This window comes from Melanostigma gelatinosum, assembly GCF_949748355.1.
Source record: "Melanostigma gelatinosum genome assembly, chromosome: 16".
NCBI classification, from domain to species: Eukaryota; Metazoa; Chordata; class Actinopteri; order Perciformes; family Zoarcidae; genus Melanostigma; species Melanostigma gelatinosum.
The window spans coordinates 15,089,354-15,161,442 of NC_136649.1; the positions used below are offsets into that span (position 1 = coordinate 15,089,354).

At 42.5% G+C, this 72,089-nt stretch overlaps 2 protein-coding genes across 2 annotated transcripts; both read left to right on the forward strand.

The window, feature by feature from the left end:
- Positions 1-3,056: 3,056 nt before the first annotated feature.
- colec11 (collectin sub-family member 11) lies at positions 3,057-4,814 on the forward strand (the record flags this gene model as incomplete). The annotated part of the gene is made up of 6 exons (XM_079287195.1): positions 3,057-3,174; positions 3,273-3,344; positions 3,826-3,897; positions 3,982-4,035; positions 4,165-4,260; positions 4,405-4,814. The coding sequence occupies 6 exons, from the start codon at positions 3,057-3,059 to the stop codon at positions 4,812-4,814; spliced, it is 822 nt and encodes a 273-aa protein (XP_079143321.1).
- Positions 4,815-7,138: 2,324 nt separating this feature from the next.
- dcdc2c (doublecortin domain containing 2C) lies at positions 7,139-47,776 on the forward strand (the record flags this gene model as incomplete). The annotated part of the gene is made up of 13 exons (XM_079286139.1): positions 7,139-7,422; positions 7,501-7,549; positions 7,816-7,892; positions 8,044-8,175; positions 8,765-8,920; positions 9,042-9,090; positions 10,768-10,992; positions 12,003-12,047; positions 12,749-12,878; positions 14,588-14,688; positions 16,089-16,217; positions 19,186-19,255; positions 46,659-47,776. The coding sequence occupies 13 exons, from the start codon at positions 7,139-7,141 to the stop codon at positions 46,868-46,870; spliced, it is 1,659 nt and encodes a 552-aa protein (XP_079142265.1). The 3' UTR covers positions 46,871-47,776.
- Between the last annotated feature and the right edge of the window lie 24,313 nt (positions 47,777-72,089).

Genomic DNA, 72,089 nt, shown 5'->3' on the forward strand with positions numbered 1-72,089 from the left:
GTCCCTCATGAGTAACTTTGACTCTGCAGCCCTCAATCCTCTGAGTATTTGACCCTAATCCAGACAGTGAGGTGAGACGCTTCAACAAATAAGAGTCGGTGATCAGTTGCGAGACAAATGCAAATCAGAAATGTGTCTGGTGTCCAATGAAACACAGAGACCCCATGCAGAGCAGAGGGAAGGACACAGAAATGTACACAGAAATGAATGGACACTGGCTCAAACAGAAGCAGGACACACAGACATTCCTCTTCTTTCCTGCCTCTTTCCTGTCAAACAGAGACTAACTGTCCCTTATAAATAGATCATTATGGAGTTTGTGGGCAAACAAACACTATATAGGCTTGTTCATAATTAAAGAAGAATACAATCGGGAAACGACATTAACTGTAGGCTACTAACCCCATTCCCATACTTGTAAAGATATTACAAAGTGAACTTTTCGAGAAAATAATATGAAAGTTAAACAAACACTTACGTTCAGGGTGTCAGATTTACGATGAGGGCGACAGGACGGAGTGTTAAGTCCCTCATACGGATGTGTAGTTGTAATAGTGCTCCAGCTTTCTCAGTCTTCCTTCACGGGGCAGGCTGCGCTCGGTGCTCCGGTGAGCACAGGTGACGTCATCCCGACTGGATACGGCTGAAGGTGCGTTGACGTGCTGCTCGTAAGATCCTGTGTCGGGTCGTTATTACTGACTGTGTTCTAGTCTGAAAGCCAAACAGGAGCACTGACTCCCTTCGTGCAGCAGAGGAGGAAATGAGCATTGGGAAACTAAATTACCATTTATTATCACCAAAAAAACATTTTGGAAAAACGAAACACAATGCTGTAACATTTAAACCCCTTTAACCACTATGCACGTGAGTTTGTTGTAACATAATAACCTACATGCATTTTTCAGTATGTCAATGTGAGGGATATTACCACTCATTGTCATAGAATAGAATAGAATAAAAAAAATTGAATCATAAAACTGGATATTGAGGATGAATTGAGCACACACCCAACTTTCAATTCACTGGCTCTTAGCAGCCAGTGAAAGACAGCAAACGTTGCCTTCAGAGCCATGAATATTTGAGAGGCAGGTAATCTAAAACTTTTGGGGGGATTTTTGAAGGAGACATCCAATCCACCATTGAAAGCCGCCACTGGGTTTTTAAATCGAATTAGGATACTTGATACTCCTGCATTGGACAATATCTGATTACTGACACTAGATGACAGCATGTAAACACTAACATGTACGCTAAGTTAAAAGTCCAAGTTAATATTTGCATCACGCCCTAAATAATATACACGACACCACTTGACCAAATCAAATTGTAATATTTATTTTGGGACACAACAGCACATAATCTCCAAACATCAACTATCCAACATTTTGGTTATTTATTCATTTTCACAGGAACACATTTTGATTTAAAATCTAGAAACAAATACATATATGTGTATATATATATATATATATATATATATACATATATATATATATATATATATATATATATATATATATATATATACATATATATATATATATATATATATATATATATATATATATATATATATATATATATATATACGTATATATGTATATATATATATATATATATATATATATATATATATATATATATATATATATATATATATATGTATATATATATATATATGTATATATGTATATATATATATATGTATATATATATATATATATATATATATATATATATATATATATATATGTATATATATGTATATATGTATATATATATATATGTATATATATATATATATATATATATATATATATATATATATATATATATATATATATATATATATATATATATATATATATATATATATATATATATATATGTATATATATATATATATATATATATATATATATATATATGTATATATATATATATATATATATATATATATATGTATATTACTGTAATTCTTACTGACTGCAAAAAAGAGAAGTAATTGTACATTTAAGATCTAGGCCAGTGGAGGTCCACTTGCATGGACAATGGCTCCCTCAGGTGGTCACAAAGAGGACAAGCAGGTCTGTATCTGAAGCTGCATCCCGAACCAATGAACTTGTTTACAGGAAGAGAAGAAGAGTAAGGAGAAGAGAGGGGGACCTTCTAAGCACTCTGGGGAAACAATAGTGGCAGAAATGTTATACAAGCAAAGCATTGCATTCATGTAAAGTCCCAAATGGACACAGGATTAGGCCTACAGCATATTATTTAAAATATAACTAGTTAATTAGTCATTTGGAATTAATGACCTGACATGGGAGACATCGCAGGCACTTCACAATTAAATGCTTTTCTAAATATCTGACAGAGCTTGAAGTTGAGTGAGTGTATTTATCCGGCCCCTCCGCTGTCAATCACTCGACTACTTTCCCAGCCAATTATCTGTGGCGCCCCAGCTGCTTTGGACTTTATCTGTGAACTGTTTACAAATTTCCTATCACACATTTTCTGTGGTTCTTGTGGAGGAACATGAAATGTTTCTGTAGGACCACCAGCGTTCAAAGCTCCTGCAAGTCGTTGCAAGCTGGCTACACATCTCTACTTTTGTCTGAAAACACCTCTGCAGGTAAGCAAGCCACACTTTGAAACACAGCATACTGTTAAACCGGTGTTTGTTGATTTATATAGACATTGCCAAGATTGTAACCAAATAAATGTTTTGGTTCAAGCAGCTGTGATTCCGTATGTTGCGATGATTTCTATCAAGCACTAAAACAATTCATTTATTTCTTAAACTACGGCTTCATATGTCTGGTGTTTTTTTTTTGTTGCAATTTCCAAATGTTTCTCAGGATAAAGAATGCTTTTTGCAGGGCTCTTTCTGGTATATATTTGTGATTTATTCAAATTATTGAAATGGGATGTGTTCAGCCGGGCGTGTTCTCTCAGGAATTCAGTCGCCCGCTAACCGGATGATTTGCGAAAGGTTTTGTCTTTTATTAATCTCTCTTATTCCTTCAGTACAGCCCACCAACCAGCCCATGCAAAGGATGATAGGAGAGAAGCTGTTATTGCCCATAATAATAATGTCTGTGCTGAGTTTGTCATATGGACAGCACTTGACAGAGGAGTCCTGCACTGTTCAGATCCTTGTCCCTGGCCTCAAAGGCAAGTCATTCTACATACTTTCTTACACACACCATACATAGAAAAATGTCATCCGTCTTCATCATTTCTTCTCTTTATTATTGTGTTTTCTGCAAAAGGAGAACCAGGAGAAAAAGGTCAAAAAGGAGCACCGGGCAGACCAGGAAGACTTGGCCCTCCTGGAGAGATTGGTATAAGAACATCTTTTATTTTTAAATGCAGGGGAAAACATCAACCAAGCATCCAAACTGTACGCAGCTCCTCGTGTTTTTTCAGCGCTACCACGAAGCTGAAACAAAAAAATAGTTCTGGGGTAAAGATCACATTGCTTGGGCTGATAATACTGTTACATCACTGCCAGGCCATCCAGAGATGGCCAAGTGTTTACATTTGGGTGAGAGGTTGGAGGAGAAATGATTTGGGAGTTGACTGCTGTGGACAAGTGTTTACTGAAGACCTTAATGAGGAGCAGAGGGTGTTTGCAAACGTTTTAAAGACATTACACAGACTGCATTTTAGTTAATGTCCCCATAGCAGACGTTTAAGAATTTCAGTTCATATTTTAATTGACGATCTTTGGTCTTTTAAGGTGCAGAAACGAGAGACATGTGGCTTTTTTTAAATCGATTGCATTGTAAAAAAAATATTTCTGTTCAATCTCTGTCTTTTAAGGTGAAACCGGACTTACGGGTCAGAAAGGCATAATGGGATATTATGGAAAAATGGGCCCAAGTGGAATGAAAGGTAATCAGAAAATACAGAAATGTACTTCACATAATATTAGTTGAATACCTTTTCTTTCAAATAAATATTCATTTTATATCTCAGGGGTAAAGGGAGACATGGGGGATCTGGGTCCAAAGGGCCCTAATGGAGAACCAGGTGATATATTACTCCATGTTATTCAGTTTGTCAAACAGATTATTAACAGATCAGAGGGATACATTTGGTGAGGTTTGAGAGCTAATTAAAACGCCTGTGTGGTAATCCCCCACATTTTCTCCTTATCAGGTGTTCCATACGAGTGCACATCAATGAGAAAGATGATTGGAGAAATGGACATTCTTGTGGCACAGCTCTCCTCTGAACTGAAATTCATCAAAAATGGTATGATCTTAAGATTCTTTTTGTGCGCGTTAAAAACATCAGTTCTTGTATCTTCGCTGTCGCTTCACTTGTCATCCTCATAGAACTGCAAATGCTGGGCATGTCAATGTGAAATTTATAGAAATACAAGTGCTCATTTTTCAGCACTGCCCTCCCCTGCAGCTGTTGCTGGCATAAAAGAGACAGACAGTAAGGTCTATCTGTTGGTGAAGGAGGAGAAGCGCTACTCCGACGCCGAGCTCTACTGTCAGACGAGGGGGGGGCACCTGGCCATGCCCAAAGACGAGGGCGCCAACGTGGCCATCGCAGGGTACATAACCGAAGCAGGCCTGAACAGAGTCTACATTGGCATTAACGACCTGCACCGCGAGGGCGTTTTCACCTACGTGGATCTCTCTGCCATGACCACTTTCAGCAAATGGAGAAAGGGAGAGCCCAACAACGCCTATGACGATGAGGACTGTGCTGAGATGGTGGCCTCTGGGGAGTGGACTGATGTGGCATGCCACCCTACCATGTATTTTGTCTGTGAATTTGACAAGGAGAGTGCCTGAGTTCAGTCGACATGCAGACGATGAAGCAAGAGCGAGACCGAAAAGTGGAAATAGAAATGACAAAATGACATGCAACTATATTTCCTACTTCCTTTTTACTTTTCCTTATAAGCTATTTATTTTCTTAACTCACTAAACATCCATTCTTTTCATGATAATTTACTCATTTTAAGTGCACCGTTAATCTCATACTCTTGTGATTCATAAGTGTTTCAAACAGCATGCCAGACAATGTATTTGATTTTTTATGTGACGCAAACTATCCAACGAGCAATATTTGCAAACAGGGCCATCAACAAACGAGACAAATCAGCAAATGTAGAAGGTTTGTGCATAAAATATGAAATTAAAGATTTTGTTTCCAGTTGCGTGCTGTTAATCATATGATGGAATACAATACACATTCTATATTCATATTGTAAGTTATGTGTTGGTTGTTGTAAACTCAAAACAAATCATTTCTGCCCTGACATGCCACATTTATCTGCAGCAGCTGGACCAAATCCAGCTGTGTAAGACTCCACCCAGTGGACAGAAATCATACTGCAGTGTAACAATTTGTCACACTGGGGTCTGACATTAACGCTGGCTGAGTTCAAGTGCCCCAGTAAGCCATGACAGCGTGAGCCAGTCTGCACAACAGGACCCTTAAACTGAGGCAGCAAATTTCAGTATTTACACGCGTGCTTTTCCTACTGTAAAATATATTTTGTGCAAAGATGTCTACGCATTGTATACGCAAAAAAATTTAACTTGATTGTTGTTTGGTAATTTATTTTTATTAATTATTGGAGATTTTTCTACGTTAATATTTCTCTGGAAAAATTTTGAAATCCATCTTAAGCAAATTATACAGAGTTAAATTAACACTGACAGTTTTGCTGTGACATGTATATTATTTAAAAACATAATGTATTCTCTAAACACAAGAGACTTTAAAATAATAATAAACAAATTACACTAGGTATCAATATGACAGCACCCTGTTTGCTGAATGACAAAAACAAGAAATATACCCCAGGTTAATATCGCATGTTTGACAATCCTCTACGGTCTAGTTGTGTGATTAATAGAAGTTGTCTTACAGCCGTGGCTGCTGTTGTGTTTTAGGATGGGCATCCCAGCTGAGATGATATCCTCAGTCCCTTGAGTCCCTCTAAGAAGAGGAATTTGAATATGCATGATGCAGTTCTCCCAATAAAGCACAGGACCAGTCCCTTAAGAAATGAATAATTAATGCTGGGATGAATTATGCATTTAATTGACCAGGAGTTGTCTGGCATAAACCAATAAGGTGCCATTGTTGTTGGTGTCATCTCTGGTTACATTTGTGGTAAACCATTTGGACAGCTCTGTCTAAAACTGGCAGGCAATCTGTGGTGAAAAAAGGCTGCAAATGGGAGATATGGCTACACAGTGCATGGAAATGTGAAGAAAAAAAACACACACAGTGCATCTGATGTTATATTCCCTATATCCACTGTGGAAATGTCATTTTCGTACTGTAGTTGTGATGTTTTAGTTTGCCCCCCTAGATGGACTAAAGTTGAACTTGTCTTCCAGTAATCCAGTAATTTGGAAAGGCAAGCAACATGAGCGCTGTCAAGAAGTCACCAGTTCGTTTTTGGTAAATGTGCAAAGGAAAGTGGAGTTATAAAGGGGGCAAATGTATGACTTTGTTGGCCCATTGTGTATCAATGGCTATCATCAACATCCACATATCAGTGGACAGCCCTCGGAACATATACAGCACAACGTTGCTTAAAAACAAATCAAACACATGGTGAAGTTTAAATTTTAAAAAAAGTTCTTGGACCAAACCCAGGTGTAAAAGCCAGATTGCTGTTGTATGAAATAATACTTATTATAATACTAATAATATGAACAATAATTGTGACATCACTAGGCATGATAATCAAATGTTAGCTTGTACAGTATTATTTGTATGTACTTTAATCTAATTAAATTACACTACATGGCTAAAATGATTATAGCCTGCTGTAAACTAAATGTGATCTAACATAACCAACGGATTCTCCCCTGCTGGTTGACTTGGAAACGCATTCGTTTTGGGGGAAAATACTGAATTAACGTCAATTAACGTCACATACAAAGGAACAAGAGCAAACCACAACACAGACGGTGGTGGATCGGTTTCTTGATGCTACACCTCTCGTGTGAAAGAATTGGTTTCCATATCAGACGCCATATCTCCAGTTACGTCTCCGGAGCCTCAACACGCCGAGACAGGGACACGGTTACTTTCGACACCAAGCGAACGTTACTCTTTGTTTGCCTGAACTAAGTTCGTTGACACACTAAGTATGCCAGGCGCAGCGGGGAGAGGCGACCTGCCGCCGACAAAAACAATCATCGTCTACAAGAACGGAGACGCTTTTTTCCCCGGAAGAAAAGTGGTTGTGAATCCGCGCCATCTGTCAACTTTTGACAACTTGTTGACGTCTTTGACCAGAGGGCTCGAGGCTCCGTTTGGCGCCGTGCGGAGGCTGTACACTCCCACAGAGGGCCACAAAGTGCAGAATCTGGACGACTTGGAGCAAGGGAGTGTCTGTGTTGCAGCCGGAAATGAGCGGTTCAAAAAACTGGAGTAGGTACCATGCTGGAAGGTGTGTGCGCGCGCGCGTGTGTGTGTCATTTACATTATGTATTATTTATTGCCTTCCAGCTATTGTCAGATAACAACCAAGAAGCCACAGAAAAAGAAAATAGAACAGGTAAGACAACCTTGTTTTTGTCTGTGATCAGCACACTGAACACGATTAAACTAAGTGTAACATGTATTTCCAGGCGCTATGTTATGTGTGACCATAAATGGAGCTTTTCTTTAGTGGGAAGTTGCATGTATAGGTGAAGCCTAAACTCTGACCGTAAACTGTGTTAATGAACTCAAAAGTCCTGTTATCACACACAACATCAGAGTTGCGTCAGACACTTGCCTCATTGCTTATTCACCACTGACTCTTAGTTTTAACATTTTCAGATTCGGCCTGTTGTTCACAGCAGAATAATAGTTTCTGCTCGTTGGGGGATAACTAGCCATGAGTCTTGCACGATAAAGTGAGTATTGATTGTAAGGTACAGAGTTATCCTGAGTGTAAAACAGGAGAATTGTCTCTGCTGTGTTATGTTGTAAAGTAATAATGTTTTTGTATCCTGTTTACTTGATGATTATTTCTTTGTGTCTTCTTTTTCTCCTTGTGTTTCGTAGTGTTTTTACCAACGGCGATGTCTTTGTTGCTCCGGTTCGAATGCGGATCCCAAAATATACTCTCAGAAGCTGGGAACACGTCTTGGCCATGGTCACAGAGAAAGTGCGTCTTCGCACCGGTGCTGTGTACAGGTGATGTCTGACATTAGTACTTTATAAACCCATATCAGTTTGAAATGAGTCATGTACCAGTGAGGGCAAGCGAAGGTACAACCTGTAGTTTTTCTGTATGAAGAAAATAGGAAACATCTCGAAACAATACACTTTTTTATGTTTTTGTATTTTTTGTTTCAAATATATGAATCATGACCCATCAATATATGATATATTTTATTTTCTTATGTTGCTCAGCCCTGATTGCAAGAATGTGAAGTCGTTAACAGTTCACCAGTCACAGTACTGGGTCTTGAGTATCAGCTGCTCTTATATAGATTTGGGAAACATGATTATTCAGTCAGTCTAAATGCAGCAATATTTAGCAGAGCGGAAGAAGTTTTCTAATTAATTAGTGATTGGGACGATGTCTGGTTGTGATGGGCTCACAAGAGTTTATCCTAAACTGCTTGTTCGGCAAATAGTGCTTTGATTAACTTTTTGCTTCCATTCAATTTAACCACTCAAACAACATTTGAGACATCAAAGTCTTTTTTTGTATCAAGAAGTTGAAACAATCACAAAGCATTGCTCCCATTTGTGGTATTTCTTTAACTTGAATTCCCAGGCTTTGCACATTGGATGGACGTGTTGTCTGCGGCCCGGCTGAACTGGAGAACAACCAGCACTATGTTGCAGTTGGTGCAGAAAGGTTTAAAGCTCTCCCATATAATCACTGCGTCCCCTTCGGGGATCTAATCGGGGAAAACCACACGATCAAAGGGTATGACGCCTATTGTGTTTTTATCAACACATTTTGAATAACCACTGGATCCCAATTTTAGTGTGAAAAAGAAAGAAAACACATGTTTTTCAATTTTGTTTTCCTTTTTTCCCCCTTGCAGCCAAGACATCCTGCCTGCTGTTAAAAAGACAAGACATCCAGAGGATACGGTGAGTGCTATTGCTTCAGAGTCGGGTGCAGTTTGCCATCTGGTTGTTCACTTTATCGCTACATGCTCAATTGTTATTTTTTCCCCTAAATTCCCCCTGGTTTATTGCTGTAACACCTTGGTTGTATCACCGTTGAAAAGCGTATCTTTGCACACACAGCATTTCAATTAACATTTCCCACGTGTGATACTTGTTGGGGGGGGGGGGGGGGTGCATTTCGTTATGAAACAGCGCTATCATCAATCACTGTCTGCAGGAGGCATTGAGTTACCGTTGCTTTCCACTTTGATGGGTAATCCCCACAGAGAAAGGCTGGCCCACTTGATCAAGTGCAGTGAGCCTCATAGACAGATCATATGCACCAGGGGGGGACTTCACTGACTGAAAACCAAAACAAAAATCTCTTATTCAAACCAGAACCGGGACAATTTGTATTGTGATTAAGTAGACAGTGAAGTGCTTTGAATCCATATGAGGATTGCTCTGCTGTGGGGCCGAGCTGAACACCAAATCACACGGTGAAGATGAGAACATGCCCACTCAGCAAGTTGAGGTGGCGGGGCCTGTGCGAGATGTCTCTGACATCAAATTTTTCTAACCATGAAAGATGACAATGCTGTGGCAGATGCCAATGTTTTCAGATGGAGAAAAATACCCCCCATGCTGTATCTCCAGCTGTGTCTGTGGTTGACTACCATTATATTCAGAATGCATATTTATTAGTAATACATTAGAATATGTTAAGAAAATTGTAAGATTTCCTTATCTTGTATAAATCCATCCAATCATAAAACAATATATGGAAACCGCACTGTTATCAGACTTTGCTAACCTGAGGCCCAGTCTTATTGTAGGAAAACACTGCCCAGGCCGTATCCTTTGCCATTTTACACAGCGCCATGAGGTGGAGACAGAGACAGAGCTATGGCTGTGTTTTGCATCCACCAGCTCCTCGTAGCATTAGTCATTCAATGGACACGATGCTGCCGCATTTTACTCCCTTTGCCTCCGTGTCGGAGCCCTCATGAATTTGTAAACATGATTTGACCAGTTAATGAGGACCACTCAGAGGGGACAGACACATGTGACAAAAATCGCCCCCCCCCCCCCCACTCCGTCTTGATCTGTTGGCCCGTTTAGCTTGCTGATGATTACGCATCCATTTAAAGGGTCATGTCCGTCATTCATTTCAGTTTGACCTCACAAAACAACAGCAGTCTGGTTTGAAATGCCCGTATAAAAAAAAAAGATCCTTTAAAACATGCTCGCTGAAGCTGTGTAAAATGTAACCTTGCTCTTGCAACCTCGCTGCGTGGGGGAACGGTGTCCGTCTGTCCCGTCGGTGCGTTTCTGCGCCGCTGAATGGGACATCTGGTCTGGAGCACTGAAGTCTAACCTGACGGCTCTGCAGAGTGCAATATTGAAACTCTCCAGCACACCATGTTCCCATCGGGAGCAAGCACAAGTGCTGAGTTAGGTGTTCACAGACATGATGAGGTAGAAACTTTTGAGGTGGACGTCGCATAAAGAGAAGATTAATAGGGGGGGGGGGAGAGAGGAATGCAAAGAGAGAAAAAAAAGAGAATAATGATGTGTATCAAAGCAAAGTACTTTCATATTATAGTGATAATAATGAGCAGTTCAATTGTGCTTCACATGTACCTCCTGTGAAAACAGCCCAGCAAAAGGCTGACTAAACCTTTTCGTAGCTGCACTCTCCCTGACATCAGCGATGACTTGCTGCTGCTCTCCATTTCTCCGCTGTTTCTGGATGATGATGTCATTGGTGAGGGGGAAGTAGCAATGCCCTGTGGGAAAAACTCAGCCCCTCACTGCTGCCGGCACGTCTGCTGCTCGCCGAGGATCCGGCCCTGGGAGTGGCTCCCACTGATACCTCAGCCGGTGTTCGGTTCAATTGGTTGGGACCCCCGTTTCCCCCCCCCCCCCCCCCCCCCGGCCTATCCTATCACAGTGTCCTCTTGTTGACTCCTGTTCTCTGCCACTTGAGAGGGCCACAGATTATTTGCTGCTCCGTCCCCCTGAGCCCCCTTCACCCTAACTCTAGCACTCTCTCTCCCATCCATGGCCCCTTTCTCTGGGGCCTGCCGATGCACACAGTCGTCTGCTCCCCCGGGACATGGTACTGTCGATATGTAATGCAGAACAAGAGGCACGATGACCTCACCTTTTCCCACTGCCGGGTTTCCAGTTGTACTGCACTGTACTCTCCTGGCTGCGCAGCGCACCCTCGTCCTCTGCTTTCCCCTCCCCGAGTGAGACGGTCTTGATTTAACTCTGTTGATTTAAATAAGATCTATTTACATCTACACCGCCAGGCTGTAAACATGCAAAACAAGCTGTTAAATTTTTGATTGCCCAGATGTATTTTGATTTTGAACTTTTACGGTGATGTTGTTTCACATCACTCGCAGACGAATTGAGGTTTGCGAAAACTGAATTAGCAGCTCACCACTGCGACAGTGCCACCGCTCCTCTGTCTCTGATCTCGTGTGGTTGTGTGGACGCTGCAGCGATGGAGCGTGAACTCTGTTTCAACTCTCCTTCGCTGAATATGCCGGGCAAAACTTCACTCTCTCTGTTGTTGTTTCTCTTTCTCTCCCTCGGCCCACCAACGGCTGTAGAAATTCAAAAGAATATCAACAGACTTTGCCTCTGTCTGCGTTAAACAAAGCAAACAAGTGAAGAAACAACGCTGCTGTTCCCCAGAGGCCATGTTAGTGAGCTTGCAAACACCATTGCCAGAAGTGTATTCTGGTGGAAGCCTGAGATCACTACACGATCCCCTGAGCCAGCCCAGGGATCCAGCCAGGCAGCCGCAGTAAAGAGCACTGTAGCTGCGAAGAAACATTCAGTCTGCTCTATCCTGCTCTCTGTGTCTGTGTCTCTGTAAGGGAGACGCACCTCACCTTGCTACCTACAGAGCGGATGAGAAGCCTGTGAGGAGAAAATTGCCTTTTGTGGAAGCATTAATTCAGATGTGTACCCTGCTGTCTGAACATCACTCTCCCCACTGCTCTCTCTCTCTCTCTCTCTCTCTCTCTCTCTCTCTCTCTCTCTCTCTCTCTCTCTCTCTCTCTCTCTCTCTCTCTCTCTCTTTCCTTCATTCTCTCTCTCTCCTTCACTCTCCCACCATGCAACTAAGTCTCGAAGCCTCTTTTTTTCCCCCTCCCTTCCCCATCAATAACCTTCTGCTGTCTACTGCTGAAGAATAAGTTATTCCCTACGACTCCCTCCCTTTCCCTTTAAGCTTGTTTGGATTTTCATTGTTTGATCTGGCTTGATAAATAAGACAAATGCAGTTAGAAATTCATGGCTGCCCCTTTTCATCAATAAATGATTAGTTTGCCACGCTCCCTAGTGATTGATAGGTTGTGCACGGGATGTATTGGAACCAGATGAATTCAATACAGTAGGAGTCACGGGGGAGCTACAAAGCATATCAGCTCATGAAATATTGAGGTCAATGGAAAATGTAGAAAAAGACAGGAGAAACAAGTTTTTCCCTGATGTGTTTTGTCTTTTGTCTTCTTCCTCTTTACATAACAGCAAAAAGTCGATGATGAATCACAGAGAAATCTGACGGAATACGCCTTCATCCGTGCCCCTGTTTTTCCCTCTCTTTTGTCTCTTCATGTAGTTTGCTCACACAGGCTTTAGAGAGGACCTTGAGCACACAGCCAGGGGCCAGATGAAGAAACAAGCCAGACCGACGAGAACCAAACAACGGGGGCAGGTGTCCAGAAACCCAGTTCTCTTCTCAACAGGAGGTAAGCATAGCTGTTCTATAGAAATCTCTCTCTCTCTCTCTCTCTCTCTCTCTCTCTCTCTCGAGCGCCCCTGTCCTCTTCATGTTTTTTTTTCCTCCAACACCTCCTTTCTCACTAAGACGATAGGAAGAATCCTGTTGACCAATTTATATGTCTATGGAAGTGGTTAGAGTATGTGTGTGCACGTGTAGGGCTACATTTGGGCACACGTGTAGGCTTGTTCACCATTATACATTCCTCTGTGATCGTATGCGAGGAGATGTGAGTTAATTAATGTGCGAGTTGGGAACATAGAGGCAAAAAATACTTCCAGTTGGCAGGTGAAGGAGCTTTCTTTGGGTTGTCAACCTGTTCTTTTAAGTCCAAACGGAACCCAGCTCCCTGCTGCTTGAAAGAATCAACCAGGCTTCCATGTGAATACTAAACAGAACCAGACTTCAGACACCGTCAACGGTGCTTAAATCATAGATGAATTCAATCGGGCCATTTTGTTGAATATGTATCCAGAAAGCCTTGTTAACTATGTGGGGGGAGAAACAAAATGCTCTAATTTTCTCCTGATGTGGAGATTAACATGGTAATAAGTTATTAATCACAAATGACGCTGACGGAAAGAGCATAAAAGTGACAAAATACTCCTTTTAGATTGGTGGCTTTGAACAGTTGTACTGTTTTATGGCGGTACTGTGTTTATCATTAATTCACAGTAATTGTGTGTCTCCTTCCTCGATCCAATTATTCAGTTGTAGATGTTTTCACGGCGGTTTGTTTCACCATCTGTTCACAGTAATACAGTGGCTCATCCTCTACTGTACCACATATATCACATTACATGCTATGGTAGCAAGTTGAAACCTGCCATCCCTTCATATGTTTGACTTGCTGATGTTGTGCTCATGATGATGATGCTGTTGTTTGTCAGTTCCCTGGACACATTTAGGACCCCCCCCACCCACCCAAAAAAAACTTACTAAAGGCCCAAGAGTTCATCTCTTTAGAGCCCTTCATACAGGAAATAGCTCTGAGTAGTGTTCACAAGCATCATCCGGTGCAGGATCAGCGCTTTCGGCACCAGAATTCCTTCGTCATTTTGTCTTTTCCGAACTGGAGTTCAGAAAAAGATCAGTGGAATGCGTCAGTGAAGTCTACATGTTTCGTAGCTGTATAATTGCCTCTTATCTAGCTGCTAACCACATGCATTTTCTATATTTTCCTTTCTCTTATCGCTGATTAATCTACCGTGCTTTTTTTCTTCATTATTTACATCAAACTACTTAAGGCTATTGAAGTAGATTCAAGCTCAATAATGTGTTTAATTATTGACACTCCACCCCGTCCAGCAGCCACAGACAAAAAGGAGTTTGTTTACAAAGGAAAACAGTGTGACGTTTCCATATAAGCGATTCCCCACATGCATCAAGAGCAACCTCTCACTGTCAGGAACTAACCCTGGACTGAAAGTTCACGCTGGCTGGCCATATTTGTGGCAGGGCAGCTGTGGCTTTCTGTGGCCCTTTCGTCTGTGGGGCCACTCTAAATAAATAAATGGCTTGACAGCAACATTGATCTCTCGCGGAGTTGAACAGGAGAGGCAAAGGGAGAGGGCAGTGAGGGATGGAGGGGTATAGAGAGGGAGAGAATGAGTGTGCACAAGAACGAGACGGTGACTGCCAGCCGATGAGGTAATTGTGATTAATCACTTTTCTCAGAGGGCAGCGTGTTCAATGCACAAAACAAAAGGAGTGAGACGGCAGGAGCAGCGGAGGTGCAGGAAGACGGCCAGTTGAAGGCGGACCTGCCTATTGATCAGGTAAAATGCAACCCCATACAGCACTGCAAGCTGATGGGGTCTTTAGCATGCAACCTTTGAACAGTTTGGTCCTATTTAGGACTGGAATCAATCCTTACTTCCTAGTATGAACATCACCATCGACAAACATTGGTCCATTTAAGTTACATATGTACTCCTTATTGTACTCGTACTTTTAGAACCTGTTGACAGTGGCGACAAACAGAAGCTTAAGAGTTGAACATCACAGCCAGCTTAGTTCGGTTGGATGGAAAAGTGCCTGCTGCTATGGCATCCTCTCCTCATTGTTGGAATGCTGTTAAGCATTCCAACTGTTGTTCTTCGAATCTTTATTCAACTTCTTCTATTTCTTCCGTCGCACCTCTTCTTCTCCATATTTTAAGCTACAGAAACCATTCAACTATTAAAATGTTCAGCTCTTTCACCAGAGGGGTGCTATGACTTTTCATATTTCTAACCTTTAAACGTTTTGAATTATTAAGCTTTTTATTTTCAATGGGATCTCTATGGAGAATATTTTCAAATGGCTTCAGGCACACAGGTGTTTGCGATTGAGCCAATTAGTGATGTTGATAAACACACAGACTTTTGCTGTTGCTACTATTATTACTACTGCTACTACTGCTACATCAATATTATTACTACCACTACTGCTATTACTTATACGACAACTGCTACTACTACTGCAATTCATGCTACTAAAAGTAGTCATACTACTACAGCTATTAGTACGACTGCTGCTAGTACTACTACTACTGCTACATCTTCTACTGCCATTACTATTACTACTACAACTACTACTACTACTACTACTACTACTGTGATATTAAATACTATGACCAATACTACAGCTATTACTATGACTACTGATACTACGTCTTCTACTACTTCTTCTAATTACTAATACTTCTACTACTAATAATACTTCTACTACAACTACAACTTCTACTACTACTACAAATATCACCACTGATGAATTTTCTTAAGCCACAGAAACTGTTCAAATATCAAAATGTTCAGCTCTTTCAGGAGAGGTGTGATATGACTTTTCATATTTGTAATGTTTAAACTCTTTGAATTATTAAGCTTTTTGCAATTTGTTTTTGAATTGGATATCTATTTTCAGCAATGTTTTTGCGATTAATTTCAGTTTTCAGCATTCCAACGCATTTTCAGCAGGAAATGCTTTTTCTAGTTTTCCTTCCTATTGTGTTTTCTTCTGTATTTTGAAAATTGAGAATACACTTCTAGCACAGTATAACATCATTTTCTGTTCATAACAACACTCACAAATTCTCAGTAGAACAAGTTGCATAAATATATAAATATTGAGCTAAATCAATACAGCAGTACAGTACAGTGTAAGCCAAGGGGGGATCTTGTTTTCTCCCTCTCTGCAGGTTGAGGCCAAGATAGTTGACGAGGAGCATGTGGATGGGAGTTGTTCTGCGAATCTCTGCAAGGCCTCCCTCCATGATTCAAACGGCTTGTTTCTGCAGAGGTCTTTGTCTGCAGGTTCCAGGAAACATGTAAGTACCCTTATTATGAGTTTCATGTAGGTACTATGTCACGTTTAGGTCATTTTAACTTTATTATTATGTCCAATTTTTTCATTTGCCTTTGGATTAGGTCACATAAAAACGGTCTAACCGGCAATTATGGTGATCAGCATTCCCATAATTGCAAAAGCGACACGTAGACCTGCTTCCAGCAACTATACTTTCGTCTAATTTGAGTGTAACCTGATTTTCTGTCTCCATTGTTCTCTCTGTGTATTGTGGACTCTGCATTTAGCAGCGCAGCCTTTCTGCCGGGCAAAGAGACACAGGCACAGGGCACAACGCTGGTACCGGAGACACAAGATTAAAAACACCTGAGCCCCAGGTACAACTTTATGTAGTGTTGTAGAGTTCATAGAGCTTAGCTGTGGTCACAAATACTGCGTGCATCACAGCACGAAGCTTAGAAATGACATAGAAGTGTGCATTTGCGATTAGAGTAGAGCCCCATAACAGTGTGTGGTTGTATTTGATGTATTTGACTCTGGTGATTGTGTACGTTCCCAGTGATGAAGTAGGGCTGAGCTGTGTATACAGATGTATTTTGCATGGATCCGTGGTTCCTCGAAATTAAAGTCATTTAAATACACTTATTTTTGCTCTAATAATCCTCGAGGGACAGCAGTATGAAGCAGCATAACTGTGATGAATGCACACAATAGTTGGGTGATATTACTATTCCAAGCAATTTCATTCGGCTTTGAAATGAGAAGATATTGAGTCTTATTTAAGCAATCAATAACCTTGAACATTTTGTTTTAATGAAAACTATAATTCCAAGCAGTGGCAATTACACCATAGGGGAATGTTTTGGTGTGGTGATGGTTTTGCTGCCGTATGCACTTTTGCAATAGAGATATTCTTATCGGAGTAATTATTGACTTCTGGGGGCCAGTTATGACCCTGGCTAAAGACCTCAATAGCTTAATTCATTACTTATCGCTTTTAGTCATAGAGCAAAGTTGCTGATTCAGATTGGCTATGGATTTGCAGGGAAAGCCCATTGGATAATACAAATTTAAAAAAAATAATCCCTGCTACAAACTCAGCTACTTTTTGCAATAATCATCTTGCCAAGCACGATTTGATTTGTTAGCTAACGAAGACTGACGTAAGGAAAGGTGCGATTGTTGTTGCAAGCTCTCCAGTTTAATAAAACCTCATGCCAGAACACATCTTAAGGAGGTCTTAAACTACTTTTTAAAAACTTTTTTAAAGTAAAGAGAGTTTTTTATCAGAACACATGCTACTTTCCTAAAATTTGTCTTGGCGGCAATTTTGTTTTTTGTGCATTCTTGTTTCCAGTATATTCCTACAGGTTTTCATCGGACCAGAAATAATGATACTGCAGGTGAGACTTACCGAACTTAAAGTCTAACCATGGTTGATGCATACTTTCCTGTTTTCCCTTTGAGGCCAAACAGACTGTCGCTGTCTCGTTGGCGGCAGCCTCATCATAGAGGGCTGTGAATAATAATGAGGGATAACTGCACCGCTATGACTCATACTTTGAGCTGTGTTCGGACAGATTTCCTCCCACTCCGGTGCTCAAATGTGCTTGCGAAATGCCCCGTGTACTCCGTATATATGTGCATATATATATAGTAGATATTGATGACCAAATTCAATTACATGATTACATTTTCAGCCCAAGCTTTAAATGATTTATTGCATTGAATTTAAATAGTGAATACATTTGCAGACAGTACACCGGTGAGGCAGTTGTGTGTGTGTGTGTGTGTGTGTGTGTGTGTGTGTGTGTGTGTGTGTGTGATATTGACCTGTGTGGTCCAGGCCAAATAAAGAATAACGAGATTCAGCATCTCTGCCAAGTGGAGATGTCCGCTGGGAGTGAAGTCAGGCTATCTCGGTGGAAGAGAGCGAAGGATGGCGGACTGGAACCCGATGCACATTTATCAAAGCTTTTCTTATAATCACTTGACTGACTTTTGTTGGGCTTTCTGAAGGTTGGGTTTTCCTTTAGAGTGCACTCTGTTAAGGAGTTGATTGATTTCATGAGGGGGGACTCAGTCCATGGTGTAGATGTCATACACTTTGAGGAAATATGGACAAGGGTAGATTTGCACTCACTGGTGCGGTATTGTGTTTACAACTATCATTTGTTTTGATTTAACAATATTGGCTGATTTATCAACCAGTGAGCTCAGCATTTTTTCTTAATTAATATTGTTAGAAATGTCAATACGACTAGGGATGTTTGATCAATCGTCTTCCTTTTCTTAAGAATTTTGTGATAAAAAATCGAATCATTATTGAGCGCCGCATTGATCCATTCCTTTCCCTTTCCAATGCACGTCCATTTCATTTGTCTTTCAGCTGTTTTTCTGTGCTCCTATTCCCTGAAGCGTAGGTTAGCCATTTCAAAGGCCTTATTCTCCGCATGCAAGGTCAACTATAATCAACTCTAGACAATGTCACCGCCTTACGTTTCCAGAGAGCCAGGCGGAGGAAGACGACTCCTCTGGGCTTTTAAGGACCTACTGCATTATACCATTCAATTACTGTTCATTAGACAGTGTACAGCCATTAATCAGACTGAGATGTTCTGCTAGTCCTCAGCAGGGACAATGAACTGGGGAAATGTATTCTGGTTTCCTGACTGGCCCACTGTTTAGTGGTAAGAAGAGAGATGACACTTTGGAATGCACTGAAGCTTTCAGTGCAGAGACATCCTACAACTGAGCTGCTTCTCCACTTTCTGTATCTGTTTTCAAGTGAAGTTCTTCGATTCATGCAGCTTTGTCTTTGAGCTTTATGAAACATAGGCCTTGTCAGAGATTTACTGCATATGCGGGAGAGTATTACGAATCTGATATATCACCAAAAGGGGAGAAAGCTGACAGATTTACCGATTAGAGCTGCATATGCATCGAATATGACTAGATGATGATATGAGGAACTGATTTATGTTTTCCAGGAGGCTAAAGAGAGGGAGGTGTCTCCCAGGCGCTGCAGTCTACGGTCACGAGTGTCCCGGTTTTTCAAGGGTAGGTTCATCAAAGCATAAAGCCTGGTAGTAGCTCACTGGCAGCGGCGGCGGCGGCCCCCGCGTTCCCCTCCGCGGCACCTAATGCACCCATAAAGAGACCACTAATACACTCTGCATTACCAGTTCCTCCCTCACATTGCATGTCACCGGATCCGCAACCACCTCTCAACATCTGGGAGAGCTTTACGCCATGGTTTATGGAGACCATCTGGTTGAGTGGTTTTTTTTTTGCCTCCCCAATCTCGGATGACTTATTCTTATATTAAAGGCACCTGCACATCAAGGTGTGCCATGCTGAGAGCCTGGGATTATTCACCGCTCTTTATATTTCCCATGTCGTTTGTAATTTGGAACCACTCAGACGGAATGAGATGTACCCTGTTACGATGGAAATCCTTATGAAAATCCATTTTACTTCCCCTCCATGACTTCTCACTCTAAGTAGAATTGCATGGTCTGACTTTTATTTGATTGATCCAGAGAAGAACACATCTGACAAAATACAGAATAAGTGCTATACACATTTGATTATGGGGGGGGGAAGAAAGATAACAGTGCTAAAAAACAAACCAAAGCAATGATGTGAACTTGACATTCTCCTTTTTTTTGAGGGTGTATGCCGTTCAGCTGGTTGAGACAATTTCATTGTAATTGCCGACAAAACATAGGCTTTGGTAGTCAGGCATCCTCAATTGTTGCCTGTGAAAAAATTCCGAAGGTGGCTAAATGGAACAGGATGTGAATCCCTGCACGTGGTTAACACTGTCTGCCCTTCAATCTGAGGTTCGCCCTGTCGGTGTGACACCAGGAAAATCACTGCATCCTGCGCTAACAACATACTTCCTGCCTCACTCACGTGTAATCCATGCTATCATAGAAGTGCACATACATGCACAGGCCCATGCACAGAGTTACCTAACAGACAGCACTTTCCAGCAAGCGTTTTTCATCATACACATACATGTGCCTGCTTTTTACACATGTATTCTCTTTCAATTATCCTCATATTGCTGACACTAGAGGTTGAGATGCATCCTGATACAATGATCTCGTACTGGCTTTAATTTCCCTGCAGAATATCAATGGACACTGCAGTGGGCATTTGAAATATATCACAGCACATTATGGCTTTGCAGAGTCCAGACCCGCATACTCGTTTTTTAGTTTTTAATATCACATGATATTGTTGTTGCTGTTTATGAATGATTCGGCATCATTCATGCCTCACATTCCCGAGCTGTCACACTGTATCTGCAGATGGCACAGATGCAAATCTTCGCAGGAGACTCGTCGGAGCCGTAGTAGAGGGAAGTGGGATGTGAAAGGAAATGCAAGTGATCTCTCACGGAATCAAACCTGCCTGCCACCTGCTTTGCATCAAAATGTCAATATCTGGGCCGGTTTTTATCCTTGAAAGGAATTTGTCAGCTGAGTGAAAATAGGAGGCCTTTTTATGAAAGCAAATCTACCATCAAAGCACTTCCCCGACCTCCTTCATATACTTTATCCGAGGTATTCCATCTTGACTACCATGTGTAAAAGCGAGAGATATACCACTGGGTTCAGTTTGGCTGAGATTCTCCTTCAGAAGTTATTGGCACCAGGTACAATGGCCTTGTAATTTACGAGAACTGTTAGGGCCTCTGACAGAAGTTGTAAAGCATCTTGACTGATTGGGTAGATATGAGATGTGTGTAGTCATGGCATATTGTCGCCTGTACGTGCGCAAGACATTCAGAGAGTTGCATGGCTTGCTCTGTCACAGATAAATTACTCCACACAGTCAAATTAAGTTGTTGTAAATCACCTCGCGGACCCAAGACTAGTCCTGAATGACGACCTTTACGCCTATTTGACTTTAAGTCTTATTTATGTTAATCACATCTGTATTATACCGACAGTAAAATTGTGTCATATCCCAAAAGGTCAGTGTTTTGCAGTGCAGCATATGACAGGGTCTTGAGAGGATAGTTTGACTCTTGAATTATTTTTAATTTATTGACATATATATATATATGATGTTCTTTTCACCTTGCCTTCAGGAACATGAAATTCAAGCAAAAGGTATGTACAATGCAACTAACATCATTTAATATCTGATTCAACTTGTAATCTCAATACATAACAGACAATGCAGAATGGTGGAGCTCCATATACAGTAAAGGGCACAACAGTGTTCATCAACCATATGGGGATACAGCTTGTTCCATGCTATTGTGCTGCTGTAATATGTAGCAACAACTTTGTGAGCATTACAGATGCTGGGTGTGGATATTAAGTGCTTATGAAATCCGTCCACAAAGAGCTTTGTAATATTTGCGACACTAAAGTTATCAAATGTTCTATGGATGTTAATCCACCACAATACATTTCATGACACAGAATACATTTTGATCCTCTGCTAAGTTCAGCCATCCTTGTAGAGCAAATGGTATCCTTGGGGATGGCTTCACTGAGGGAGAATGAGAGCCTTTGTGAACTACAGTAAAGTCGAAGAAAATGTATGCTCTTCTTCTCATTCACCATATACACGTCATGAAAGGCCTTCGAACGACAGCAGCTCCCAACAGTAATACGTTTCTTCTCCTTTTTTTCACATTTACATGGTGAAAAATAATAGGTTCCAAAGGCCATGTGTTGAAAATCTGCTATTGTGATGTGAGAGAGGCATCTGTGTGTGATCTCCGCTGCATTCGACACGACAGGCTCTGTGAAGTGCACCACTGCCCAGTTACGCATTAGCTTTGATTGCCAGTTTGTTCTGTGCGTAGCCCGTATAGCTTTGAACCGCGTCTCAAGATGAAAGCCAACCTTGTCCACAGTGTGTCCACTGTAGACCGCTGCTGCTGCTTATTTGCTTCAGGCACCATCAAGGGCTTCGGGACAAATTATTTTTCTATAGTTCTTCACCAAGCCGGGATGAGCATTATGTATAATTTATCATACAATACATCCCGAGACAGCACCCCATCTCGACTCCATTTTAATTTAATGCCTCGTCTTTCTTCCTGCATCTTGTGGTCAATGTATGAAACCACTAAGGTTTGTCTTTGTTGTGTACAGCAGATAGACTTAGATATTAGTGGTTCCAACGGCGAGAGCATCGCCACTCAGTGCCTATCTCTCTCTCCCTCTCCCCCTTCCTCCCTCTCTCTCTTTCTCTTTCCTCCATGAGCCAGAGCCACAGAATACAGTGTCAGACTGCTGAGGACCAGACGTCCTCGTTCTCTTCTGTCTCCAGAAGCCAGCTGCTCATGTATAAGATGAAACAGTGTTATAAACCAAATAAAAATGTCTTGCCTCTTGACAGCCCCACCGTGAATATATGGCCTCTTATTTCAGTGAATATATTGCATAATTATGTGTGGTTATGAATATTACATGGAGCCTCACACTGAGTGCATGGTAAGATGCCTAATTGCGGAGTTTAATTATTAAGAAGCAAAGGTCCTGAGCGGGTTTTGTGAGAAGCACTTTTGATAAATAATTTTTTTGCAGTTTTCTGGTGAATTATTTTGGGGGCTTGTGTCTAATCAGCAGGCATAGTGAACGGCGTAACTGCTCTTGAGAGAGACTTATCTTCCCATAGAGAGGAATTACTATGCTGATTAAATCCACTGAAATCAACTAATAACTTAATGATATTGGAGTGGATCAAAAGAATGAGTCATCGCCTCTCATAGCGGGGGCTATGAAGAACAAGGGCACAATGAGGGCTGTTGCGCTGACCTCGGGGCACGGCTTTAATATTTCTATGCAGCATGAGGGAGAGAAAGAGAGCGTGTGATGGTATGTACTACAGCAAACCAAAGCACCTCATATCAAACGCACTGTAGTGGTGCTTTACTTCATACTTCATATGAAGCACTTCAATGAGAAAAGACCAGAGAGGCCAACTAAACAAGGAATAATAAACTAGATCTCCCTCAAGAACTGCCGAAGACACAGCCACTTGTATAACTACAGTATACGATTGCTGCTGACGCTTCTTCCTCTTCAGCATGTACCATAACGGAGGCGTCCGCACGGAAATATTCCTCCCTATGTATTCAGATCAAGTGCACTTAGTATGCAGAAAAGTTTCAGGCTTGACCTCGGTTTTGTGTCGAAAGAAATTTGCAAATGAATAACCCTGGCCTCCCTGTACCTGACTTCAAATATAAAACTGGTGCACATGATGTATTCTTCCATAAAAGCTAACGACTGTACTGCATACCATAAGAATCACTGACCCACTTAATCGCAGTCCTGTGTCACGCTGTGACAGTGCGAAAGGTAGTTCGCCACAACTGTCGGATCAAACGCAGGGCAGTAGCTGGGCTCCCTCCCTGCAACACGCATATACGGGTCTGGCACTTATGAAATGCAGTTGAGCTGCTTTTTTTTTTTTGAGAGCCAGAACAAGTGTGTGAATAATAGATGGATATTGATGTGAGGATCGCCTCGGTGTATCCAGTAGTTGTTTGGGTTTGAGGTCCCCTGTGGAGGGCAGGAGCCTGGCCATCTGTCAATGAAACGTCAGTGGCCTCACATGGCGAGCACTCTGACCAGCTCAAACGCTTCAGTGAGCAGCCCAACGATTGTTGTCAAATTAGCTCTTCTGCTCAGAAAGGAGGCTCGAGGCTTGAGTGATTCAGGTCCCTTTTTAGTGAGGGGTCCCACAAAGTTGTCCGGGAAATAATGGGCACATACTAATTCTGTTCTCTTGCTGTGATGTGATTGCAGTGATTATGTATTATAGTTGGCAGTTCACTTTATTCCATTCAAATTGATCGTCAATGTTAGGGCTGCTCCTTCTCTCTGATCGTTTTGGTTGTAGTCCACTAAGCTTTCTTTCGTGGATGAGTCATTCTTTATGCTTTTTTTCATGCTGAATGACTTATTTCCAAGAAACTAATGAGCAGATCTCTGGAAAACAAAAAGATTTAAAGTGCTGCTTCTTCATGATTCTTTGTGGATGAACTCTGTCGCACGTACACTGTAGTTGTGGCCAGCCCAAGTTGATATAAAGTGTATCCAGAACACATTTTCTTTTTAACCTTTATCCAGGTAAATGCACCACAAACACCTCTTTACAGCAAAATGTCTATCCAAGCTATTGGGTAGGGCACTCAAAATCACAGCCTGAACAGGACAAAAGGGCCAATGAACTTTTGTATGTTGTGTGAGCGAAATGAAAATTGTCGAAGGTCATTCTATACGAAAAATCTCCACATGCGCTATGTGAACATACATACCTGTATGGAATCTTATTGCAGGCACGATGGACAGGCGGTGTTATAAAAAGACCTTTTACCCACTGACATCATCCACAGCCTCCCCCCTCTCGGTCTCTCTCTCTCTCGCTGTCTCCAGCCAGGGAAGCTGGTCACTGTCTGAAGCTAATGGCTGAGAGCACAGCTAAAATCTCTGTGTGATAAGGTAATGTGGAGGCAAGGAGCGAGAGAGAGAGAGAGCGCGAAGGGGGGGGGAGAGTGCTGTATCGGTGAGACCATATATACTGATTGTACAGTGATGAGGAAATGGTCTAAAAATAAAAACAAATGGAGACTGCCACATGATATCACTGCACCCAGATTGCTGACTGCAGTGTTTGTGGTCATATCCAGATGGTTATGAAGCGGGCATGACGGTGGGAGCTGAGACTTACTGCTGTCCTCTCAACTGACCTTCCTTATGTCATGCTTGATTAAATGTGAGAGTAGCAATCTGTTTTCACAAATGCATAATGAGTTATTAACAAACGTGTGAATATTCAATTAAAACCATTATTCCCATAAGGTTCTTGCTGTGCTTCTATCTGTAGTGGTTCGCAAAACAAAGTTTTAAACGTTCACTCAGTAAAGTTTCAGCTTTTCACTAGTGTTTTGTATTGTAGATGTCAATGTCCACTCCACGCCTGCTAATGATCGCAACATCATGAGAAAAAAACAAAAGACTTTCATACTGTGTTGATGTAATTCTTTCTGCCTTCACTGTCTGCAGATGGTGCCGACAGTAGTTAGATATTACTGTTACACCAACCTCTCCCTTCTGTGTCGTGTCACCTTGTCTTCACTCATTTGCTCCTTTTGCAGCTCCTGTCCGCATACGTGCAAATTATTTTTTTCTCTCCGTTTCTTCCCTACCGCTTCCTTTCCTGCCCCCCCCCCCCCCACACACACACACCTCTTACTTCTTCTCTCCTTCTCTTTCTCGTGCCATCCCCTCGTTTTCCCAGACTGGCTTGTCCTCAGTAAGATGGATGTGAGCATAACCAGGGCAGATGTCCCTGTTGTTACTCGGTGTACCCGGCTCACACTTTAACACCCGGCCGGGTTGTCTGGCCTGACGGGCCATTGCCTGGGGAAAGAAATCTTCTTTCACTCCGTGCAGAAACATGTGTGTTGTGGAGCTAACCGCATGGGTGCTCACACCTTTTTTTTATTTTTATGGTAGTACACTCCAGCAGAGTGCCAAATACACAGATGGGTTCTTTCTTTTAAGGATCACACATTTTGTTGTGGGAACGCTTCGATTTACATCCATTCATTTACACAGTGAGTCATTTCTTTCGTTGACATTTTCTCATGAATACGTGATCTTTTCATTTATCTCTATTTTCAAAGTAGCAGCTTTAAAAAAGATCTCTAAAGATTTTTTGTCTTAATTTTCTGGCCACACTTACCAGGTATTTACTTTTCGGGTGGTCTTCACACAGTGGTAAATATATCAGTTTTTGCTGCAGACAAATACAGACACGTGCATATTTACTCATAATCTGGTACCTGACATCATTTTCACTTGAGTGAGTGTTGAGTATGAATAAGATTCTCAAAATGTGAAAATGATGTATTCACTTACTTATAAATACTTAACTTGTAAATTCTTACCAACCTACCCTTTACCCTTTAGATTTAGGCAGATGCTAATGTAGCCCAGTTCCAACTGCCTTTAATGCTTACCATGACAACAACCATAACCTTCCATGGTGAAAAATAGTGCACTTCAAATAGGAAGTAGTGTCCCATTTAATAAACCTGTTATTTTAGTTTCACACAAGGATTCAGTAGAGTACCTAAACATCAACTGATCTCTACTATTGTTTCGTCTGCTGTTTAGCTGACTTGAGAGCTGTGTATGGACATCTTTTTATCAGCACATCTTCCTTGGCTACCTTTTTTTTCTTTTTTTTTTTAATAACCGGAAGTTTGTAAGTATTTTGATTACTTTTTCCCCCCAACAAAGTCCAGTGTTGTTGCATGCATGGTTTGCATCTGTATAATCATTTTTTATTTTTATTCTTTACTTCCTACCACATAACTACCTCTGATTGGACACCGTTTTGCATGGCGGCAATCTGTGCCTTTTTGATGGATTCGTTCCATTTCATTGCCATGGTAAACTTTTATAACGGCTATCATTTACTGGCAGCATGCATGGACCTCTTTATGAGATCTGTGCTTGATTTCTACACGGTGAAATCACTGGGTACACATAAATTATATCAGTGAAATATCAGCAGTGTAGGCCTTTTGTGTGGACATATGTAAATCCAGCCAGGGAAGTTTGGCTGTGCGAAATTGCAGTCGTTGTCTACCCTCTAACCATACAATTTCTTTCATTTCAATCTCGGCACGCAATTGGAATATTGTCCCTTAGCTACTCCTATGGTATGTAATGAATGTGCTGCCCCAAAGGTGAGAGCCATAATTGATTAAAAACCATAATGTTTTTCCACGTCTCAGTGTAGTCAGGGATAAGGATATCTGAGGTGTGTGAGTAGGTGTCCTGTGTGTGCGTCTGTGTGGACGGGACATCAAAGTCGTGTGTATGCTGTGGCTCTGTTTCATCCTGGCTAATGAAGACGCTGCGAGTGTGCTTCTGGGTCACAGTGGGAACACGCACAGCGAGGTCACTTCAAAGGCGGGATAATGATGGATTAAGTCTAAATCATGGGCGCGCTTTAGTCGCCGTCTCACATCCAGACTGTCTCTTTGCATTTTATTAACAAATCATTGCAATATGATCTGGTGTAAATGTGCCTGCCTTAATTTCCCTTGTCCATCGTACTCTGGGCAAATCCTCTACATCCAGATGAGTGGATGGTGGTGGGCAGAGTGCTGGGCCTTTTTATAAACCCTTGATGGCGATGAAATATTCTTTCATTGGTGTCCATCTAACTCTACATGTATTCATGTTTTAAGGCACTGCTCTTTCTGTAATTACTTACTGCTTTGTGTTGTGTCCGTGACAGTGACACAGCTTGTCCTTCATGGTAGCCCTACAGCTTGAAAGCGAGATATTCTATCCTTGGCCAGTTCTGTTCAGCATTTAACACCCACGGGCCGTAGCTCGTTGAACAGACTAAGGCAGACATTTCTGTTTCATAACGCAAGGATTCGTAACGCTCCAACCCTTCGATCTGTACTTAAAGTAGAAATAGTTTGGAAGGGGGCGACACTCCAAGATTATAGTGCTCTCAGGACTCTTATGTTTAAGAGGATGGCACATATACAGTGTAAAATACTGTTTCACTACCATTCATCCTGTTCAGTGCATAACCCTCCTAGTCTTTGACCTCAGGCCTGCTGTGCCTGTGAAGTTACAGGTATGTAGGAAGCACTCAGGGAAGTCTAATTGCTGCCAGAGTGATTTATCCTCCTGTAGACCCTCCAAGAGCACTCGAACACTCAGATAATCTCGTCAACAACACTTCCCAGCAGTAACAATCAAGGGCACCGAGTGCAGGCTCGCCACCAAAATGCTTGTTTTTTGATGGAGGTGTGCAATGTCAGGAATATTTGATCAATTTCAGCAGAAGTTCAGTTCAGGTGAAATGGGTCTGGTGTTGTTTGAGGTTTGAGTGACAGACTGCTTAATACTACTGCTGAACATTATCAAGATAAATCCAATCTAGTGCTGAAACAATGATTAGAAAACACCAAACCAAAGTATAAGTCTGCGGCAGGAGGATCGTGCGATCGTTCGTGCGTGTCCGTGAGTGAGTGTGCACCTCTGTGTCTGTCCACAGCTAATCTCGCAAACTGCATACTATTTTTTTCTGCCCAGTTGTGGCTGCATGCTCGAGGACCTCTCGTGGTTGTGGTGACTCACACTTTCTCAAAACACCTTTAATTGCCTTTTTTATATTGCCATTAACTGTCTGCTGACTCCTCACTCACTACTCTTTTCCGGCCCCCGGCAGGTAGGGGCTGCTAGTGATAACACAGCTGAGTGACTCTCCCACCCCCAGAGACACAGTTAACCCTCTTTTTTAGTTTTTTAGTGTTTGGCTATCAGCTAATGGTACTAACCAGTACTCATAGTTAGTAACATTCAGCTGCTGCTATGTGGGCAGACAGCTTGGTGAGTTAAATATTGTTTTTGGAAAGATTGTATGAAATGTCTTACACGACTACTTTGAGCCAATTGCCATACATCACCGCTTGTTTTTGAGTTTTAATGAAGTGTGTTTTACGACGCCTTCATTGGTGTCTAGACAGGGGGTTAGCCAGTTGTGGGTTGTATTCATTCAATCCCACACTACAGCAGTGGTCGTTGCAAACACACCTGGCGGAGATCTGCACTCGATTGAGGACATCTTTCTAGTTTATTAAGAGTTTAACAATCGAAAAACTCGGTCCAGATGCAGCTAATCTACTTCCTTTAGAACTGTGTGCATGCAGCTTGATCAGTTATGTGTTTATGTAGAACCCTATTACTTTGGGCTGTTGGTCTGGCAAAACAATCAAGACATCACTGTGGACGCAGGATTGCAATGAGAATTGTTTTATAAGTTTCTGACATTTATAGAGTAAATGTATGCTCAATTAAAAAATGTACACATTCCGGCTAAATGAATTCACCCAATACAGAGTCACAGACACATAATCTGATATACTGTATACATACATTAATAAGATACACTGTATAAGTGTTGAAGTGAATACTTAGTAGAGGATTATCCGAGCTGAAACTGGGTTGTCCGGCCTCTGTCCAGAGGAACCAGCAGGGCCTCGTTTGTCCGAGGCGCTGTGGCAGCTCCCAGTTCACCTGGGTTCCCTCGTGTTTAATTGGCCTCATTATGTGATTAACTTAGCAAATTTACCCCTGACCCTCAAGGCACAGCTTTGAACACTGGCAGACCACAAACCGTCCCAAAGTCACTCCATCACCGAAAGCACAATGTCAGCGTTTAGGCCGACCATCGCACTCCACTGGGAAGTTTTCATTCTCCAGCAGAGATGCCTGTTTGCCTGTATTAACCTCAGTACCTTTGACTAAACACACCACTTTTAAAACGGCCGTAGTTCATTCTAGGATGATTAGCGATACATCATTGTTTCCTTAGAAATGCTCAGTATGCATATTATGTTGCTTATTACACTTCATATGCTGAGCATGATTTCTGCAAGCTCTGTAAATTGTTGTATTATGCATGGCCTGTGTTGATGTTTGCATTCAGACCTTAGCCCTATGCTTTCAAAAAGTGAGAGGTTGTATATATGAAACATAAATCTGTTTTATTTCAGGGTATAAAAAGTGCATGTTGTAATGGAGCAATCTGTTCATCTGAATTAGATGGATTTTGGTTTTGCCTTTGCTTGTCAAATCAAGCACAACCATGGCGTGAGTGGAAAGAAACAGTAGATTGTCCTATCCAAAACACAAAATCTAATATTTTGAAAGCTCCAGTTGTTTGTTTGCGGGTTCATAGATATTGGTTTCATTTTGCTGATGTCCTCGGAGAATGGTATGGAAAATGAAAGGAAGATGAAAAACAAAGTCCATGATGTTAATCTATTCTGTCATCACTGAAATCTCACAGGTCCTCCGTGGACTCCCTGACAGTCGGTTGAAATAGCCAGTAAAGTGCCAATTTTACCAGACCACTTGTTATTTGTCAGCAAAGTCATAGGTTCGCTTCCTTGTTTAATAACCAGTGGAGGAGCAGGTGATGAAGGAGGGATGCCTGTGTCCGTGTGCAGGAGGAGAGGAGGGGCAGCAGTGGTAGAGGAGAAGTTTACAAATGGCATCCATCATTTTTCATGCACAGGGGTGACATCCCGCCGTCAGCCAATTTCGCTCCGATAGCCCGGTCCCTTGGTTCATTGATATCTGCATTAGGGACCTTTGTTAAAGGTCTCATCTAAATGCATTGAAAAACGCCTTTCTCCCTCTGTGTACCTCCTTCCTTTAAAAACGGTGTGCGTGCATGCATGTTGCTTGTGCAAAGATATGCCGACTGGGCTTTGTGTACATTAAGGTTAGTCTTTGTGGCAAAGCAGTATGTTGTCATTGAACCTTGAGAAGAAGAAGAAAAAAAACCAGCCAGTGAGAAAACCATCAACAAAGCAACAACAAAACCCATCTGCTCGGAGTGCTCTCGGAGCCGGGCTACGAGTGTTTTCTCACTCGGTTGTCACTGAGTAAGTCTGTAATGTAATGCATGTAATGAATCTATTCAAGTTACCAGCAAAGAGTAGAGCATGACCCGTGAACTTGTTTCAAGAATAGGCCAGAAGGCATTGTGAAGGAGCTTATTTCAAATTGATATAAATATGGCAGTGCCTTTTGTATGAAGTTGGTTGGAGTAGACCCATTAACCAAAACACTTCAGAGCCACTTCATTTTATTCCACTAAAAACACCACCCTTCATGTGCTGCACTTGTACAGTCCTGCAGGTTCAAAACAACCTGACTGTACATCCCTTGCTACTATTAAGAAGATTTAATTTGCTTTTCCTGTCCTTCTACTTTACAGAGCCATCGTGTGATATAGCAGAGGTGCTGAGGGGCTAATGCTGCTGTCAATCCACAATCCTCTCAGCTACAATCTCACGGCTTAATTTCCACACAGATCCGAGTACCCTTGAGCTTCGAGAGGTCTCATTCACATACTTGAATCAAAATTGGCCCCGAACTCTCATGTCCAGCAATTTCTCAACACTTTGGTTCCAAGCAAGGTTGCACTTTGCTTTTTTTTGCAGCATGCGCCTTCGCTTTGGTTGGTGAAGTTTAGAGTAAAAAGGCGAGCCAAACTCGTATTTCATTAATGTGTTTAATGTAAATGTATGTCGAGCATTTAGTTTGCAGCTTTTAGGTAGTTAGGCTATAATATCTCCTGGCGCTCTCTTAAGATATATTAAGAATAGTAATTAACAAACTGAAATGGACTAATAATTTGATGCTTGAGGACATCCCTGCAGTGTGGTCCCAGAGGGATCCCATTAAAAGTCCGACTGACTACAATCTATAGTTGTATAGTTGTGCTATATGATTCAGCCATGTTGCCCTTGCAACAATATTGAAATCCACTTTCAAATGACTTTGGAATTAATCATTTACGTTGAATTTATAGACCTTGTGGTACATCACAATAAATGCTCTGACGTGAATGGGAGTGTGTCCCAGAATGTTTACAAAGACAATTGCAGTGGGAGCATCTGTCACTGCCTGTCACTCGTTTGAAGAGAAGATGTGAGTGTTTGACACACGCTATTATTGCTGTCGTCCCATTTTCAGATGGGGTCCAGGAGAGGACGGGTCCCTGTTAATGTTCTTTCGTCCGAGCTGTTTGATTTTTCTCGAGGATGAATTCAAGTGTGATTAACAGCGCAGAGGCCTAGACCCCTCACTTCTGTAATTCAAAAAAGAGCGGCGCCCATTCTTAATGCTTGTGTTGATGCTCTGCCTTTTAAATAAACGTATTGCCGCTGTACTCTTTTGTCATGTGAGGCTGAAATGTCAGCGCCGACTCAAACAAGCCCAGCCAAAGCTCCCAAACATGGTGAGATTGGATGTGTTATCAGTGCAAGGGTCACTGACAAAAGAAATTGGGTTTTATGCAGAGCGTGCCTCGATACACAGCACTCCCAAACCAAAGGTAAACGCAAAGCCCTTACCCGCTATTTTCGACCCATCATTATTTCTCATAAATCCTAAACTAGCCAAGACCAGTGCCTTTGACAGCATGACTGATGAGTTTGCCATCGTGAATGTCAAGAGAAGTGGTCTCCTGCACCTTATCGCCCCTATTTCTTATTGTGAGTGAGACTTGGGTTTTGTTTTATGGAGGAAAGCCACGGCCGTTGTGATGAGCATTACCCGGTGATAATGAAGGGCACGCCGCTGTACTGTCAGCCTCGACAGACAGACAGGCAGGGGAAGCAGGCAGGCTGCTGAGAGACGCTGCCCATTCATGCGTTTATGTGCCCTTATGCCTTTATCTGGAGACCGGGATGAATGAGCATATTTATGTCAGCACAGTGATTGCCTTATCTACCGCTGCCTTCATTCATTGAGGGGAAATGTCAAGAGCTAATCAAGTCAGATGTGCCTTTTGTCAATGCTACTCACGGATCTCAAATAAATTGTATCTTGAAAATGTTCAGTTGATGGGTCTGTAAAATGCTCTTTTCTGACATATTTGGTTTAAATGGAGATGTTTCCATACTGGTTGATTGTTCATATGAGCCACCTTTAAACCACACACTTCCAGTAAGGGAACAAATAGAAACCATACATACTTAATGTTTGGGTTTTCACTCTGAAAGTCTTACTGCTCATTGAACAATTATGGTTTATTTGAGTGCATTCAAAATTTCACAACCTCACAAGTCAAGTATGGATTTTTTTTTCTCCAACACGGCTTTTAGTGCTCCTGCCTGTAACATGGCGTGCACACCTGCCAGTACAGAAGAAGCATAATGAGCTCAGACCCGGGTCTGAGCAGTGACTGTTAGGCAGGAAGCTACGTATTTATGATGGCTTTAAGAAGCATTTATTGCAGAGTTTCCATCAGAACATCTGCAGAGACCTGACAGCTTTCCTTAGAGATTAGTGTCAGAAGCCCCCTTGTTAGGCAGCAGTCTGGCCAGATCTCTCTCCATGCTGCTCGGTTGTCTCCCTCTCTTTCTCTGTTTTTCTTTCCCCCGATCTCTATCTCTTTTCTTCTTCTCACTCCTTTCCCATGTCCCCTCCCCCCTCACTCCTTGCATTTCTCTTCCCTTTCTCTGCCTCTTTCTCACCCCCTCCATCCCTCAGAAGTTTTCCACACTTTGTGTCACTGCATGTCCTCTGGTTACACTGATACAAATCAGGGTTAAAACATTTGTTTACAGAGAGAGAGAGAGAGAGAGAGAGAGAAACAGCGCTGTGCTAAATGTCAAGGATGATGAGGTGGGTCAGGCTGGCAGTGCTGTTGCGATTACAGCTGTCTTCGCACGGCATCATCACAAACCCTGACAACCGCGTGCCGGCTGCACAATTTATGCTCGGGGGGGGCTAAGTCTTCCAGTTCCGCTGTTTCACCAAGAAATTAAATTTGATATCATCCTTCCACTTTTCCCTCCAATACCACTGTCAAGAGTAAAGGAATGTGTGGTGCCAAACCAAAGGATAATGGATTCAGGCGTAAGGAATAATTTCTGTCCTCGTGCCACGAAAGCACACTCATCTTCTCGCTGTTGATGTCTGCTTCCTTCAATAGTTAACTAGATACATAGGTGCTTACAGTATCTGCTTTCAAAATACATCAGGGAAGTTTCATATCATTTTTAATGGCTTTTGACCACCGAAAACCAAGCAGGTTGTCGACTATTTGGCGCACGATATGACGGGCTATAGAATGTGCTCACGCCTACACTCCACGCCTGTGTGTTTGCTGAGCGCCTTTTGTATGAGCTATATATGATTCTTTCATGAGCTGTGTGGTGGCTGGCCTTTCATAGGCGTGCTCTCATTGAGCACTCAGTCAATACCTGTCATCTTTGAACTCATCCACTAAAGTAGGCCCCTGTTCTTTGTCTGCCCCGTAATCCATCTCCATACAGATATTTGAATTTGTATTAAGAGGAGCTTCCTCACGATCAGAAGACTTAACAGATTGTTTAAGGGCCCTCAGTACGTATTTTCATATGCACAAGAACTGGTTTATAAAAATGTATTCGAGGGGTCTGAGGACCTGGGGCACTGTGGTAAGCAGGGTAAGCTAGGGACGTGTGAAGAATTTCAGATTTGCAGGGAGGCAATTTCTGTGTCTTGGTTTTTCTGATTGTTTTGTTGAAGCTGGTTTTATTGCTGTTGCTCAGCTCTTCTGTCTGTCTATTTGCTTTGGGTTTAAGGAGTCACCAAAAGTAATTTATAGTATTCCCCCCCCCCCCCCCCCCTAGAGTATTTGATAAGGCACTTCTGAAGCTGCCCGGCTGGGCTCGAAAAAAGGGAGACACGCTTTGGATTCCGCACGAGTACGGTTTCTGAATCACTGGCAGCTTCTTGTGATTGTACTTTTGTAAGTCTATCTCTAGTAAAGACTGATAGTACTCTGGTCACTACGCCAGAGTGATTGTAGTTTATCTGAAGTAAACATTGATAGTATTGGAAGACACAATGCATTTAAGTCTCCCCCAACCCCCTTTACTCAACTTCAATGTTCCAATCCCTGCAGCTCAGCCCTTTCAGACACAAATATGCAATTATAGGTACTCTGTTAAGAAAATAGTTTTTGAAACTTGGAACGAAAAGAGAGTGGGGTGAGTAATTGGAGGTCAATAGAAAGCAATGCTCCACGACAGAGCTGAACCCGCAGAGGGACAGAAAGCGAGATAGGGAGACAGGGAGAGGAAGAGACAGAGCCAGCAGAGTGTCAATCAGTCTGCGTTTTGCCCGCATTGCCCCTTAATTTAATCACTGTTTAATTACTGCTGTCCCCTGAGGGGCGCTCTGTTAGGTTCAGTTACTGAGCTTTTTCCCTTTCCTCTGCCTTCGTCTCTGGGTACGTATTTAGCCCCTGGACACTCTCTCTAAAGCAGGCCACTTTCTCAGAAGCCTCAGCAGTATTTCAACCTTACCTCGGGGCCCCTAGCACAAATCTGCTGATGATAATGTCAAGGGCAAAGCACATATATGCATATGTGTGATGAAAGCTGCCAGCAGGAGGAGAGACACCACAAACATGCAACTTTATCCAGCAGAGCAAGGGCAGTAAATACCTGGGAAAGTCTTGAAGAACCAACTGCCCGTCTCTTCAGGACAACCCCTTCCCCAATATAAGTCTCTGCGCGCAGGGTGGGATGTAATGTGAAATCCAAGAGCAACCCATCGTTTACAAAGCACTGCTCTAAGTCAGGTCAGGTTTTCTTAAATGCTTCTCTGGAACTGTATAATGTCTGCTACCATATCTATGGCCAAACACAGCGCACATGTTGGGGTTTCTTTGGATTACCAGCAACCCACCGCAACAGATCCTACACAGTGGCTGTGTCGGGGGAATAACTCACGTTTAGCTCTTAAGCTAAATCAATCAATATAAATTTAGCATGGTAATGATCAAGTGCAGGGGGTGTAAGTCTCCCGTGCTTCTCTCTCTCTCTCTTTTCCTGGTACATGGCACGGAGCTCCAGCTCCCAGAGGCCTGTGGGTAACACAGCTAAGGCGCCACGCTGCACGTCAAACCTCAACTGAGGATTACAGCGGGGAAACAAACAAACAAGGCTGTCTCAGAGTCTTAGCGACAGGCAATAGGCAGTACCCGGCGCTAGTAATGAAGCCACTGATGGCACACACACACCCTCCACAGTTCCCTTCCTGGAGCAGCAGAGGTATTTTAGACTGTGTTAAGGACATAATGGGACAAATAGAGATGATGTGATGAGCGGGCCGTGTGTGTGTGCGTGTGTGTGTGTGTGTGTGTGTGTGTGTGTGTGTGTGTGTGAGACTGACAGATGAGATGCAGTCTCTCAGGAGAGTGTCCGTGATGATGACTATCGCCAGGGGAGGAGGGTTGAGACAGTTGTGGCTCCTGGGTATTCAGATTGGAGTGTTGACAGGTTTATTATTGAAGTTTTTTGTTTTTTTTCCCCCGATTCTTTCTATCACTGGATGGGTGGTGTCAGGGTGTGATAGTCACTGTCTTCTTCTGCACTTTCCTTCTTGACAGACAACAAGTGGGCTGTTTCTACATCGGCTAGTCTGTTCCCACTATGGCACAGCCATCTCAAGACATCGGGAGGAGACAACAATAGTGTCGATTAATTGAACGGCATCAGATTTAATGCTTTGCTTTTTACACTCAGAGTTAAAAAAAAAAGAAGAATTTGACAGCGTGAAAAGCAGTATTAACGGCAAAAGCTAATCGAAATTGGCCGTAGGATCGTGCCAAATGTAATCCCTCTAAACTGGCTCGCTGGCCTGGTTTGTGTCAAGCAGGATGCCCAGCCGGAGTATCAAGGCCTGTAATGCAATTGATGACCTGCTGCCTCTGACATTAATAAAGATGGAACATGTACAGGAAATGAAACTCTCACTTTCCTATTGTAATGAGATCTTATCCATCATGATACTGTTTACCTCACAATCAGATAAAATGATCAAATTGAAGCTCAATCAGGGCCTCATGCAATGCCATCGCTGTAACCTGCTGGCATTACTCTTCTAAATGGATGGAAAAGTGAATGGGATTTAAATAAAGACTCTATATGTTAATGGTTAGGGTTTAGCTCCCCTGGTGATCCACTTTCTACAGAGACAGCGTGGTGGTGGTGGTGGTGGGGAGGGGGGGCAAGGAGCATGTAGCCGGCATTCAAGATGAATGCCAGTAGTTGTTGTGTTATACACATTTCTAATCTTCTTCTTGTTTTAAAAAAAATGCAAGAAGGAGGAAAGGGAAACTGTTGACCTCAGTAAGTGTCTCAGGCATCTCTGTGTCCTGGTTGGCCACAAGAGGGAAGTAGCTAGCTACAGAGACAGAACACAGGCCACAGGTCCATAATAGCAATGGAGAGATGTGAGATATATTAACTAAAAGGTATTATCATCTGCTTTACTTTTACACATCACAGGATTTTTTTTTTTTTCATTACATGAGCCTATGATCTTTGATACAGAAGAGGGGGAAGTACTATGGACAAGGAGATGAGGCAATGCAGAATTTAATGGTATTGGCTTTTATACGTAATAAGGGGGCACTGATCAAAGGTTCACAATACTCAAAAGCAGCTAGGTTGCACTCAGGAGGGGGACCAAGTGCTCTCCAGTCAGGCCGAGTAAATTGCCAGATCAGCTCATCAGAATTCAACTGGAAGATGTAAGTTAGTGAAGACTAATTGAAGACCGATTTAAGGGGCATCCATCTGGATATGGCAACCCTCTCCCGCTCTCCTTAATTTCTGGTGAATACTAATAATGTTTTTCATACAATAGTGTATTTGTGGATTGGGCAGGGGGGGGGGGGGGGGGGGAGGGTTTTTGAAATGAAGCAACCCGAATGCACGGGGTGAAATTACTCAGCGGATATCTCAAGCAGACTATCCATTTGCTTGCCCTCTTCGCTTCTCTTGGTGATGGTGGAGGAGCCACGCACTTATGAAGAACAGCACATGTGGGATGTTATCAGCACCTGCTCAACACGGTTATATGAGCCAATTCAACAAGTATGTGTATGATGTCCTCCTCTACATGATTAGAATCAGAATCTCCGGCTGTGTGGTCCTCCGTGACCTGACTCACGTTAAGATTGAACATTCCGTAGAAAAGGATTCAGTGAATGTAGAGTATTGAGCCACCGCCTGATCAAGAAGTAGGCCACGATGGATGCAACCGCAGATTAATGAAGTTGCGGAGATAAGAGCGAACTGAATTATGTATGCAATATAGGCAGTGCAAATGCTGCAGAATAAATAGAGGTCTTACCTGTAGACTGCATACTGTAACGGTCAGGTGCACTATACGGCAACCTGTGGTGGAAGAGGTACTCAGATCCTCAAGTAAAAGTAGGAATACCATAGTATATAAATACTATTCAAAATGTTCAGTAAAATCACAAAAATGTTATCAGCAAAATGTAATCGACGTATAAAAGACGTATTGTGCAGAATCATGTTTTTATCATTGTAGAATAATATATTATTCTTGTTTTATAAAATACCAATATCAGTACTTAGTATAATACTGGTAGATCAGTAGTACAGTACTACATCATATGTTTTAATGTAAAAAGTAACTCGTATGTGGAGGAGTAAAAAGCACAATATTTCCCTCTGACGAACGATACACGATGCAAACTGTGGAGAGATGTGAAGCTGTAGGACTGTAGACCTCCACCCACACCTTCCTCACCTTTGGAGCAGGAGGAGGATACGGGTTAAATGAATAAATGAGATCTTAACCACATTCTCAGGAAATGTAAACAACATACAAATGATGTTGATCTGCCAACTGCAAACGAGCGGTCAAGTGTTATTCAAGATGAGTCATCAAAAATAATTTGACAGTTTTACAGAAAACTGAGGGATTTAGCATGGTAATAGAGATAAATTAACACAGGGACATAGGATTAGAACTTCTAAAATGTATTTTTCATTTCTCTTGTTTTGGTGCATTCATGCTGTTGAAGCCACACAGATTTGTTTTCTTCACATGGTCTTCACATGATCCATGTGTTCAGTTTCCATATGGAGTAAATTCTGTGACCCTACAACATCATTTTTTATTCTTACGCTTTGCATCCAGATGTCATGGTGAAAACACCGGGGCAAAGAACATTGTCAATATGGCATTCACAACTGCTGTTATTTCCCCCAGGACATGGAATCACACATTTGAAACAGTCCTCCAGGGAGATATTTAGACAACAGACTGATCCAAACTGCTGGTAACTCAAACCTCACTGTAACACCGCCGCCTTTAAAATGCGTTTTAAAATGGGAACAACACAAAGAGAGAGATATAGATGTATAGACACAATTTGTGATTTTATTTGTTTTTTTGCACCAAAAATAATGTAAATATCCGGTAGTGTGTGTATGTTTAAGACCTTCGGGTCATCAGAAGTGTTTTTATTGTTTTTGAGAGAGGCATTTTGCTTTTTCACTCTTCCACAGATCCTCTGTACCTGTAATATAGGCCTACTCTTGAGGTATTTAGAGAAATGATGAATCCTAAAAAGCTGTCATCATCATGGTGATTCCATTTAGGGTTTGATTACTGTCCCAGATGTCAGTGACGATGAAGGCAACAAGGAGGAGTGTTATATTAGTCCCCAATGCCTGGCAACCATAATACCTTTCCTATTTTACAACCTAACTTTCTCTTACTCCGAGGAGACATTTTCACAATGCTGCTTTGATATGCCTGGCTGCTTGGAAGCTGTTTTAGAAAGAAACCCCCCCGCCCGCACCGACAGGTGTCTGATTTCTATTCCCACGGCAAACGTATGCCACAGCTAGATGCAGATTGCCTGTGGAGATCACCGTTTGTGCGAAATAATAGTGTATCTGGAAATAATGGCCCAGGGACGGTCTACAGGCTTTCAGATGAGATGAATGTTTGGGAAGAAATGATACAACGGTGAAGGAGTGATTGCCGTAATGATAGATTCCTAACCGGACATTTTTCATTTTTTGGCCAGAAAAGAATCAAGAGTGGGTATGACAAAGTGTGAGACAATTTAGAAAAAGTGTTTTTGTACCAAATTGCTGCATCATGGATGCTCGGGATGCTTTAAGGTAATACAGTTCACGTCTGGGTAGAATCAGTCAAAACATCAAAGTTTGAAACGACGCTTGTTGACCGACTAGAAGAAGTTTCACCAAGTTTTTCATCCGGCTTGTCCTCAATTATTGATTTGATTGATGGGTTTACATTTGTCATAATGCACCGCTGAACATGAATAAATGGAATCATTTCTAAATATATATTTAACACTGAGGGTATATCAAGGCTCTCTTTCAAAGCCATTTTCCTCTGGTATGCAAAATGGAAGGTCTAACCTGAGGGTATGACAACATGATTAGAATAGGAAGTCATTCCTCCATCCTCACGGCCACTGTGATAGAAATATAAGGAAGTGATTAGGGGGTAGAAAAAGCTTTGGTTCATTTATATTTCATACAATTTTAAAAAGTAATCTGACCTATAGACGCTCCATACTGGATATGGAAGTAAGGAAGCTGACATCCGTATAAGACTGCTTCATTTCAATGGAATTACTGCATTATTTACGTCATTAAAACCAAGACAACTGTATAACCCACTTTCAGGGGACACGTGCACTAATACTAGGTTGGAGATAAAAAAATAAGGTGACAGCATGGGCACTTTGCTAAGAGATATCTTAAATCAGGCTGATCAGTCGAGCATAATGTGATGGCTATTACATTTAGGCTGTATATATGGATATCTGTCAAGGGATAGGGCATTCTGTTAGTGTGAGATCACATCGCATGAAGCTTGAGAGCTTGACATCCGAGAGACACTCGTTGCACTCCATTCATGATTAGCGTTGAGATGTGTCAGTTTCAATTTTCACTACATTGCCCTTGTGGTTAATAATTAGATGTTTTGCAAACTTTTTATTACGAGAGAGTCAGTGTTCTTCATCCTACAATAAAACCAGGTTTTACTCACAGCTCGTCGAATACCGACGCCTGGTCAGTGCCCCTCGGCGACTGAGATCTTTAGCGTCTGTATGAGACGCGCCGGGCTTTCAACTGACTCCAATGTAAACCAGTCCATGTCAGTATTACACGGTTAATGCACATGATGTAGTATAAAGAGGAGGAATATCCATGTCGAGTGTGATCGGGAGGAGGTGGATGTATCAAACAAACCAACACAAGGATTTCAGGAGACCGCTGTTCATGTCCCGTAAAAATATTGACTAAAGCTGCTTTAAATGCACATTATAATTGTGAAACCTTAACATACATATATGTCATTTCTTTTGCAAATTGTTATGTTGTTACTGCAAACCAATTTAGCTGGAACACAGTATGGTGCTGTTTTCATGCAACAAGCTATTAGAGTGTTCAGTATTCAGCTGTAGTGTTGCTCCCCCCCCCCATACGCACTCTGCTCTGCATCACCAAGCCAAGGTGAAGCAGGATACTGACATGCATTAACTTTGACCCTGCCCAAACATTTACATACGCAAAACACAAACCACGTCTGTTGATGCCCCCATAAACATGACACATATGTGATGTGCCTGTCGCACGCGGGCCATGTCACTGTGACCGTGTGACATTGTGACAGAGCTCTTATGCCTTTGTGTCTATTTTGTGTACATGTGGGAGGCGGGAGCATGGGGGGGGTTCCATTTTCGGGTTTTTGATGAGTGTGATTGCGTGGGCGCGTTTATGCTGCCTCACTTTGACAGCGCTGCTCTGGCTCCATCCTGCAGGTCAGCTGGGGTTTAATTGTCAACCTTAAATATTCATGGGCACATTGAGTAGATAAATGAAGGTATAAGCACACTGTAAAATTTTCAATAGGTCAGGTGTCACTGACTTCACCGGATACAATTTACTGTATGATCCGACATTCGCCGCAATGCCAATTAATATGTTGAGAGCTTGAAAAGAAACCCGAATGGCATTTTCCATTTATGCATTAATGCGTAATCTACAATGAGATGGATACCGTTAAGACTGAAGGTGCACCGTAATAAAAAGCAGGGCTTTACGAGGGTGTTTTATATAGGTATGAATCTATATAATTCTAACATAGACTCAAACCTTTGATTCTTTCAGTCATTACTTTTTACCTGAGCATGTGCTCCCTCTTGATAGCCCGAGCACAGTGGTCAAATTATTTTACAGTTTATCATCGTACTCTTGGACAAAAGTGATCAAAGCATCTGTACTGCAGGCTCACCAGACGCCAGTTGCTCCAGCTCAAAACACGACTTATAATAGCTATAATAATTATATTTGACCCGTTTAGATCTAAGAGTGACATGTTATGTAGAATATGGTCAACATATAGCACTGACACTTCATTCAAATGCTATTTACTAGAGACGCAAACTAGGAATACATTAGATCATTAGATTTCACAAAAACTACAAAATATACCTCCCATCTACTCATTCTGAACTGCATGAATACTGCTTACTCTGAAACACATATTTCTCCATGTATGTATATGTGAATACAAAAAAAAGTCATATGTACAGTTGCAAACGATCATTTTTGGCAGTTATGATACTGCTTATGTTTCTACACTGACTCCTTTGTTCATGTGGTTGATTGCGTGTGATTGAAAGGCACAACAAATGTTTCCTTGCAACCGATTTACAAATGACTGAAGTCACCACTCGCTGAGACAAGTCTTAAGTTTCAATAATGCGGCCTGATAATGTAATCTTAATAAAATGATATAACGTAATGTAAACATATCCCTTTTTTCAGACATTCGATTTTTACACATGATTAAGTTACGATCCGCAATTTAGCAACACAAGCAAAGCCAGCGTGACCTAACTCAGACGCCCAGCTGTCCCCCTCTTGCCAAGGTTAGCTTCCCATCATCCTCTGTGCTTCCATCGCTTTCCTTCATGGCTTATTTGACGATAATTAACCCTGAATCCTACAGAGACAGGCCGGTAGGAGATTGATGGCCTCGTTGGCCTGCTACACCTGTTCCGCCACAAGGCTCACAGTTACCAAACCATGGCCAAATATGACTGCCCCGGAGCCACGCGCGTTGCTGTCAAAGACAAACACAGGTACTCCCCAGTGGCATTGGTGTTCTGTATCGGGCGACATTGTGACCACAACCTCTGGTTAAACTCATTATTCCACTCAAGGCCGGCTGCTCTAAGGGGGCATCCTGTGCTCCTTTTGTCCCAATTATCCATTCATCTGCAGCTTCACATCGTCCTGCATGAAGATGCGCTGACTTACTACAAAAGGCATATTTCATCAGGCCAGTCCCTTTGCCGGTCAGTCCGGAAGGAAACGATTGCATATTTGGGAGTTTGGCAGCACATGGGGATTGTACAATTGACAGTTGAAGGCTGTCAGTGTCTATATACTGTGTTTTGCTGTGAAAGCAGATAATCATGCCAATGCTGAATGGCATTTCGAGGCTCCACACTTGTGCTCACTATTACCATGAACAGATGTTAATTACTTCTTCTTCTTTTTTCTCACTTTACTTGAGATGTTCATCACTCCCGGTGGAGGCTCTGGTCTTCTTCTCAGCATGGTGGGGTGAAGCTTGGGCCTCGGCAATGTTTTCTACGCAGGGGCTTTCGGGAGTGGGGTGAATAATCGAATGCAGAAAAGTGTTTCATTTTAGATAAACAGAGGAACCACCGAATGCCCACAACTAACAATGTACCCCAAAGCAGATGTAGAGCTTTTTTTAATTTATGGAGAACTGAGCGAAATGGGCAGATGGAGCAAGAGGAGGTGGAGGCATGCTGAGGGACTCCACTTTTCTCTCTTCTCACCTCACAAACAAGAGAAGCCTGTGAGCGTGTGCCACAACTCTCACAAACACACTCCCACACAACGCTCAAAGACAGAAGCACATGCACAAGCGCAGACATGTACCACCATATATACATGCACACACTCCCACACCGCCTCCATCACTTCCACCACACACAGAACGCACAAACACACACTTATCACCCCTTTTTCAACACAATCCCACTCTCCCCTGTAACCCACAACAAGACATGCATGGATACATCCCCCTCCCAGACACACACACACACACACACATGCATTATCAAAAAATGATCCCACCACCATCACCCCCTCACAGACACACACAATCAAATCCTCTGGGTTCGACTGGACCCGATTGAGAACACTCAGTAATGAACTGCCTCATGCGCTATACAGAGTCTGCAGGAAGTAGACAGGCTTCGTTCTGGTGGGGCCATATGCAGATATGAATATGCATGGGAATCTGTCACGCAGGCAACCAGCACTCCATATATATGATGTCAAAGGTCACAGTGTGAGAGTGAAATTAGCTCTCTGTCGGGCATTTGGAGACATGTAAGACTGTGTTTGGAAGCCGTGGGCGGACTGTGAATCATGCTAATGTGTGAATTTAGTCCTTGCCTCACTTTTTAGAGGACAACATTAATTGAGAAGTTTGGCCACTTAGTATTATCTGTTTTTATTCGAGGTAGACAAAAATGTGGAAGTCAATTGGTGCATGTGTGCAAATACAACAAGGCCGCACTAAAGATATGCTGGCCCATCATTTTTGTCTTCCTGGCACAATTGTTGCCACAGCCTTATTTGCATTTTTAAAAGCCAAAGCAATGCTGTATTTAGAATATTTATGTTGAATTCATGTTAAACAGGGGCTTGAAGTGGGAAAGTATCTGTTTCGTTTTTTTTTTTGCCCTCGTGTTTTATCTCTCCCAGCTGACATGTCACTTCAATCCCAAATCCAAATTCTCGTTAAAAAAAAATAAAATAAAGATAGCCGGTATAGTGGGAAGTGCAGCCTTCCAACAAGCACAGCTATCTCCAGCTTGTTAACTATTTATTTGAGGTGACATTAGCCCGGCATTGTGCTTTGCCATGTGTCCCCAGGCATGGCCCAGACGGCCTCACTGTCCCGCAGTCTTTCTGCTGTAAATTCCCCACTTAAAATTTCATGATCTCCGCTCGGCAGGATACCACTTCCATCATGAAAGAGTTCTCAAACCTAATAACCGTTACTACTCTGGCGGAGCCATCAAAAACCTATTTGTTTCAACAAAAGCCCTCTCCCCCATGCAATGCTGCTGGGTAATAATGCCAGATAGGTTTTAAGGGCAATGAATTGTGGAATTACCATTTTCTCCTCTCTCTGTCTCTGTCTCTCTCTCTTTCTATCCTTCCTTCCCCTCTCTCTCTCTCGCTCTCGCACTCTCTCTCTCTCTCAAGATCATTATATTAAACACTTAATTATTCATTGGTAATGTCTGTCATGGTGAAATATTGTCCTCTGCCAGTCTGAATGCATCATACTGCCGAGGCCTGCCTCTCTTCCCGAGGTTAATGGCACAGCCTTCGCTTGCATTAGCTTGTCTAAATGCAGTGCACCTCATAAGTCAAAGTTCCCTAAGTGAGTGGAGAAGTCATCACCTCGAGCGCTCTCTTTTTCTTTCTCCTTCAGCACGTGGGTCAGTGAGATCATCCTCACACAGGAACTAGCTCGAAACACACACACACACGCACACACACATACGTCCGTGTCCACATTGGATCTTCATTGTTTAATCTGAGGATGGTTTGTGTTTGACGGAGTGGTTGCAGCGGAATGGGGCCTTTTAAAGGTGAGGGGTGAGTGGATCACCATTCATGCAGTGCACTCATGGGCTGAGCATCCATAGACGGCCCCTATAGGGTACAGGGTAGTATGACTAAATGATGAAACTGACATGAGTCATTCCATACCACATGTTCAATTTGGACAGACATAAACAGTATTAAACAGATTTCAGGAGATAGTGGTGACAAGATCTCTCAGGTCTGATGCGAAGATGCACGGCACCCTCCTTGTGTTAATACACTCTGGCATGCAATATTTCTTCTGCAAATATGCAGTGCTAACAAAAATGATAGTTTTGTGCACTTAAGCAAATTGCATGTTGATTACATCTTCCTGATATTGCTCAAATGAAATGTATTCTATCATCGGTTAACAGGGTATTACACGTAATAGGAAATCCTTCCGGGATGAAAAAAATAGATATAAACATTTAGTTGTGTGCCAATAACGGGAAATGCTGACACATGGGTAAACATTTCACCCGCTTTGCAGCTTTCCTCTGTGGCAAATACAATTAATGCCAGAAACAATTAATTTTATTTGAAGGGAGGTCAAATTTGCTTTAACCTCGCTGAATGAAGTGGCAGAGAAACGGAGCAGAAGGATGCCGGAGATTAATACCGTTTCGTGAAAGCCGATATGGATCATTATTTTACAGCCTTCTATTACCTGCTTAAACATGTATGTCTTTATGTCAGCACATTATTAAAGGTGCCAGCAAAAAACGCGTCTGTGCTGCCCTGATGCTTACCTCACCACTGGGCCATCCAGAAAGAGTCACAGCTAGAAGAAGAAAAAAAAAGACATTGGAAAAGCTTGCAGTCCTTGTCAGCGGATTCTCAAGGGGCCATAATGAAAACAACATGCTTACATTTGTGATTGGGCCTGCAGAAAACATATCAATGACTTGTGCATTGTTAATTTCCAGGAATAATTTAACACCTTTGCAGTTACAATATCTTCAGATATCTTTTAGTACCAGTGTGACTTCCTATTGGAAAGCATTTGACAGATCAAGTCCAGTCAGCCAGTCTTTTACTTTAGACTTTAGATGCTTGTTAAAACAGAGAGGAGAGAGAACGTATCAAGGGGCCAACAAAAACACCATAGCTGCTTCCTTTAAATCATTTGTTTGCTGTTAGTTCATGACTCCTGAAGTCCAACAGTGCATTTGGATGATGCAATTTCTGACCTTCACTTTACAGTTGACTTTGCGCACTGAAGAGCTCATTAGTGAACCATCTAATCTCATTAGACGACACTGGGCGAAGGTGGCACAAAGTAACCAGCCTCTCTCTCTTTCCCCCTCTCGCTCTCTCTCTCTCTCTCTCTTTGGTTTGGACCAGGAGCAGAAACAGGTGCAGAGCGGGCGTGCGAGTCTGGGACAGGCGGAGCCCTCGCTAACCCTTCTCCTCTAATTGCTGTGGATGGCAGCATGCTCTCGCTATATCTGCTGCCTTTCATAACAGTTGGTGTTTGGCAAGAGGCTTTTGTGTTTGTTCTAGCTGATGCGTTGCTACTTATTGTGGCTCTGTCAAAGGAATACTTTTGCATCCTTAGTTGAATTGAAAACGTGTGCGTCCCCTCATGGACGTGGATGCCAACTGCTCCAAGACACATCAGAGTAACACAGTCACTTTTGAAACGTCGAGCAACAATCTGATGTTGATTTCGTATCTTTCTGTAACTATTTACAAGAACGTTCTGCACATAGAGAAAGAGACAGAGGCACTGTAGCACAGCTTTGGGGATTAAACAATGTATCAGCAGCCTGACTGGTTTCACTAACTCCTTGAGTATATAGGGCTCGTTATGTCTATGTTGACAACAAAGATAATCAAATCTTAGCTTGCTGTAAGACGCGAGTCTTGCAGGTGTAACATGCTGCGATGCAAGTCTTAAATCGTTTGTATCATTTCCTGTTACATTACACTTCGTTCTGGAGTCTAATCTCAGGATAACAATGAGCTGGTTTTCTGATGCACCCCATTGATATTTCTTTCCTCTCAGCATTTGATAACCTCAGCTCCAAATTTAGGATTTACTCTGCTCTCTGCACATTTTTGTCTGCGAGGCTCATATTCCAGACCATGTGGAGCCGTATTTATTGTCGCAGCTTATTTAAATAATAACAAGCATGTCAGCGCACATTATGACCCTCTGCCAAGGTAATAACACATTGCCATTGCTGTTGGGAGGCAAATATTAAACCATAGATCAACGTTTAACAATGCATAATGGACTGGATCTGCATGTTTCCATTTCAGCCTTCGGCTATATTAGAATAATTTAATGCTCCAAATAACATGAAAAATCTTTTGTTGTTATTGCTTTTTTTGATAAATAGTTAAGGGAATCAGTGTTACATGTATTATCGAATATGAGGTTGTTTTTATGTGACGTAAGTGAGTCTGTGCCTTTGTAGAAAAATGTGTGCAAAATCACATGTATAAACTATAAATGAATCATTCTCTGTGATGTATACTATGTGCCTGTGTACAGTGCTGCATATATAAAACTAGTCAATATGGGCCCAAAGGTTGCTGGTTTGTTTTTTGCTCTCTTCGCGCCGAAACTCCATTCAAGTGAATGCAGAAGTTTTGCTTCGATTTTCGGGAAACGGCTGAGAAAAGTCAGAGCACACGATTCCAGATCGGGCCGCTCGTTTTTGATGTATTTCTTGCGCAGGTGTTGGCAACGCTGTGGGGCGAGAAGCGCGGCAAACTTTTGTACGGAAGATGGAGAATAAGAAGAATAGTAAACCCGCAGGATTATAGTCTGTGTGCTGTGCCACACAGCCACACTGACTGAATTCAATTGAATCCTCTAACATTGTGTCGATGTACACACGTATATATATGTTACCAAAATAGGTTTAGAGCTACATTTCTTCTGTTTGACATGCAGCTGGGTCTTGTTATCCCGTGTGTGTTTGACCAAACTAACTAATATTAGTAGAGAGACTCCAGCTGCACACACTCACACACTCCACACTTCCTTATCATGGCTAGGTGGTGATTCTGCTCAAGGTTCAATGAACCATCAACTGGAAAATCTCCCCGGCTGATCCTGAGTCAGTGGGTGTTGGGTGCCAGGCCTGCAGCGTTTGCCCCGGGGATTCCTCCTTGGATCAGCTGCTGCTAGCTGAGCCAGCAGCTAACAGAGCCCTGGGGAGCTCCAGGTGGTTCTGATTAGCTCTCCACGGAAGAGAAGGGTCAGGGGAAGGCAGCTCGGGTTACCTTCGCAGAGGTGGAAAGGAAGAAAGAAAGGGGCGGGGAAAGAGGAAAGCAGAGTGTGGCGGACAGGCAAATGAGTGGTTGCGGGGCAGTGAGTGGGGAATTAGACACATGTCGAGCTGAGATCTCAATTTTCCTGCAATCAGCACGACACCTGGCCTCGTCTTAATTGGTCAGGATACCTCACCTAATCCATCGCCTGTCCTCCTCAGTGTCTGAAGCCCTCTAAGCGCCATTCAGCACTGAGGCGAATGGACAAAAGCCAGGGATGGAGAAGGGGCCTCTCTGTGAGACCTAATCCAATTAGATAACTGTTAGAAAACTGTGAGTAGAGTTTCACGTCCCTTAAAAGAAGACACGAACTCTGGCAACCTCTGTGACCTCGGAGAATGCCGTCTTGTTAAGAGTCGCAGCAGGGATCTCTTTCCCCCTCTCTTGATCTCTCTGACCAGAGGGCGTGTGTGTGTGTGTGTGTGTGTGTGTTTGAGGAAGACACAGAGAGAGGGATAAATGGTCCTGACTCATACAGCAGCTAGTCTGCATCTCATCCAAGTCTAAAATAAATCAGTGTCTGAAGGGGCTCTCCTGATAGTTGTGTAATGGCTCCTCTGTTTGTTTTTCGTTTAAACTTAATTAACTCTTTAATACTTTTATGTAAACACAACAAAACAAAATACAGCAAAACAACACAAGAGCCACTCACGCATATAAAAGTACAGAAACTGCACTGCAGGGACTTATCTGATTTATTCCTATTTACAGAATCAGGATTGCCTGAGGTGATATCTTTGCCAGTAAATACATGAATATGTATCGCTGCTTTTTGAGACATGCAATGACTCACAAATTTCCCGTACACTGACTATTTTGCTTCCAGCTAAAAAAAAAAAAAAAAAAAACTTTCAGGAGCCGCATTAAAAAGCCAGTGTTTTACATGTTTGAAACACATCTAAGTATTGTAAACTTGTGATGTGCCCTGCGAAAGTGGCGCGTCCTCGGAGACTGCCCCTCATTGTTTGCTGAAGGGGGGCACCGGCCGGCCCTCGTAATACTCCATAATGTCCCTGCATAGTGATCAAACAATGAAATTTAATCAGTGGCCTCCAGTCTTCTTCCCATAAAAATGTGTTCTCTAATATAAAGTTCATTTCTATGAATATTATAGCAGCATATCATTTGTTGAATATTTCATTTGATCTCCACCTTTAATAATGCAAAATGAGGAATAGAACATTCGCCCTTTTTCCGATAGATGATGACTTTGTCCACTGTTGTAGATCACATATTACATTACAAGGTGTAGTATCTTTAAATATAAGCGTAGTCAAAATATTGCACCTCCTGCAATAGTTAGCACGCCACTGCTTCGGGCATTTTGACTGTCATTGAAATGTAATGAATCGCAATGATGAAGGTTAAAGTAAATGTCTAAAGTGAAGCGTTGCTTGACACCTGCTCACCAAAATTAACTTTGAATTAGCTGGGTGGCGGGGAGAGGTAGTGACAACTCAAGCAGCCGACTCTTTGCAGATATACTGAAGGTACTGCAAGACATAAAGATACTAAAACAGTTATGTAAGGGCTGCACAAGTTCCCTGCACAGCTTTGGATGCTTATTTAATGTAATTGTGCAACATTATAAGGATGCGAATGCAGTGTGTAGACATGGCAACCCTGTTGGAAAAAGCCTTGAGGCTATCTCCCCTTTGTTTCCTTGCCCTCTCAGCCACGTTCTAATTGTATTATCGCTGTCATTTTAGTTATTTGCTTCTCTCTCGTTTTTTTGTCTCCCTCCTCTAAATGTCTTTGTATAGCAATCATCAAGGTGATAATTGCATTGCCAGTCCCCAGTAAGAGACATTCTTAATTATTTCAGCATTAGGCGGTAGTTATACAGGCAATTAATGCTTGACTTCACAATTATATACTTTGTTTGATTGCCTTTTATCAGCAGGATACAATGGGCTTATTTGCGGCTGACAAGAGGAGCACCACAGTTTTATACAAAAGATAAGTGATGTGACATTCCCTGTATGGCTTCTATTCACATGCAAACATCGCATGTTGCGTTGAAGTGCTTTTAATCTCACAAACACCCCACGCATGAAAACAGTTGTGGACGCTGAATGAGCTGTCAAGGCATGAAAAGCAGTCTGGGTCATTCTGCGTCTGTGAAGACTTTGACGCCTTCTCCGCCAGTCTCACTTTGAGTTTGGTCCCAATTGTTGACACCTTTGTTGGATCACGTTTTTCTAACTCAAACGAATCACTCAAGTGCCATGCTTTTCACGTGCCGAGGAGTTGTTTGAACCTTTGTGCTTTATTGTTAGCTGGCGTGGTCTCGCTCTCTGTTAGCATCTGCAATCTTAGTAACAGTAACACACTGGAAACATGTTGCCAATAAGTGACATTATATTTTGTGTGCTGCTTTATAATTTGATTCAGACCTAATTGCACTCTGGTATACACCTGGCACTAGCCCTCACTACCACATTCCTCTTCCACATTGTCTTTAAAGTCTTGGCCCGGGCATCAAAGCCGCCTGGTTTTGATGATAGTTTGGCACTGCTCAGTGTTGGCTGCAACTTAAATGGGATTAGGGTGTTGGACTTTAAAAAAAAAAAAAAAGAGCTGCTGCTCTTCGTTTCAGCAGAACAGGATATTAATAAGTACTTTTCAATGTCAAAACGTACAGGAGAACTTTAAACATATTGAAGGAAACTGCAAAACAGAAACGTGTCCATAGAGTCTCTTCATACATCCTCTGTTATCATCAACTCCTTCATCCTCAGCTATTCTGCTGCATCAATATTAAATACATACGGACCAGACGACATTCAGCATCGACCCTTGAACAGTGCAGTCCAGTAAGTCTCCAGTCAAGTGCGCACTCTTTGGACGGTACGTTGGCAGAACATGCCAACATTATCACAGGCTGAATTGGGTTGACACATGCACCAGATGTCCCATTAAATAAAAATACACTTTTCATGACACCTGATGGTATGGGCAGCACTTGCAGACAAGTGAAGGCTAGAAGCCAGCATACAAATGAAAGTGAATTCAGCACACACTGTTCACAGATGTGCATTTTCATTGTTTGCTACCTGCCAATTCATGGCTTATTCTGTTCCTAATTAGTTACAAAAATAAGCTTTTTTGCTGTGATATTGATCATTGATAAGGCTGGAACAGTGGCAGCATACTACCTGGAGACTACTACGGCTACTACTGGCTACTTCAGTGACAAAAAATATATATTTTTAAAGCTGCATTTGGTCCTTTCTGGCTGTTAGATCACTACGTAGCAATACCACTAAACACACTCTCGGACACATAGCTCAGTGTAACATTGGTCCTTTAACTCATGGCTTCATATTGATCTGCGATAAGGCTGCAACAGCACAAATGATGCAACACCAGTGCACATCCAAGACACAGAGAGCAAAATCAGCAGCCAGTTGGAGAAGCATTTCCACTCTCCCAACCAATGTCAAATGTCCAAAAGTTTTTGTACAATGAATCATTCCTATATTTGATTGCTCTATAATAGCATTGCTATTAGTAATTGCAATGTTGCTTTTTTGTTACTGCTGTTTTGTTGTTATGCCTGACATCTGTCTTCAACAACTAAATTGTTGTTATGAATAAAGAACCATGAACAGTAAATATGTCTCTGCTGCTCAAGCTAGAGACAAAAATGACGGATCCTGTGACAAATAGCACAAATAAAAAAGGTTTTGAGAAAAGAATGTCTCTTGCGTAATTTATTGGGAAATCATTTTCTGTATGAATTGTGTTTGTGTGGATCTAAAAGGCTCCTGCTCGTTTCCATCATCGATGAGTCTTCCTCTGAGCTGCAGTGATGAAATCATGCCATCCCAATTAATATGCAACCCCATAGTTTATGTATGCAACAATTAATGTTGTTCATTGTTGATAATTAAGATAAACTAGCTTCCTGCTGTGTTTGAGAAGTTCTGCTTTAAAACCTGACTGGTTATGCTACAAACATTTCTGATATTTCTGACATAATTATGAAGGAAAGCAAAGTGTTTACTGATCATGTTAATCTGAGCGCATTCATATTTTACATTTTTATTATGAACGCAGTACTTTTGATCAGGCTTCTCATCCCAGTAGGATAACACTCAGCTTAACATTAAGTGTAAATTTCCTTTTTAAATCAATTTATTGGTTTTATAATACCTTGTCCTCGGAGGTGCTGCAACTATGTCAGCACTCCTATACTGCCCATGCCATTTCCATAAATAAGAATGACAATATAAATATGAAAAACATTAAAACATGGGGAAAGTAGAGCACCAACACTGAGTTTTAATGGTCTCAAACTGACTTATTTGATCCTTTTATAAAACGTCTGTAGCATCAGTGCGCTGTGCAAACAAAGTTAGGGTAGGCCTGAAGGTTGCATCTACCTGTAATCGGACTGGTTCCATGCACCACCCAGCCCCTGTGACACAAATCAAACGCGATCAGGAGGTCGTCACATGATCGACAGGTGCCACTGGGCCTAACGCACATGGTGGATCCTGCAGGTGACTTCTCTGTTCACTTACAGACTTTCACCTTCAGTGAGGAGTGTGGGGCCTTTCTGCAGTTTGCCACAATAATCTGCCACACTTGTGACTGCAGAGCGTCTTCCAGGTCTAAAATGTTTGAAAACGTTGAGGAGGGCGGTGGGACCACAGAGGCCGAGGGAGCTGGATACACACTGAGGATGGACGAGCTGAAAACTTGAACCTGGAGCAGATTGAGGACGACTTCGCTGTGCACAAGAGTACACAATACTTCAGGCAGGTAGGCGCTGCTTTGCGTGTTTATGGCTGCAGCTGCTCTGGAGTTTAATGTGTATACATGCATGTTGTCTGCTTTGGCGATGTTTTGTTCTGCTGTGTCAAGCTTTTTGATTTATGGACCGTAATACTGCTCATTACACCCGGTGGCAGCTGTTGTTGTTTATTGTCGGTCATGTTTTTAATGGACTTGAGTTTTGTCATGTTTTCTGGTTTATTCTCACGTTAGTTAGGCTATACTGAGGAAGACTGTTGTGTCATTGATAAGCAGTCGTATGTGAAGGCTGCAGTGCTGTCTACAGAGGAGGAATATATCGTAGGTTTGGACACAAGGCCTCTGTTATGATGCCATTCTCATGTTGATGCACTTCATTTTGCACCCTAAATATGCTCTTTAATTGAGTACTTCTATGTAACATCATGAACGCTTACATATGTTTGTTTTTTTACCCTCCCTCTACTCTCAATTTCCCTTGTAAAATGAGTCGTCTAGATTTTACCTGACCTAGTTGGCCAGGCATACAGGTACATTTTTACACAAGTAGTTGTACCTGTCTACTTGAGTAAAAGAAACAAAAAAAACTTTGCCTGAGTGACATATTCTAGTAGCCAATTCTTTCCATTCCTAGTTAAAACCATGAATCTTCATGTTGCTGGCTCCAGGTCATAATTTACTTCAGGGAGAATAACAGCAACTTAAGAGTTCAAATAAATGAAGTCTCTACTTGATGTGAATTTTCAAGTTATAGATAGTTAGTCGGTATAGAAGACATACTCTCACCCAATAAAATATTTTCTTTTTTGAGGTCACTAATAGGAATAAATGCTGACACAAAGAAGACATCATTGCTTTGTGGCTGTCCCACAGAAACACACTCTCACCCTCTGTAACTTTCTTGTTTGCTTGCTGAGCCATCCTTCATCCTGTCAAAGACATTTAGAAATATAACTTTACTCATTCTGGACTAGAAGGGCACTTCATTCAAAGAGGGCAGTGGCTTGAGCCATAATATCAGCTATTATCTGCACCTCCCTGCCTGACATTTACCCACACACACACACTGGCATCTACCCGCCCACACACACACACACACACACACACATGCTGCTGTAACAAACACATGCACAGCAGTCATTGCCCATGCAGCAGGACATACATCAAGACCACCGTGTGGACATCAAAGATCAAATTACACCTCCCAGTATGAGACACATTGATAACCCCGATGTCAGTAGGAATCCAATCAAAGTCTAAATTGTGCCCCACTAAAACGGCCCCCTTGATTAGTTCTCCAATAAAATCCATTTCCTGCCCTTGTGCCTATTTTAGGCAGTTTATTTCCCCTGTGGTATCAAGCAATAGGCCCGACCCAGGACTCCCATCTCAGAAGGCCTGGTGTGATGCGTGTCTGTCTGGAGTGCTTTACAGGCGCTTGATGCTTCTGTCCGCCCCCCCCCGACCATTCCCAATGATTACACAAGCCCTACTGTTAGCTTTTCCAATATTCACCGCTGGCTCAACCTTTTGTGTCCACCCTGGGCAGAACTAAATGGGCAATGCTCTCAGGAAATTGTGGCAGTTTTTTGGGGTTATCTTTATCTTACAGTCCTGAATAGTGGAGCTATCTTGCAGAGAGAAATTGCACAAATATCCATCTCGTCTTTCTAACACAGGAATGGTGCCGTGATTCATTCACCCACAAAAAAAAAGTCCTCTCTCCTGTTAGGTAGTCTTATATTTCAAAACCGTGAACAGAAGTTGTCTCTCTGTATTACCATTATTACATGCTGCAAGTCTCATGTAAATTCAACTGCAGCGCTTTAAGTACTATTTCTCTTTTGGTGAGCTTTCATATTTCTTACACTTACCTCTTTGTTATTCATTTGATGCCACCCGTTAAGCACAAACTATGTCTTGGTAATGACCCCAAAGCGTAGGATTGATAGTTCAATCAACTTTCTTTCTCTAAAAAGTAAAGAGGGAGACTTTTGGAACACTTGACAGAAATAACTGATTGCAGCGATGTGCAGTGTTTGGTTGACTGTATGTGATAGTTAAGAGTACAGCGTGGAATATACAGTACACTAAGTTCTCAGGTTACACATTACCAACCATACTTTCTCTTACACTAAATCACTTTGATTAGGAGTGTGCAGTTGGCCCAGTTGTTCAGACACAAAACACTTAACTGTCATTTGGGGAATACTACTGAGTACTACTACTACTATTGTGAAAACGTTTGTGGCTGTGGAGGGAGCTTTCTAAAGTAACCTATGTTAACAGCTTGGCTTGGGCTCGAGACTACTTTGTTGTTGTAACGGATTAAAGGCACTTGTCCAAAAATCCCACCTCCCGGCTCTGAGGTCCGATCAAACTTCTGCAGTTTCACATTTTTCAGGAAGTGCACGATGCGTCTCAGAAGCTTTGCGCTGGCTTTCCTCCTCTATATCTGTGATTGATGTACTTTTTTATGTAGCTCTGGGTTCTGAATGAAAGTAACATCATTTGAAAGGATAACGCATGTCTTTGTCTATGAATTTTTTGTTGTTGGAAAATAATTACTCCAAACTGTTTTTGTCCATGCATAAATCAAATGGTTAAAAACAACTGAACAGTATAAATATTCATCATGAGCCTCAAATTCCAGTGTTACTGACTGGAAGTTAATTTGAGCAAACAGGAGAAATTCACTGTTTCTGCCGAGCAACACCAAATATATATTGTCCTATTGACCCGTATCTCTTTTGAGCCAAGGCAGTAAAGGGTTAATCGCCACTAATCCCCCATCTTCGATAGAGGAGTGATTTATCATTGGACTTGACAAAAGGTAATTTGTTTACTCATAGATCCTCCCCTTTAGATATACATTCTGCTGCCTGGTCCTGATTCAATCTCTCTTTGTCTGGCGGAAGAACGTGACAACTTGGCATGTTGACTCGTCGACGTAATTGTGTGTCACGCATATCAAGTTTTACTAAAATGGAAATTGACCATCCAGGGATGTTTTACTGCAGGATTACCTAATTTACTGTATTGACATTATTGACCCCTTTACAGGCCAGAGAAGGGATTCTGGTGACCTCGGCCAGTAAACACATTGGAGGCGATCAATATGACAAAGTCAGAGTTCACTCGGCTTCTCCGGCCAGGTTGATTGCAGAATGAACTCCATTAAAAGTTTCCAAGGCCCAAAAGTCCAACATCATTTGGCTCAGACGTCAGAAAGCATCTGCAGGAAAACCAAAAGACATGTTTGTGGTAATGGAGTTTGTTTTGGGGGGCTTTAATTGCAGGTGCCAATAACTCAAAGGGTTCAGAACAGGGAGAGTTGTTTTTTTTTTAAAGGGAGCAACTGTGTCTGAGATTAAAGTCAAAGTACTGAACTTCACTAAGCTCTGTCCAAACAACAACAGATTTCTGGCCCGGTGACATTTGCATCACCATTGACAGCTGTCCTGCTGGATCTGTGGCTTTGTCGCAGCAGAGCACAAAGCTTTCGAGCCACTCGGCTCTCTGCAACTCTGTGTTTTTACTTGTCGTAGCCGTCCCACTTGCAGAGAAGTTTTTTTTTGGTGACACCTCTTTATGAGGACACCTGCCACAGTCATTACTCTAATCGTCCGTTTTGTCTCGAGAACGAAGAGCACACAGAATGAAATTAGGCACTCGAGTTGCCACCACAGTGTTGATTCGATTCAGTAGTCAAACTTGGGAGGTCTGCTGTAATTGCATTCACAAATTGAGCCCCCTCCCTCACACACTGCCACTGCCTCCCGATGAAGGCAGCCTTTCTGGAGCTCCCCCCCCCCCCTCTGCTGCCACTCTGTGTATTCTTCCCCTTTTTCTCTACCAGCCACAACTCCACACACTCCTCATCAGTCACCTCACCCACTTCCTCCCCTTCTCTCCGACTCCTCCGTCATCCCTTCATCCCCTCCGTCTACAGCAAAGACTCACTTTCCCCTGCTATTTTACGAAGATAAAGCCATAATGGCTCCCTTTGTGCTACTGACGGCCACTCAGCCGTGGCAGCCCCAGTCAACAGATAAATATTTCTTTTCTCTGTTTTCCTTTATCGCGAGCTAGCCTCTATTAGCGCAAGTTACAGTCATTTAATGAATTTCTTCACTGACCTTTGCTCTGCTCGCCTCCTTTCAGGGATTTCACTAATTTAACTTTGTCTGAAAGGTTTGCTCTGTGGATGTGTGATGGCGTGAGCTGGTGGGATTCAGGATGGGGGGCGTGACATGTTTTGTTTGCTGACTGATAAATGGATGTATAATGCAAGTAGATAAAGGTTTGCAAAGGGGATGGGGATGGGAAGAGGCAATGAGTACATTGCCCCCCACACTTCCCCCTAGCTGTCCAAAGCCGTGACATGTGGGCCGACACTCTGTCCCTCTCTTCGTTTCTCTGTCTCCCTTTCTCCCTCCTTCCATCCCCCCCTTTCTGTAGATGGATATTTTTATTCCTTGGCACCTCAGAGTAGATAGGCCATTGGGCTCCTGTCTGCTGGGGCAGCTGGCTGGGGGTTGGAAAGGGATGAAGGATAAGCAGATTCAATCGGGCGTTGCAAATCAACTTTTCCACCAGCATCCTGGAAAGACCCGATAATACAGGTTTCTAATATCTGACCTGTCTGGCACAAAGAGAGGGAGAGAGGGAGGGACGGGAGGATAAAGGGGGGGGGAGAAAGAGCAATGGAGGCAAGAGAGAGCAATGGACACATTGATTTGATACCGCTAATAGTTCTGCAGTTGATAAGCACACTGGCGCCAGTCACAAAAATGAAAGGCTCGCAACAGAGTGAAATAAATTGGGTCGAGCTTTTTTTGTTTCACTCCCGTCAGAGTTTGGACGTGTAGCAGAGGGGTTCGGCAGACAGGACATCAGCAAGGTTTCCTGTTTGTGTCTCTCCACCTGTCAGCCTTCATCCACGCCCCAATCTGAATACTGTTATCACTGCTGTTTCCAAAACTCAAAACACATTCGGGGCTGCTTATGCGAGTCAAAATCCGATCTGTGAAGGAGGGAAACAAGCCGGTGGGAGCATAGCGGTGTGAAACTTGCAGTATGAGCGGCTGTTGACAATATGGCAAAACTGTTCTGTAAGCGCTGCATGTGCGCTGCTTCAAACGGTGGCTCAATTAACATGCATGTCACATTTTACATCACTGATTTTGACGAAGTACTGCAATATAACAATTTTACGGGCTCGCTCAAATGCGGGTCATACTGAGCTTGGGAAGTCACTTTCAAAGGTGGAATGAATAAATCGGTGAAAAAATTCACCAAGAGAAACTCAGGTTTGTGACTTTTTAGAATTTATGCACAAATAATGTAGGATGCACCGATCTCACTGTTTCAGTCCCGTTACCGATACCTGAGCCGATACCAAGTCCTGATCCAATGTGTTTAATTAATGAGCTGCATGCCTCACTGTTTGGAAGACACTGGGATCATTATTATGTGTAAGGCAACAGCAGGCTTGACTTAAACTTTCTGTGGAAACAAAATGTAACAGATAAATAAACAGATGAACTGAATTGTTATTTATTAAAAATAATGGCATCCAAATCAGTCTCTTGTCACCCATACTGGATCCAGCTGTCTGAGTCAGTATTGGACCAATATGTGATATCAGCATCGATGCATCCCGAATCTTACTGAACCTATTTTGCGCTAGGCTTGGGCCCTACTACAGTATTGAGGTTCACCAGGGTATTTAGAAATCCCGACGATATGTGTTTTCCGTACATATGTTACCTTGTTTACGTTCTATTTCGTTTACGTAGTTATTTCAAGCTATCAGTTTTTTCTTAACCTAATTAAGTTGTGTAATTGCCTAAACCTAAGCAAGTGTTACAACAGTAACCATGCGTTTAATGCTGGGCTGCCCAGTGTGTTGGAAAGCTACGTCAAGGGGTCGGGCAAAATGTCAGTATGTGACTAGTTGGAATGAGAATGTGTTGTACTTACCATCATATACCGTTTACCCTGGTGAAATGAAGGTATGAAAAAACAGACACTGCTCAAGCCTAACTTTGAGCACATACATTTACCATGTAGGAAAAGAAAAATCACTTCATATTATGCGTTCAGCTGACAGGTTGTACCCAAACAGACCCGCTCCTCTCTGAGGTGTTTGTGTAAAAACCTCCCTGGATCGAGGCGGAACCTGCTGTGTCTGTCCAGACACTGCCACTCTGACCTTTCCTGATGCTACCAGGTACGACGGAGCCAATACCAGCGCTAACGAGACAGTGACATAGCTTGACAGCCGGGGGTGGCACGCAATTATTCCACCGAAGAAAACTGCTTGTTGGGCGTGTGTGTGTGTGTGTAGGTGAAGTGTGTGTTTGTGAAGCCGGGGAAAAAGACTCAAAGAGCGCATGTGTCATCATCTCCTGCAGGTCCTTGTGTAGTCATCGAAGCTGCATTGTTCTTATTATTAATGATTGAGGTGTTCAAATCTCGGTAGAACTACCCTGTCAGATCCCAACACAGGTGAGTTTCATCAACATGAATGCCCTGACGCAATGCCTTGCATTGCGTCAGGGTTCTGATCTCAGAATAGCCTGGCCTTGTCTGCTCCCTGGATCGCCTGATGTGACTCATATATTGACTTCCTTTTCAGCTGTGCTGTTTGAAGTCAGGGTTTTGGCAATAAGCAATTTACTTTTTTGTCTCCACACTATCAGAAAAAAAAGGCCTCAACCTTGAGGAGAATGATGGGCTCGCTCTATCCATGTCGATGCTCAGATTTAGTAGGATGTGAATGGTTGAACCGTGATGTCACATGCCAGGAGACCTATACACCGATACGAGTCATCGGAATTTATGCTCGGTTGTACTTTGCTTGAGTCCAGCCATTTACATTTCTTTGTCAGAGGATTGTCTCATAAATAGATGATTAGATTCATCTGTATCTGATTAACAGCGGTTAATTAGCTGGATAAGCTACTCATCCGCTGGTGTTCTTCTGGAACATTTCAGATGAGGTGACTTTGAGAATTGTGTCAGTAAATCAATTAAGTCCTCAGTCAATAAATTAAACGGGCAGAGGAGAATTCGAGGTACTGTATGTACAGTAGTTGCACCACCTACTCTTGAATTTGACTTTGACAAATTGATTAAATGATTAAATCCATACCTTTTTAAACAGATGACAGTATACAAGGCTGTAATGTTTATTTGTATTGTTTCTAAGTTGCTCCTCACTCAATATATTCAAGGTTATTAACGGCAGCATTGGCTCATTTGTGGTATTTACAACCCTCGACTCGATGTGATTACTGTGAAAGTAGTTACTTGGCATGCTGTAAGTAGAGGTGACTTTGTCCCAAAATACAAACACAGAATAAGCATTTTCACAAATCCCAGAACAAATGCATTCATTTGACACAAGCTGTTATGTTGCGCTTTCTCATCCGTCAGGTCATTGCTCCATCAAATTCCACACTGACTACAAGTTGCACATAGCTATTACATCAAAGCGAGTGCATGGAGTATTACAATAATCCAAGAGAGGTGGCGGCGGCCATCAAACATGGAGGAAACTGCAACAGGGAAGTGGGGTCATAACCTTACTCTGCTGCCTGGATAATAAAAGAAGGATTTGTGCTCGGAACAAAGGAGGAGAGGTGGGAGGACTTGGAACTGACAATGTTTGAACACCATCCAGCAGTCAGTCAGCCTGAGACGACTGAAATACAACATGTGATTTTAATAAGAAGACAACAGAGCTAAATTCCTTACTTTTGATACTAAATCCAGCAGCACAATTGTGGGGCCTCATAAACGTGGTCACTACCCATTACCACCTGCTAAGCATTGGAAAATATTTTTAATCAGTTTGTAGGAAATCAAATGCTAAATGATCCGTTCACTCAAGCGTGTCTCATATACTTTGATCTGTATCTCTTTGTGAATTAAGGATAACAATTTTGCCGAACATCAAGCGCTTCAATGGGATAGTTAGACACTCTTTGGTGGAATATGTGCCAACTACCAAGGGCATAAATCAAAGGAATAAGAGGGAGTTGCTATTCCTTTGTTCCAAAGGCCACTTTGCTCAGATACATCAGTGGCTGAGCTTACTGCAATGCCTTGGAGGACTCGGTGCTCGGCGCTGTTATTGATCTGTCTGTGTAAAGTTTCTGCAGAGTGATTCCGTGTCTAAAGGAGCTATGCATTTTTAAAGGCATACTGGAGTCCAGACTGGACACGTATCATTTATCTATACCCTCATTATAGCAATTCCACACTTGACAAATTGTCATTCTCTGAGCTCACCCAGCTTAGTGGTGGTCTCAGATGTCAACTTCTTGATGCTCTTAATTTGTAGTCCTGTGTTCGGGATTGATGGAAATGTTAGCTTGTGGAATGGGAAAGTGTTACAGGACTGATGGAAAGCAGGGGTCACACTGTGAATTGTTATTTCAAATATTGCACGCCATGCTCTCAATGTTCCTCCATCTACTCTCTCTATAAGTGCAGTGTATTTTTAACAGTGATCCATTGTGGTGGCTATGACAAGAAAATAATGTATTTCTACCAGAGTCTATCAGAGAAATGACTTTGGAGGTAGGGGGAAGAGGAGCTATGTTTCAGGCAGCTGTGAGTGTTTTTGAAACTGAATTTCCACCTTCCTTTGAGTTGTTTTGACCTTGATCTCCAAGAAGATATGTCTCTGCTGCTCCCCGGCTTTCACCACTCCGTGATTATCCTGTACACCATGAAAGATAACCTGCGCGGTGAGCTCCACTTTTCCCGGCCCCCCTCGCAGCAGCTCTCGCCATTATCTTGCCAATCCGAAAAACAGAACAAAAGATGTCACAGCACGGCCATTGCACACATTCATCCTGTGCATACCCCTCATTATTATTATTCCCTTGCTGTCGAACTGTTCTCGGGGATAATTGAATTTAAATGAAGAAAAGGCAAAGGAGAATGTTCTTTTTGTGCTGCGTTAACATGCTGTCATTAAAAGCGCTGGTTGTTTTAATGGGCCAGGTTTTAAACCATCAAGACTGGAGAGAACCAGGGAGAGAGGAGGAAAATGGCAACGACAACGAGCGAGAGATTAGAAAATTGGATTATAATTAGTTTACTGCAAATTGCTCAGGTTCTGTAGCACTTAAAAGCTTGTGGGGATCTTCAAATCATCCTGTTTGTGCACCACTCAGGCCTCCATATCTGCATTTTCTATTTCCAGTCTAGTTTATGATGCCACGCAGGGCTACCACTTGGACCAAAGGAAATGGGCATGAATGCATGATGGGATTTCTGCCAAAATAAACATCCAGCGTTGTCCCCAAGATGATTGCTCAAAGAGAGGTGCTCGTTGAGGCGTCGGCAGACAGAAACGCATGTTGTGACGGCTCACACGGAGCGATTCGATGCATGCAAAAATCAAATGATATGCCACAACCAGGGAGCCCTCCCAATGAAAACAAAATCAGGGCATTTGCATGTTTCAGCTGTGCCTCAATCAAGGTTGTCCGCGGTCTCTGGTTTTCATGTCCCTCAGTGGGATTGGAGGGAGACAAAGCAACACCCGTGTGGATAGTAAATGTTTTTTTTTTAGAAAGAATTCTCTCCCCGTGCCACGTACTCCTTTCAACCCGAATGGTTAGCCAAGCAAAAGGAAATATCTACAGTCCCATAGGCTCATGCTGTGCCAAGATACAGGAACGAGCATCAGTGCGACGTGGACTTTGATCGATGCATATCTCATATCGATGGCCTCAAGGTTGATGGACACGTTTAAAAAGGTACATCCAGTTGTTTCAATTTCAGGCCGAAAACATACAGGCAATAAAAAAATTTGCACTCGTGATGCAGCTAAGATTGAGCCAAGAAGCACACAAATAGTTTGAATTGAATTTTTCTTTTAAAGACACCTGGAGAGTAAGTTCATACATGCCAAATGTTGAAATTTCTGTTTTGTATGTGCATCATTTCAAAGGACAAATTCATCAAGTTACAGGAGTAATATCAACGATATCAGCTCCATCTAGTGCGGTGGTGATGGCAGCTGGATCCCAAAATGCATTACATTTTCATTATGACCAGAGCAATGCTGCACATAGTAAGGTGCACTCTTGGTGCACCCCATTTATTCAGAACGAGGAGGTGGCTGCTGCAGTTCAATGACCTCTTATCTGATGGTGTGCTGCTGTCATTGAAGCCATCAGAGTGAAAGGATTAAGCCTGGCTTATATCGATGGAAGTCCTGAACGGAGCTAAATACGTGCGCGCACATACAGTGCACACAAACGCATATGCATTATAGTATGTCCTTCTGAAAAAAACATTAGAAAGTCCTATTAGGTCAGAGCTTCTGAGTAGGAAGATATGTTTTCATCTTGCAAGCAGATGAGGAAAAAAGGAAAGTCAATAGAATTCTCTCAACTAGATATTAAACAAATCAGCCTCGGCCGCCGGTCCATCCCTGGATGTCAATAGTACAATGACATCACATTAAATGTGCACCACGGAGCATTTACATCATATGTTGGCAGAGAATTGAGCCGGCTCCTGCTTTGCTGCACTGATGGAGAGGTTAGAGGCCTGCTAGAATGCACTGATCACTATTTGCAAGGATGCAAATCACTGTTATCCTACTACAAGTGGGGACACAAGTGCATTCACAGGCAGTTGATGTGTTGTGTACTATAATAACAATACATTTTATTTGTACGGTGCTTTAAAAGGTACTCGAAGGAACTTTACATGGTAAAGACGGAAACAATAACATTATAAACAAGGAAGAGAGATGACATCATATTAGCAAGAAACTAAACAAAAACATACATAACTAGCATCGCAGGTTAAAATCTGATTTTAAATGGGTGAGATTTGAGTGCAGTTTTGAAAGTGACGAGAGATGGAGACTGTCTGATGTGCTGGGGGGGAGAGTTCCAGAGGGAGAGGGCAGCAATGGAGAGGACCCTGTCCCCCCCCAGGTCCGTTGCTTGGACCGAGTAGTGTGGGTAAGGAAGTTGATATCTGTGTGCACGTGGGAGTGTGTCGCTGCAGGAGGTCCGAAAGGTAGGAAGGGTCTAGGTTGTGAAAGGCTTTGTTTGTCATGAAGAGGTTTTGAACTGTATTATTTGCAGTATGGGGAGCCAGTGGAGGACTAGGGTGATGTGATCTCCGGTACTGGAGTGGGGGACCAAAAGGGCAGCTGAGTTTTGGATGTATTGCAGTTTGTTGATGATTTTGGTGGATGTGTCATACAGGATGCTGTTGCAGCAGTTCAGTTGAGAGTGTTTCAGCAGCTGAGGAGGAGACGGAAGGGCGTAGACTGAGAAGGAGAGAGGGTTTTTATCAAAAATGACACCAAGGTTACGGATATGCGTGGGAAGCAGGATCAGTGGTGCCATACGATAGTTAAGAGGGAGAAATTGTGTTGGGGTTAGTTTAGTGATTTGGGGGCCGATGATGAGGATTTCAGATTTGTCGCTGTTGAGTTTGAGCCAGTTTGCCTGCATCCAGGTCTTTATATCTGTGAGGCAGTTGGTGATGGACGAGTGGGTGGTGTGGGGGATGGATTTGGTGGAGATGTACAGCTGGGTGTCGTCAGCATAGCAGTGGAAACGGAGACCGTGGTGGCATGCACATCTTCATAGTTGTTTATGAAACGATGTGACTTTTCTATCAATCTACATGTTGCCATGTTTGGATCCTATTGGCTTTTCTTTCGAGTACTTGACCTAAATGCCCTTTATTTTCAGTTACCATGAAAATGTGCTGACACCTCTGCTATTGCCTTATTTCGTGCGTCGTATGGACCTCGTGGGGATTTGTTGCAGCGATCAAGACTTTGTCCATCTGACAATTAGATCTGATGACCTTCAGACTGCGTGCTTCTCAAGCACAATGTAGCCCACATGCATCACTCCTCCAGCAGTATATCAAACATGTATGTGCCCTGAAATCCTGAAAACCTTTCAAAGCAGTTTCTCAACTGATGATGGGGGGGGGGGGGGATTTTAATATTCAGTTCAAAACCTGCTTTAATGTTTCACCATTGTCGCCCCATGGCCCGGCAACACAAACAGTCTAATGATGAGAACCACATGCTGTAATGCCTTCTGAAGTAACAAGGATGCTTCCTTGTTGATCTTTTCTGTTTCAGCATGCATGGTCATAGTTGCGTGAAGACCTGCCTTTGAACCTACCTGCTCTAATGTTCGCTAATGCAGAATTGCATCAGATGGGACCAAATTACTCCTCGAACATGCATAATGTATTGTTATGTCTTTACACATCTAGCTCAAGATCAAGCAAAATGTACTTGTATACAAGGAAAAGGGTCAGCCCCTTCCTCCTGATTTCCCACTGGCTATAACCTGCTCTCATCCGTGAATCAGGGCTATTTGTGATAGTAAACTGATTTATGGACTGTAAGTGTTACAATTGGGGGAAATCATGCAGCATTTTGAACTTTAAATTGGTTACAGCTACTGTGTAATAGTACTGTCGTCATGTGTTTTGACAGACTCCAAGGCTTGTTTTCATCCAGAATAACAAAACCGTATCGATGGAGTTTAAGGCATTCCAGTTAATCAGTTCATACTGGCCTTTAAGCTTACGATCACAGGTTTGAAAAAACGAATAGTGATTAAAGCATATAGTTTGTGGACAATGACCTAGAACACAAATTATTGTTTAAGTGCTTGAATTGAAACCTGAGGCTAAATAATTTTAACACGTTCAACATACACAGTTTTTTTTTCTCTTTTAAACAGCGACTGCTTAGCGATGGGCTGTAAGAGGCTCAATGTTTGTTGTCGTAGATGAGTCCCACAGAGAGAGTTATTGGGCACCGGCCTTGTGCCAACAAATTAAGGTAATTTTTCAAAAGCAGTAGAAGTTCGAGGAGGCCTAAAGTCCACCTGTATGTCTACTTGAACTGCTTCTGTTATGGCCTTCCTAACGGCAAATGGAATCGCTGTGGTCTTAATTAACCGTAAATCCTATCAAAATTAATTTTTTATTTTTTTTTTCAACTTTGTGTTTCCTGTTTTATAATATTGCACTGTGATGCTTGTTGCCTTTTAGATTGGGTGTGATTTCTCATCAGCTTGCCGGATCAACAGTCTCCATTTAAGCACTACCCATCTCAAAGAGGGACACATTGACTAAGACAGAACCTTATGGGTCATAACGAGTAACTCAGCGTCTTGATTTACCATCCATAATTCACTCCAGCAAGGCACTTACTGTCTTGGAATGAATTGGAATATTTAAGCAAACAGATATATGCCTTGTGGCATTTAAATAAGTAATACATCTCCTTCCCAAGTGTTCTGAATTCTGAAAAAGAGTGCAATACAGTCTACAAGTTTGATGCACCGCTCACCAGAATGAGTGTTTTATTTTTCATGCTTTTTGCCATCCATTAGCTGTGTGTTTTTGAACCAGGTTGACACACTTTGAAATACAGTCATTCAAAATGTTGGAGTCAAATTGAACATTAATTTGCCATGCAGAGATACGAAATGCAATGATGCGTATGGATGCAGCGCATCACAGGCTTTGCGTTTCTCTCCGCGGAGCAAGTTGGTTCATGGTTAGATGCTGGAAGTATGGAGTTGTGGCAACTACCTGGGAAAAGCATATGATGGCATCATCCATGTCTGAAAAACCTCACTAAATAAAGTGCTTTCTCTGAGACTACCATTATTTCTAACAATATAATTGTGTTCAATTCTTACATTCTTTCCCCCCTGACTTTTGCATAATCTTCCATAATCTTAAATGGCGATACTCTAGATATGACTCTACAACATGTTCCATTCAACAGACCTCTCCCTGAAAGGTGCTTAAGGCATGGGGCTGGCTGGGGGGGGGGGGGCTTCCAACTCCTCCTGCAAGCTCTTAAGTCACACTCCTGCTTCGACCCATGAGTTACTCACTCAGCTAGCTCCTGCCTCGCTTTTTCAAATGCTAATGACGAGCAGTGATGAAAGCCCCAAATTGGGCCGTGCAATTCAACCTGTGGTGTTTGGTGAGGCCCCGCTCATGTTGGAAACCGTCCTTTTCCCCTGCCCCCCCCCCCCCCCCCCCCCTCCTGGTCTTTTGTGTGCTGCGGTAATAGGCGCAGATGTTCCTCTTGCCTCACACAGGGCCACTTTCCCCTAATCGCCACCTTGTATGCGGCCGGCTTTCACCTGCCCCAGCAGCTCGCTCCTTTTCTCTGTCTCTCTCTCTCTCTCTCTCTCAACCCCCCCCCCCCCCTCTCACCCTCTTTCAGTGTTTTTATTTATTTCCCCTACTCCCCCAGATCACTGTAACGCCTTCCCTGATGTCCTCCAATGCTTCTTCTCGGGCACTCGATTGTTTAAATATTGAATTGGGGAACTAGAGAAAGGAGTGGCAGGAATGAGGATGGATGGAGGATGTAAAAAGAAGCAAGGGTTGTTATTATTTGGTGGAATAGGATTGGGTTAAAACAGGAGAAGGACGAGGCTCTCCTCACTCCAGCTGGAGAGAATTTGGAACATAATACCCTCAGCCAAAGCTCAGCCAAACCTCAATGCTGATGGTGCATTTATGCTGCCTCCCTCTATTGGGCTCGTGGATTGAGGTGCAAGGGGGCTAGGTTTGGGGGGGGGGGGGGGGGGGGGGCGTTGTAGCCTTAAAAATTGGACCGAAGTGCAGTTTGCTGCATGGCCCCTGTGTTGTCGTGTGATTTACCCTCCTGCTTTCAAACAGTGTGGAAATGTGTCAAAATGTAGTCTCCGTAGGAACCTCGGGGAAATAAATCATATTCCTCTTACTGATGTTTTTCCAGCAAAATAAATTTGATGAGTATCTTAATCACTTTGAAATGAGACCATGACAGGTGCCAGTGAAGTGAAATGGCACATTTGCCACGGGGTATGTTGGAATTCAAAGCAGAGAATAGACACCTTTTTGTGGTAACATTTAATGGAAAACTTTAGAAGATCGAATTTTCTTTTCACTTTCCGTCCCGTCTTATTCTTACTCTTCGTGACAACCATTGAGACCTCACAGACATTTAGCATCCACTCTTCAAAGGTGTGGGTTTATTTTCACAGCTTAATAGCACCGTCTGTATTCATAGAACAGTATTTACGCTTCATAAAGAATTCTGTGCTGGCCTCCGTCTCCAGAAATAACAAGACTCTCCACACTTTGGTAGATGATGGGAGCCCTAATGCATAGATAAAGAAGTGCTGCAGTTGAACAGTCAAGGATTAAATCAATGGATTCTCTTTGGTGGCTTAAGCATTGAGTATCTACTTCATATATTGCTGTTAAGGGAGCGAGGCTTCTAAGAAAGGCCAGTCGGAGGCCAAATAATTGATCATTACTTTGCATGGTGCTAAGATATTTAAAAATCAATGTGGTCTTGGTGTCCTCAAACACATCTTCATTTAATGTGATAATCAGCCTTGTGTCAAGTTGAGGAAGTGATGATTGCCCTAAGAGAGTGAGAGTCTTATTTGTTGTTGTTGTGATGTTGCGTGTGGCGCATCTGACACTTTTGTGATGTATCTTGACAGTTTTATGGTTCAGCAGAGACCTCTTTATTGCGCCTTCTTCGCTGAGTGCATCATACAGTAATCACAACTAAACCGCGACCTTGCCCGAGCGGGAAAAAGGAGGCTGTAACATTGCTTATGATGCAACACGAGACGAGATCAGAGCTCATAGGGGGTCATTGATTTGGTTTCTCACTCTGACACTCAGCCGCTTTGCTTTTCGCACAACTAAATCCCAAAACAAACATGTTCTGAAGACTTTTAACTCGCTCAATTTCATCTGAGCACTGAGTTGTGTGTGTGTGTGTACATATATTTTTGTAGCTCTCACACACAAACACGCATGTGCTATGCCCAGCACATTCAGCACAGTGTGATTATTCAGCCTTTCGTCAGCTGTTTGACTGCCTCTCTCAAAGGGCAGAGCCCTGCAGTAGCTTGCATGCAGGATAATTAGTGTTGTGATTGTGCTCAATAACCAAAGGGTGCCTGTCTGCAAGAACCCATAGGCCACTTTGGTCAGTTTGACTTGATGCACACCAACTCACTGAGCCAATCAAGCGAATTATTGCAGGTTACAAGGGTTTTGATGATATATTTATGCAACATGTGTATGACAAGACTGCTGATTCTGTTACAGCAACAACAGCCGCACCTTCCATCTGCTGAACAGTCTGATTCACATTCTGCGGAGGCCTGAAACTTCCCAAGGTTGTAATACAGAACGTTGTCACTTTTGACAGGTTCAGTTAATTCGATTTACCTCTCTCATACAGTGCATCAGTTTAATTGCAGCTCATTATCTGTGATTGAATTTCATAAACTGGATTGTTGATGCAATTTGTGAGCTTTTCAGAAAGCGTGGCCTCTTGTGTGCATTGAAGTATCACTTCTCTGCCTGAAGCGCCAAACGGCTTCTCCACACACGCTCCAGAAGAAAAACAATTATATATTTCCTCTTAAATATTGTTCGATAGTGATCGATGTTTACTGGGGATGATAAATCATGAATAATTTCAGAGATATTTTAAAGCATTTCTCATACCATGTATGTTTATTATCAATATTCAGGGCATTTTAAAATGTCTTTAGCAGAAAAGGTAGAGCACATGGGGAATGGATAATAAAGCATAATATAAATATGTAATCATTTTTAAGTCTGTTTTTTTTCCCTCTTAAATTAAAGGGAAGAGAGTGTGTTGTGTCCACTTTACAGGGACAGATTTGCATGGCGTGATTAGGTGATCGACATATTTCTCTGACATCCTTGTGTCAGACGGCACGTTTGCAAAGTCTTTGCAGGCCGTAATGAATATTGAGTGTTCTATCTCTTTTGCCTTCTAATTAATGAATAGATGTTGGTAATTATTTGACCAATGCCCCTCTCTCATGACATGTCCCATATCCATCACTAAGTTGAAAATAAATTAAAATCGATACAGCCGGCAGACTCTCAGGACTGTCAGTGCTTCCTATGGAGGGACCCATGCAGGTCTGAATAACAACTATTGATCCTCCTTGAGGAATATTCTCTTTTATCACCTCCCCTCCTCTACATGCACACACACATAAGAGAAGTGTTTCTTTTCCCTCTTTCCTCGTAGTTGCGCACACTGGCAGCCGCCGACAAAACCTCATCTTGTTTTGTTCTTATCGCCCCCATCCCGCGATAAAGAATGCAGAAAGATCAGAAAGTCGAAAACCAAAAAAAAGAGGCAGAGCCGCTGCCGATAAAAGCTGGCAACGTTTGTGATTTATATTTCAAACGACTCCCTCTCCTGTCCGTCTGCCTCCGTCCCCCGTGTGGTAGATGGCCATTGTGTAAACAGCTCCTTGAAAAACAAATGGCTCCCTAAATCGTTGTAAAGAGCCGTGGCAGCTCGATCAGACCGGAGGCCCTGGGAGAGAGGGGACGGAAGATAACGTGTGTCAGCAAACATTGACTGGGCTTTATCACAATGAGGTTTCTGTGTTGGAGGAGCTAGGAGGCTGGCCAGCTAATCGTCCTCCACAGAGAGCACACATTCCTACAGGTCAAGGCTCAGGGTTGTATGTGACTGTGTGTCCCCCCCCAGTCTTTACACCGTCGGGTAACTTTGTATGCTGTGACCTGCGATAAGCCAGACAGAAAAGCGGTGTTTGCAGTTATGACTGTGATGACTATTTGTTTACCCTTATCTAAAGCGTGTGATAAATCACAGACCAAAAGTAACATCTGGTGTGGTAGGAGTTGAAGAGGTGAGGAGCGCTGTCTGTTTTTTTTTTTTTTTTTTTCTTTTCTTTTAGCAAGGGGTCACTCTCAGCTGCCGGGTTGAGGGAGAGAGTTTACTGCTCAAGGACAGACCGGGGAATTAAGTTTCACACAAGCATGAAGGGGTTTACGCTCTTAACAAATGACATCCGAGGAGAAAGACGCACTAAAAGCACTCTGGGTGATTCCGCTTCAGCTGTGAGGTTAGCCTGGAGGCATCTTTTCATCTCGGTTCATGACTCAGGGAGTTTTGCCCCTTGTGCCTCTTTAAGTGTTTTCTGCCCTGTTCTTCTAGGGCACCAGTTGTGAACTGTCTCATACCTCAGTGCAATAACATCTCGTCAAGTCTGCCTGCTGGTCCACCAAACACCCACTCAACTGCAGTTACAAATCCTAGCCAACAGATGTCAACCTTTCCAGTTGATTTCCTATTAAATGTTAGTTTGGAAAAAAAACCAGTGCATTCAAATCCACAGCCTCAAACACCGCACAGAGACTTACAATTATCAATGCAGAAGATTTACTTTGATATACATCATGTCTGTTAATGTAATTCTTTATTGATCCCCTCAAGAGGGGGGGGTGCTCTTTTTGCTTCGCCCCTCTGGGGAGGTCAGAGTGCGAGGTTGGATGCAGCATAACCCCAACGCACGCACGCACGCACGCACGCACGCACGCACGCACGCACGCACGCACGCACGCACGCACGCACGCACGCACTTCACCTGGAGCTGGTAGGGACCCAGTGTCTTGTTCAATGACACTTCATCAGGGTGAGGCATCCTGACATGGGTGTCATGTGACTGAAAATAGCCTATGGATTATACCACCTTGCCGTCCCAGATACAGGGGAATTAAAAAAGGGGGGTTCAGCACTGTCCTATCCTTATAAAAATATTGCTATTCACTCTGTGTAGCATAAAGACAAGCGTTTAATCCTGTTTAGCCGTCAGGCCT